Genomic DNA, 65,863 nt, shown 5'->3' on the forward strand with positions numbered 1-65,863 from the left:
TCAACATTTCTATCTGTATTTAGCCACTCATTCATTCATTCACTCCCCACTGTTCCCATGTGAGGCCTAAGTTGGGGCACAAAAGTGTGGTTGACTTCTGCTCTTTTCCAGCTTCCTCACTCTCTGGCTGCTTGATTGGACTCTACTGGGATGGAAGAGAATTTGAGATGAGAGGCAAGGGGGTAGGACAGTTCTTGCCAAGGCAGATGGATTCACTCAGGACCCAGAGGTTGGCGCTGCCCACCATGGCTGGGCCTTCTCTCTGCAATACTTGTGTCTCCCTTGTTACCTTTCAGTTCCCAGGCTGGCCTCAGGCCTCACCCTAGGACACAGGCACCCACTCCATACATGCCCATTTCTCTTCCAGGGGTCTTCTTGCTAGGACTCAAAACAACTTCTGCGAATCTCTCTTTCCCACAGCTTACACCTGGTTACCCACAACTCACCCTCATATCATGAGATCCCAACACACCTCCTCTATCTTGCTGCCCCCAGACTCTTCAACTTTTTTAAAGGCCTGAAGTTGAGCACTAGTTTTTTATTTCCCTCAACCACATGGAACACATTCCCTCATCATATGGAAGCTCCTACCTGGTGAGGAGTAATGCACTCAGTAATCCCCAGCATGTGGACATGGGTAGGGACATTCAAAGAAGGGTAACAACACCCCCCAAATGAATCTCTTCATAAACTCAAATCTTATCTTTTTATGGTCTCCAAGTGGTGAGAAAATTGAGGACTAGTGGAACTGAGACAGAAGGGAAGGGGGTAGGGTACAACCATTAAAAACATGACATAGCAATTGAGGATAGGACATAAACTGGTTAGAACCAACTTCACCCAAGATGGCAGGAGACTTGACTTCCAGTAGACCTTGAGCTTTATTATATGCTCATTATAATGTATTAGCATGCTAAATGACACACCCACAGGCTCCATAACAGTTCCAAGGCTGACCATAAAAGGCCAAAAAGTGGGCAATGGCCCAATTCCAGGAAATCCCTGCCCCTTCCCCAGAATAGTTGGAATAATCCTCCCACTTGTTAGCATATGAAATTACCCAGCCCATAAAAACTAACCACCCCCACACCACAAGGCCACTCTAATTTTCCTAGACAACCCTGGGGCCACTCCCCCTTCTGAGCCAGACTGCATGCTGCCTATGGAATGTCTATGTCCTAGGACCGCCTCTCTTGCCTCTGAGAGAGCCTGCACTCTGTCTATGGAGTGTGTATGTCCCTGAATAAATCCACTTTCACTTTACTATGGCTCGCTCTTGAATTCTTTCCTGTACGAAGCTAAGGACCCTCACTTGGCGGGGCATGTCCCATGGACTTGCCCAAGACCTGGGACATGCCCATCTTCATGTGCCATTTTCCTGCAACAGAAACAACTTTCCAACCACCTCCTTCAAACAGTTTGCTAATGGTGATCTGGCTTTGGAATTTTACATCTGCCAGATTTGGGGGTTTTGATTAAAACTTCACTTTTGACATCCTTTGCTACTTTTAAGGAATGCTTACAAGTTGCTAAAAATGACATTTCTCTACATCATTACATATATATGTGCATTTTTCTGGGGAAAGAGTTCAGAGTTCTTCAGTAAATTCTCAATAGAGTTTGCGATACCATAAAGTTTAAGAATTACTGCAATAGAGAAATTTTTATTTCTAGAATTATTTTAAATTAACATCTAATTCGATTTATAAATGAGTATTGTTATCTGATTGGCCATTTAAGTGCTGAGAACACAATGCTAAAACAATCAGAATCACTCATGTGGTTTAGCCTGACCTTCCTCCAAATACTGGCTTTTTACAGTAGCAGAAATAGAGGTGGTAAGTGTGCTCTTCTCCTCAGTGTGCTTTCCCAGGCACATCGCCCCAAATATCCCATTCTCCACCCTTCCTCCTCTCTTCTAGCACTTTACTTCCTCAGGTAAATTCCACTTGGACTGGCCCTAACCTAAACCTCAGCCAGCCTATAAAGGTGAGGGGAGTGTGGGCCTTCAGGAGAATGTTGGGGATAACACACGACATACATTCAATGATTTTCAGGGAAGGCAACTTCTACATGATCTCAAGTCCACATTTCATACATCATACTATGACAATGACCTTGAAAAACACAAAAAGGAAAAAAAAATTTACTGGCTCTGGGACCAATTTCTCAGTGAGAAAATGAAAGGCAGTGTTCACTTAGCTGTGACCAACAAAATGAAATAGTCAAGAAAGGGGAGAGCACTGACCTTCACTTACTTCAGGTGTGTTTTTTTCTTTTTCTTAAAGATCTTCCTGTAGACATTACATGACACTCTCCCTAAGAAATTTATATTATTTAATGAAATACCAAACTACATGCTATTCCTAGAGACACGCACTTTCACATTTGGGTACCTTTGTTCATGTTGATTTCTTTGGCGCAAAGGCCCCTTTTATACCTATCAAAATCCTTCAAGACCCAGGTCAAATCTGAATGCAGCTGCATATAACAGAAAACCTAAATAACACTGTTTTTAACCAAGAGTGACTCTTTTTTCCCTCACATAATAATGTCTGGAAGGAAGCAGTTCTGAGCTAGTGTGGGAATTTCAGTCATCAAGGATCCAGACTCCTGCCATCTTTCTGCTCCACTGTCCTGAGCACATGGCTCCCACTAGGCCATCACCTCCCTTTGCAGGCAGCAAAAACAAAGGGGCAAAGCACAGGGGTGCTTTTTTCCCAAAGGGCCCCATCCAACAACTTCTTCTTTCATGTCATTGGATGCCCCAATCGGCAAGTTGCTCCAACCACTATTATGATAGGGAAAAAAAAAAACAGCATGGATATTGGATAGGCAATCAGACGGGTCTGCCCAGCCTCTGTTCAAGCTCACTTCCCTGTTACATAAAATATTTAAAAATTTTTCCTTCACCAGACCAAGGTCAACATTATGGACATTTTGGGCTGGATAATTCTTTGTTGCGGGTGGCTACCCTGTGCATCCCAGGATGTTTATCAGCACTCATAGCCTCTACCCACTAGATGCCAGTAGCAACACCCTGCAAATGTGACAATTTAAAAACATCTCCAGACATTGCCAAATGTTCCCTGGGGGGCAAAATCATCTCTAATAAGGAACTGCTGCACTAGATTGTTCTAATCTTTGTATCCCATCCCCAGTTTAATAATAATAGTGACTATTTATTGTTATGATAACTGTTTTAACATTGAATGCTATTTTAACTACTCCTGTTATGTTCATTTTTATACATGAGAACTGAGTTCACGAAGAACATTCTGAAGAAATGGGAGCTAACAAATAGGCTCAAATGAGGTCTGTTTCATTTCAAAGTTTGTGCTCTTCTTCCTCCATCCACTATCCTGTCCACCACCCTGTCAACCACCTCCCATCCAGACCTCAAATATATTAAGCATTCAGGAAACATTTGTTGAATAAAGCTTTAAAAGAAAACGAGTGCACTGGAGCCCAGGAAGAAACCTTCAATGTTTTAAACTTTATATACAGATTTTAAAAAGAAGGAAGGAAGGAAGGAAACATCCAAGGAGGGAGGGAAGAAGAAAGGAAGAGAGAAAAAAAAGACCATAGATTCCTGGACAGCTTTAACCTAGCTGTTCCTTAAGGTATCTACTTTAAGAGCAGGTAAGGAGGTGCTACCTCACCACTAATGAACAACCATAAAGGGTAAAAAACATCACAGAATAAATGCTGGACCAACTTAGACTCTAATGAAGCAACTAACAATTTTTTTTCTCTTATAGCAAACAAAGCACAATTGTTAACGATGAAACTTAGAATTATCAGTTTCTGCTTCAGTGGGAGAACCGAACCGGTCAAGAAAGCCACTGAAATACGCAGTCACTGACAAGCGGAATGGGAAAAAGGCATCAGTAAGTACACTTCTGTCTGGATAGGTCTCACTCCCTGGGTTATTGCAGTCTCTTACTGATCCCATTAATGAAGTGGGACAAAGCAATAAAGGAATTAAAATAAATCCTAAGTAAGCCTATCGCAGCCCGCCAACATGAATTGTGGGAGTACTCCAGTACTGCAGCCTTTCCCTGCCTCTCACAGATTGATGTTTGTTACTAAATGCTCTGGGGAAAATATAATCACTTTGCTTCTTGGAGTCAGATTGAATTAGGAAAATATTATCTGGTGAACATTTGTCCCTCTTTATTATACCCAACGTTTACTTTAACTTACTATTTATTAAGTGGCCTTGAGTGTCTAAAATGTTTATTAGATGTTGCACATGTTATTCACCATTGTTAGAAGTATTAAAAAATCAGGGAGATTTCATTTGCCTTTTTTATGTATTCTTTTTTGTGGTAAAATATATATAACATAAAATTTACCATTTTAACGATCTTTAACTGTACAATTCAGTGGCATAAAGTATATTTCACTTGCCTTTTTATATAGGCTGGCACTATTCTCTAATTATACTCACACTATTAATATTTAAATAACCATAACCAAAACTTTATTATTTTGCCTACCAGAAAAATGCCTATGACAATAAGGTTGATGCTTTTTAGAGATGCCCTGATTCTGACAGACTTATTTAGAAATATCAGATTTTTCACAGGAACATTAAATTTTTCCTATAATCCCTTTAAGCTTGATTTGAAAGGAAGTAATTTTTGCTAATCTTTTTTCTCTCTTGAACTATTTTATCATCTCACTAGTTCATTACAGTTTGGATTCACCTAGGACAGGAGTTAGTGCTTCTTTAGAAATACCTGGGACAGCAAAGGCTTCTGTTAGCAGTCAGATATGAGGACATATTTATTTCAGAATAGTAGTGAAAATGAAAAGTTTGGTCAGTTTAATTTCCCTGAGAAATGGAGAATGGTCAACAGCCATTCATGTACTACGTCAGAGTACTTCTCTTTGAACTTTGAGGCTCTATCACAATCTTCCTAGTAGCCTATTTTTGTTTTTCATATATCTTGACGTTTTCCTCTCACGATATAACACAAAGGAAGTGCATATTATCTATGAGTAGCTTAGGAAATAGTAAGTATTATCACCCATTATTCTCTTCTTAAATACAGGAAATAAAATATGAAATAAGTAAAACAAGAAAATCACTATTAGACTTGTGGTAGCTCACAGTGAAAAAGAATGTGAAAATGAATATATGTATATTCATGTATGACTGAAAAATTGTGCTCTACATGGGAAATTGACACAACATTGTACTGACTTAACTCAATAAAATAATAATTTAAAAAATCACTATTAGAATAAGGAGTGGACTAATATTATAATGAGATTAATATGGAATTAATACGTTTTCTGTAAAGAGAGAGAAATAGTATTTTAATCCTGAAGAAAAATTATCTTAAAATTTATTTTACTTCTTGCTGTATTTCCAGGCATTGATATATTGTGGTTAATAAAACACAAAACTATTGTTTCTCTTTCTTAAAATATGCAGCAATACTAATTAGCTACAGCGATGCACCTACATAATTTTCAAACTGCTTTAAAAATATCATGTAGTTTTTCCCTTGTAGTTTAAAGCACAGAAATGTAACCGATATCGCAAAATTATTTTTAACCACTAGAGGGCAGAAAATGCTCCACATTTCTACATAACTAATTTTAAATTCTTAGACCAAAACAATAACCACCACCAAAACAACAAAAAATCCTTAAGATCCTCTTGTTTTATATTGTACAATATACTGCACACTTATGGCTCAGTTAACAACTTTGAAAGTTTTAACTAATGTACAATCATCTCAATCCAACAGTTTATAACAGGCGAAAGTAAACATCATTTTTGCAACCTGAGTCTAGCTATGAGTTTAGAATTATTAGGATAAGGGAATCAGCACATCCTTAAGGAAAGGAGGAAGACTCACACAGAACAGATGGTACCCATTAAGAATCTGCAAGATTCATTCTACATTAAAATATCTACAATGGAATGCAAAGGTTGTATTTATTGTAAAACTGAAATTTTCACTGATATCATAGATCAATCAAATGCTAACATATTTATATTTGACTCTATAATTTCTATATGTATTTTCTTTTACCACAAACCAACTGGAGATCTAATTGTGGCAAATATGTTTTAAGTTTCCTCTTAATACATCTTTTTGACCTCATTAATTTTTGTTAATTATTTTTATTAACTTTTGTCCCTCCCAGTTAAGTCATTTGCATTTTAGAAACTAAAGTGCTACTTTCTTTGATTAGAGACCACAACCTCTTCACTTTTTAACTCTCATTAATTAAAACACATCATGGTAAATTAAGCCATTTGGATTTCAGTCTGTGTGGGTGACATTTTAACAACTGCCCCTTCAGCCAACTCTCTCTGTCAATCTTAGCCATGTCCTACATCATAGGACAGCAGGAGGGCAATAGTGGCAGCCTGACAGAAAAATGGAGCAGGCAGGGAGCCAGCAGTTATACATCACAGAAGTCAGCGATTCTTCTGATGCATGAGCCTTTCACTTGCCAATCAAACCTGATAAGGCTTTTACCTTGCAGGGTTATGCACTAAATCATTCTCCAGTCTTGTTTCTTAGCCTAAGCAAACCTGCATTCCCCATTTTTCAGGTCTGTGGGTACTGCTCACTCTAATACTAATAAACACACTACAGTAGTACAGAAAAGTTGAGGAGGAACAAGGTAGAGGTATCACTTCTTTTGGACTAATGAAAGTGATGTACATTTAAAATCAAGGCTAGTCACAGACAGAAAGGCTTCTGTATTATCACCTATTGGTGAAAGTTACAAACTAGCAGTTTTGAAAAAAGCTTCCAACAATTATAGCTGCCTAATAAAAGATCTGACTCACATGAGCCTTGGAAAGGTGTTTGAGCAGGGACTGGGTCAAAAATGAGTATCTCAGATGTCATTTCTGCATGTGTGAAATTGTACTAATTGACTTCTAAAATCTTACCAATCTTCTTTTAACATTAATTTTATGTTTAGCAAAGAAATACATGCACAAGTTTCAAAAGTCAAAAGAATTCTGCAAGACTTATAATTAGGGCAACTGCATCCCAGCTTTCCAGGGCCAATTGTGATTTATGCCTTTTATCCCACTGTAATTATTAACAGTGCCTCCTTTTACTCTCAAGTGTTCCAGTTGGACGAAAACCTACTATCCCAAGCCCCAACCATACCCGCCTCCAATTTCTATTCCCCAGAAGCAACTACTTTCAATATGTTTAGGATTTTTTCTATATGGGCTCAAATTTCTTTAAAAAACAAAAAAAGCATGATTATACTACTTGCATCAGTTATAACTGCCTTATTATTCAAAGACCAGGAAGGGGGAAACCACTGACTTAAATAGAAAGAGGTGCCTGGAAGGTACACTGTTTGAAGACTTAATCTGAAAGTGACTTTTCCGCCTTCATACTTTTTGGAATTTTATATCCATCCAAATTCTCAACAAAGTGTAGGGGTAGGAAAAGTAATGCCCTTGCTGAGACATGCTACCTAGATCTCCCTTCAAAATAAGATTTGCTACCCAAGCTGTCAGCTCTGTCAGGGACTGCCTCAGCTGCAGAGAGCTACCTGGCCCACCAAAATACCCTTTCCAGATCAGAGGCATCCAACACCTGACTGAGGCAGGAGTAAAAAGACCTTTTCCACCCAACCTAAGACTGCTCTGAGAGGCCATCAGTGCCCCAGAGCACCCACAAGGTTAGCCAAGTTTTTGTCAGGCTCATATCACAGATGGACTCTGCCCAATCCTACTTCTTTTTCTTCCTTCCACAGGTGGCAATCCTTAAGAAACATCTTGTAACCCAAACTTCATCTCAGCATCTGCCTCTAGAAAACCCAATCTGCAACAAATAGGTCCTATGCTTCAAAATTCAAAAAGTGCAAAAAAAGGAATATGGTGCAATACCTCCCTGTCTCCACGTAGGTCCAGTTACCAGTTCCCCTTCTCAAAGTCAACCAATGTGGCCAAGGTATTGTGCTTATTTCTAGAAATAGTCTATGCATATATAAGAAATGTTTTAGATATGTACATATAAACATGAGATTTATACGAAAATGTAGTATTTTTCATTTGCCACACAAATGGTAGCATACCTCACAACTATTCAGTACTTTGACTTTTTTCTCTTAAAATATATTGCAGAAGTTGTTACAAGACAATATATTATAAGTATCATTATTTTTTAATGGCTGCCTGGTATCTGACTGTGTGGAAATAACAATTTGGTGGACATTTAAGTTACATCAAATCTTTTCCTATCACATACAGTGTTACACTGAATAATCTCTGTGTGCATTAGAGCCCCATCGTGCATATCTTCAAGCCCTATGTGTGTGTATGTGTAGGAATTCAAAGAAGTAGAATTCCTAGGCCAAAATGCTATAGTCACAATTTTGATAGATGTTGGCAAATTGCCTTCCATTTATATTGTACCAATTTGTACTCCTTTGAAAAATATATGAGAGCCTACTTTCTCATACCCTTTCTTTAGTGTATCACCAAATTAATAGACTTAAGTATAAAATATAACAAAAACAGAAATTTTAAATGTTGGGATAAAAATGTATGTAAGTTCTAATATTTTTCCATGCTTTATTGGATCATCCTGTGCCATCTTGGTGATGCTTCATCCCACTTTGGAAGCCAGTGGTTTACTAAGCTGAAAAGTTCTCTGAAATCAGGGAGCAGACATTTTCAACTTTGCATCCCTTGTGTTGGACACAAAGTAGTCACTTAATTAACATTTATGCAATAAATGAAGTAATGGGAAAAAAGGAAGAAACCCGGTAAGCAATACATATAAACATACAAAATTTCTCATTTTAATGTGCATATTTTACCACCAATAGGTGTAGAATCGTATATTGATAAAATGATATATATGTAACTAAAATACACACCCAAGAGATAATGCTCAAATTATTTTTACCAATTCCATTTTTATATATATGTACACATACACATACATTCCACATTCTCTTTATCCATTCATCAATCAAAGGACATTTAGGTTGTTTCCATCTCTTGGCTATTGTAAATACTGCTCTGATGAACACTGGGTACAGAGATCTCTTCAAGATAGTGATTTCAGTTCTCCTGGATACAAATATACTCAGAAGTGAAAATTCTGTACCATATGGTAGTTCTGCTTTTAATTTTTTAAGGAACCTCCACACTGTTTTTCATAGTTGCTGTGCTAATTTACATTCCCACCAAAGTGTACAAGGGTTCCCTTTTCTCCACATCCATGCCAGTACTTTTATCTCTTGTCTTTTTAATAACAGCCATTCTAACTGGAGTAAGATTATATCTCATTTTGGTTCTAATTTGCATTGCCTTGACAATTAGTGATGTTGAGCACTGTTTCCTGTACCCTGAATATCTTCTTCGGAAAAAATGTCTATTCAGGTGACTTGCCAATTTTTAAATCAGATTTCTTGGGGTTTCCTCACTACTGAGTTGTATGAGTTCTTTATTTACTCTAGAGATTAACCCCTTATCAGATATGTGGCTTGCAAATATTTTCTCCCACTCCAAAGGATGCCTTTTCATTTTGTTGATCATTTCTTCTGCTGTGCAGAAGCTTTTCAGTTTGATGTAGCTCCACTTATTTTTGCTTTTGTTGCTTGTGCTTGTGTCATCCAAGAAACTGTTTCCAAGACCAATGTCAAGGAGCTTTTCCCCTGTGTTTTCTTTTAGGAGTTTTATGGTTTCAGATCTTATGTTTAAGTCTTTATTTCAAGTTAACTTTTGTGAGTGGTGTAAGAGTCCAATTTCATTCTTTCCCTTGTGAATATCCAGTTCTCCCATCACCATGAATTGAAAAGACTATCTTTTCTACATTGAGTATTTTTAGCTCCCTTGTAATATTAGCTGACCATATAAACATGGGTTTATGTCTGGGCTTTCAATTCTGTTCCATTAGACTATGTGGCTATTATTATGCAAATACTATACTGCTTCGATTACTACAGCTTTGTAATACAGTTTGAAGTAAGAAGTGTGATGCCTCTAATTTTCTTTCTCAGGATTGCTGTGGCTATTCAGGGTCTTTTGTGCTTCCATATGAATTTTAGGGGTTTTTTTCCCATTTTTTTGAAGATGCCGTTAGAATTTTGATAAGGATTGCACTGAATCTATAGACATTATGGATATTTTAACAATATTAATTCTTCCAATCCATGAACATAGATTATCTTTCCATTTATTTGCATCTTCCTTAATTTTGTCATAATTGTCCTACAGTTTTCAGTGAACAGATCTTTCACATCCTTTGTTAAATGTATCCCTAAGTATTTTGTGGGTTTTGATGCTGTGGTAAACAGGATTGCTTTATTTTTCAGATAATTTGTTGTTAGTGTATTGAAATGCAAATGATTTTTTTCTAACCTGTAACTTTACTGAAATTGTTTATTAGTTCTAACAGTTTTTTGGTGGAGTCTTTAAATTTTTCTATATAAAGGATCATGTCATCAGCAATCAGAGACAATTTTACTTTTTCCTTTCTAATCTGGATGTCTTGTATTCCTTTTCTTGCCTGAATACTCCGGCTAGGACTTCCAGTGCTATGTTGAGTAGAAGTGTTGAGAGTGGGAAACTCGTCTTGCTCCTAATCTTAGAGGAAAAGCTTTTACCCTTTCATTGTTGAGTATGTTAGCTTTGGGCTAACATATGAATTTTCCAATCTTTCTTCTATTATTGATTTCTAGTTTCATACCACTGCTGTCAGAAAAGATACTTGGTGTGATTTCAATCTTCTTAAATTTGTTTTGTGGCTTAATATATGATCTATCCTAGAAAATGTTCTATGTGCACTTAATGTATATTCTGTTGCTGGGATGGAAGGTTCTGTATGTGTGTGCTAAAACTATTTGGTCTATGGTGTTGTTTAAGTTGCTGTTTTCTTATTGATTCACTGTCTGGTTTATCCTTTGTTGATAATGCGGTACTAAAGTCTCCAACTATTATTATATTGCTATTTATTTTTCTTTTTAGTTCTGTTAGTATTTGCTTTATATATTTAGGGACTTTGTTTTGGGGAATATAAATATTTACAATTGTTTTATCTCCTTGATGGATTGACATCTTTGTCATTATGTAGCAACCTTCTTTGACTCTTTGGACTATTTTTAGCTTAAAGTGTATTTTGTCTAAGTATAGCTATCCCTGCTTTCTATTGGTTATCACTTGCTTGAAATAATTCTTCTGATCCCTTCACTCTCAGTCTATACGTGTCATTAAAGCTAAAGTGAATCTCTTGTGAGTAGCAAATCCCTGAATCTTAGTTATTTTTTATCCACTTATTCTGTCTTTTGATTGGAGAAATTAATCCATTTTTATTTAAAGTAATTATTGATGGGTAAGTAATTATCATCATCCTTTTGCTAATTGTTTTCTGTTTTGCAAATCCTTTGTTCCTTGCTTCCTCTCTTGCTGTCTTTGTTACTTGACGACCTAATGTCCCCCCTGGGGAAAGGCTTTGAGGGATCTATTTGGATCTTAATAGGAGGAGTACTGTGGATTCTGCCAATATCAGCTGAGGATTTTGCCCAGAAGGGTGGTAGCTGATCCATCAGGGGCAAATGATTAGTGTCCTTAGAATTAGCTCCAGTGCTGCCAGAGACAGCAAATAAAAAATGTTGAAGGGTCATTTGATTCATCCAGCTATTTAAGTTGCTGCTATCAAATTCTAGAATTATTTCTTCTTGAGAGGAAGAAATCCAGCATGTTATTTTTCTAAGGAATCTTGGCCCAATAAGTGAATAGGGGCAGAACAACTAAGGAGAAAAGGCTGAGTATCTCTTAGAGAGCCTAAACAAAATGGGATAGTTTTAGAAACATAAACCTGTTGAGATTATTTGATTACCCCCCCCCATTTGAACCATTTTAGTCTCCAAGGCAGGGGCTGTTTAATAACACCGGGTTTGAGCACCAAAAGTAAAGTTCCAGTGTCAATAAGGACAGAGACAGATTAATTCTCAATCTGGAGAGTGGTTTCTCCAAGTTGATTAAGAGGAAGAATTGAGGGTGAAAAAAATAAAAAACCTGTAATTCCTCGGAGTACCATCATTGTGAGTTAGGAGAGCACTAGAAAGGCTGATTAGAGGGTTGAAGGTACCTGGAGTGCTTAAGCTTGTAACCGTCTTTCTTCCAATGTCCTACCCTTTTGCAATAGTGGAAAAGGCTATTTGTGGGATTGAAAATTGAAGATTTTACTGGTCCTCCTTTTAGTTGAATCATCTAGGGTATGGGCAAGCTGGTTCGCTAAGTTAACTAAATCTGGAATGTGTAAGCTTTTTTGTTTGATTTAGGGGGGAGGTAATTAGGTTTATTTATTTATTTACTTAATGGAGGCACTGGGGATTGAACCCACGACCTTGTGCATACTAAGCACACACTCTACCACTGAGCTATACCCTCCCCAGTAAATCTGCAATGGACATAGTTTCTCATTCCATCCTGGTCATTTTAACTAAAGAGAAAGATCCTGGTTCGGCCTATTAATGAACACAGAGTTAAAGGCTACCCAAATGGATTCAACATTGAAAGGGAGACCAGAATTTTCTTTAAAGACAATTTAGAGCCAGCTATGGTAATCATGCACAGGCTCACTGGGCTTCTGGGTACAAGCTTGAACCTTATTCCAATCAGCTGACTTTGGGAAAGCCCTAGGAAATACCAAATGGAGTCACCTGGCGATTCCCTGAGCATGATCATATAATAAAAAGGCAAAGGTTTCTTTGTCCCCAGGTTGTAATTCTAAAGCCTTCTCAGCAAAACCCCAATTAGCAGTTTTCATCCAGTGTTGGGCCTGGCCTTCACCGACAAGCATATGAACTAGCTGATGTAAGTCAGAGAAACCAGAAACCAGAAAAGTTTGAGTGACTACATTAAATTCCTCAGCAAACCTGTGGGGATCCTCAGTTACCTTGCAAAAATCCTTGACTGTGGCTCACAGTTTAACTTTAGTCCAGAGAACATGCGAAATTAAGGGTTTAGCATTTGGATCCTCATAGGGTCTGATTTTTTAAAGCAGCAGATTTTAGTAGGTTCAGGAGAGAGGGAGGCAGGGAGAGGCCCAGAGAGAAATGCGAAGTTCAGCGACAGGATTAGAATGAGTAAACAAGGGTATAGGAGGTGGGGATGGTACAGAAGGAAAAGAGGAAGATAGTGCTGAAGACAAAGAGAACAGAGGGGAAGAAAAAGAGGCCTCAGAAGCCTTTCTGGAATTTTTTTTCCAATTTTTTGTTTGGTTAATTTAGAAATGAAATTTTGTAAAGAGGTGATTTTAGAATTTTGAATGCATTTAGAGGCCTCCAGGTACTAATTAAAATATGCATCCTTTCAGTTTGTTTAATTTTAGAGCCATGATTTTCTATTTAGTTCTGAGAAAAACAAGTTTGGAGATGTTGAAAGTTCCCCATAATGACCACTGGACTTTTAAATTATTTTTGGTTAAGTTGGTCCATTTAGTTAAAAATGTGCATAAAAAGAGACCATAGTTTTTGAACATAAAATCAGTCATAGTCCCAGAAGGACCCTCTTGAGAGAATTTAGAGAATTGGGATTTAAAAAAAAAAAAAAACTCAGAGGTTCAGAAAACAAATGAGTACTCACCAAAAAGTCAAAGCCTTCACAAAAACAAACACAGATCCCAAATAAGTTAGAGAGCTCAATCAAAAAAAGGGAGCTTGAATCTGAGAGAAGACTTACCAAACCAAAAGGAAGTGGCAAGCACAAGAGGATCAAGTGTGTACCATGCATGGTTCCAGGGATCATTAGCTCTTCAGGGGTTCATCTCCTTCAGATCCCCCTTCTGACACCAAGTAATGTCAACCTTTAAAATAAAAAGGTAACGGTTTAACCAGCAAAATTAAGTTTATTTGGGAACAGCAGACAAACTGCAATTCAGGATATGGAAACTACAGCAAACCAGTTTGGAAACAAAGAAGGAGTGTTCTCTTACAGAAGTAAGGAGGAAGTTAGAAGGGGCTATTTGTATGAAAGTTCACTGGGGAGTGAGATTTCAGAGTTGTAGCAGTTCTTCATTGGCTGAGTTGCAACGGTATCTCATTGGCTCAGTTATTTCTAAGCAAGAGGAAAATCTTCCTTCTTCCTGCTGGGGTATGTAAATTAAGCTGCAATGAGTAGTACATGTGTGAAAGATCCCCCTCACGGCTTCCTGACTCCATTTTGAATGAGCTTTTCCTTTATTCATTTTCATAGTATGTATATCAAGTCATTATGCTGTATACATTAAACATACAGTGCTGTATGTCAATTACACCAATAAAACTGGAAAAATAAAAATAAAAATACTCATATCTGCCAAGAAGTACTAAGTTTCTCAAAACGTATTTTATTTAATTTACTTTATTTATTATCAAATGCCACTTGGCTAAAGGTCTCTATAGCATCCTTTAAAAAGGTTAGAAGTCTAATTCATGCTTTACATTATTATATATTTCTTATTCTTTTCTTGATAGTTAAAGGTCTAGCTTTAGTGGTCTGGAATTTTTGTTAACCCAGACACAATATTCTGCACATACATTTTTTCTTCACTTCCAAATTTCATCTTCCCTGCTGTACTAGTAATGCAGAAAGCAAACAAATACATTAAGGTAAATGAGACAGTGAAGAGAAGTCAACATTGCAGGAGAAGTAGAAAGGTGACTTGAGGTTACTGACCCCACTTGTGGCCATGATATATCTAAGAAATAAAAGCCTAGATTAAAGAGTGTTGGTCAAACAAACAGACCCAATCCTGACATCCCTGAGAATCTTTCAGATGGAGAAGCATCTCCAAAGAGAACAATTGTTTTACAAAGATCTGACAACAAATTTTCACTTGTCTGTAAATTTTACTTGAAAATAACAAAGGTAAAATTAAGTAATTACATTTTCCTACTCTTTACACTCATTTGACCTAAAATAAAATTTCAAACTCGGAAGAACCTAGAGGCTATCACCACAAATCCTGGTCAATCAACCTGGAGTTGCCCCTACTTTCCTGGTATCACAACCATCCACCATACATACTAATACGTGGCGAGTGACACAAGCTTCATCAGATATCCCCGATTAAATCTATTACACTCAGTTTTTACCTCTCAGAAGAATCAGGCTGTGAGGAAATTGGAATAAAGTCAAGCATGGGGGAAAATGTGGCGTATGGAAAGTACTGGGAGGCTAGCTACATAAAATGGACTAAGCTGACAAGATAATTTAACGGGGGATCCTGAAAACACTGCAATAGCAAAAAGGTTCAAATGGACTGCTACAAGAAGGAAAAAAAAAAGTTAAAAGGAGTCAAAGAGAAAGTCAAACTTCATTTAATTCACAACTTTGTCTCCAGAAAATTCTACTCTTCCAAGATTACTGGGTAATAATGGCAAGAGTCGGGGAGAGGTGCAGGAACTAAGAAATAGACCAGGAATGCAAAATTACCACCTTGCCTACTCCAATTCACCTTTCGTTCCCTCGCGTCAGCTCACACTCACCTAGAAGGCACAGCATAAAAGGAACACCCACCAGTGGGCTGATTAAAACGTTGTAAAACAGGCAAAGAACGGCGCTGTTACACTCCCTCCTGGAGGTGGTCATTTCGGCCCCTACCTTCTGTGTTCCGGGAGGCAAACCTTCCCACATCTGGGTCCTTCTCAGGGACTCGGGTCTCAGCCTTCTCAGAAATTCATGGCCCTGTAGGTGCAGAGACGTAGTTCACACTCGCTTCTTCTAGGAAGGGGGCGGGTAGCGGAGGTAATGGAAGCGGGGCTGGGCCTCTGGAGATTGGGTAGGCCAACCGCAGGTCGACTGTCCGTGTACCATGTCCGCGCCCACACAGGGCAGGAAGAGCCATGGCTCTGACGGGCGGGATCCAGGGGCTGCACTTGATGAGTCTGCGGGGGCCGCCCTGACTAGGCCATGGGGTCGGGGGTTAAGGAACAGGGACGAATCGGAGGCTCTCACCTCACCACCGTATCCCTGGCCCTGCACTGCTCCACCGCCAGTCCACACTGAGAACGCTGGTGGCGGGAACAGCTCTAGAACCGGAAGCTCTCGAAGGAGAAAGAGACAAGGCCGGCAGGGCGCGCCCGGGGGCGGGGCGGGGCGGGGCGGGGCCTAAGGCCTAGGGCAGCGGAAGTCTTTTTTTCGCCCCGGAAGTAGGCGTTTCGTTCCCTTTCCTCACCTTCCATCCGATTTCAATTCTCTCGTAGACTTGCTTCTTCCGAAACCTCTAGGAACCGCCTGCCGCCCCTTGCCCGCCTCCCAAAGCCTGCCGCCCCGCAAGAATGCATTACCTAGTGCCACGGTCACGGTCGCCGTCACAGGCACCCTCAACCCCACCCCTGGCCTGCCTGCCGACCCTCTCTCTCCTTCACCCGCACCTGCACGCAAGCTCCCCGGGCCGCAGGTGCGGACGGCGGCGGAATTTCACGCCCCGCAGAGGCCAACCAGCTCTGGGGAGGGGAAGGGGAGGCGCGGTCGGTCGCGGACTACTTCCAGGCTGATGTCCCAGGTGCGTCCGAACCCCTTAGGCACAGCTGGGCCGGGCTCTGAAGGAGCGTCCTCGGCTTCCCCCTACAAGTTCGAGGGAGGGGTGGGTCCGGCTCATGGTGGTTCGCCGCTGATTCTCCACTCTCTACAGAGAACTTCTCGTTCAGAATCCCTGAAGACTTTAGAAGCACAGCTGTTGATTCTGTCGGATGAGGAATCTACCTGCTTTTTTAAAAAGACCAGAGCGGGGGATCAGCTGTGTTTTCTTGAATAGTTACGGTTAAAATGGAGGCAAGAATTGAATTTTAGTCGATGTCCGCAAGGTGCAGGCCTTGTATGGGCCAACAAGTCATCCACGTCGTGTTCAGACTCTACTTGAGATCTTTCACTTTGTGGATTTGCTTCCGTTGAAATTCATTTCCATAGAACTGCAGTTTCTATTACTGACATGACCCCTGAGGGTCCACAGACAGGCTCTCTGTGAGGAAGTAAGCCCATGATTTCTGTGCAGCATTGTGTTGCACAGAATTAGCAGTACAATTTAGCAGTACAAACCATGTTTCCTGCCTGCCCTGACGGAGAACAGTGTGATAGTGACCAAGTCAATTGTCTCCTTAATCAAGTGCGTCCGCCTTTTCTTTTGCAGATTGTGCCTTTTTAGCCAAGAAACATGGAGGTAATTCACGGCAGGCCCTACTACTGCAGGGAGCTTGAAGGAGCTGACATCTTGTCAGACACCTTTTACTCTAATGAATTGCACACTCCACTACAAACAGCTGTTCGCCCAACTGCCTCAGAGGACAGGTAAAACAAAAAATAGAGAAAGCAAACAATTTAAAAGGGTTTTAATATATTAGCTAGAATGTTTCTGTATATGAGAAAAAGCATATCTGGTTAGGGGCGCTTGTGTTTATCACATCACAGGGAAGGCATAACATGACGATTAACTAAACGTTGAAGTGTCCATGTCTGTTAGGAACTTGATAAGAAGTAAGAAGTAAAAAGTAAGTTAGTGTGTATTTTTAAAAGGCAGACATCAAATTCATCCACTATATTCTAGAACTCTAGAGTGATCAGTTCCTTCATTTGCAAATTAATGTTTTAATCAAACTTTTTTTATTTCATAAAATGTAGTGTAGTGGTTCCCTGTCATCCTCTAACACCATCTGCTCAAAAATACTCCCAAAATCTGTTATTCATTGTTGCTGTGTAAATTTTTGCTTTACCAAATTTCCTGTATCACATTGATTACAGATTGTTTGAAATTGCATCTAACATTTATTGAGCTTTTTCCATATGTTGGCACTGTGCCAAATGTTTTGTATGTAATTTTTTAAATATTTACAACAGCCCTATGAGGTAAGTACTATTATCCCCATTTTATATATGAAGTAAGAGGTATAGAGTAATTTTCTTAAACCTTAGTGCCAGCTTTTCTGTATTGTATTTACTTGATTCATTTTGAGAGAAAAAAAATCTCAAAACACTTGGATGGTGAAAAATCACCTGTGTGGTTGTTTTCTTGCTTTTTGTTTGTTTTATGATTTCACTTGTTCAGGTATCTCTTTTAAGAATTCTTTCTCATTTAAGAAGATGACTGAAAGGTACAAACTTCCAATCACAAAATAAATAAGTAATGGGGATGTAATGTACAGCATGGTGACTATAGTTAATAGTACTGCATTATATATTTGAAAGTTGCTAACACAGTAGATCTTAAAAGTTCTCATTACAAGAAAAAAAATTGGTGACTGTATAGTGGTGGATGCTAACTGGACTTGTGATCATTTCACAAAATAAACAAATATTGGATCATTATGTTCAGTATCTGAAACTAATATAATGTTATATGTCAATAATATTTTAATCTTTTTTTTAATTCTTTCTTTAAGAAATCAGACAAGAAGTCAGCTAGCTTCAGTTTAAATACTCCCAAAATGCGACATCATTACCACACAAGCAGTCCATTCCATTTTTTAATCCTCCTGATTGTTGGATAATTTTCTTTCTACTCAAAAAATTTTTCCTCCTTCCATCTGCTGACCCTAGTTTTTCCCTCTAAAGCAATTCAAAGTAAGAATAATTCATAATCTCCATGCTAGCAGCCCTCCAAGAGTTTTGAAGATTCTTTTGGCTCTGAGTTCTCTTTGCCAGATGAAACATTGGTTCTGAACAGACTTTACTCTTTTTTCTTCTTGCATCCAGGCTTTCACCATCTTGATCAGACTTTCATGGAATTTGTAAACATACTCTTTATATGAAAAAATAAAAATAAATCTTTTTTCTTTAATTATAAAACTAACACTTATCTCCTTATAAATACTTTAGACATCATGGAAATCCATAAAGAAAACAAATTTTCCATTTTTACAACAGAAGGAAAAATTATGAAATTAAAGCACAAGTTATTCATGTATGACTGAAAAATTGTGCTGTACACCAGAAATTGACACAACATTGTAAACTGACTATAACTCAGTTTTTTTTAAAAGTGAAAAAAAAAAAAACACAAGGAAGAAAACCTCTGTACTTCCTTTTTCCAGAAACAGTAACCATTGTTAAAATCTCCATATGTGTCCTCTCCACTTTTTTTTTAAATTTGAAGATCATATTCAACATATTTTTTTGCAAACTGCTATTTTTACTTAATGAAAAGAAATATTTTCATATTTGTGGAAAAGAGCTCAGCTCCTTTCAGCTGACTCAGTCCTTGCTGCACCTCCTCTTCTACTGTTACCTGATTCCCACAAGCGGCTGTCAGCCCTAAATTCCTACTCAGCTCCAAGGACCATCTGATTAGGCAGGGCTTCCCTGGAGTCAGAGGAAACCCTTAGCAGATTGTATGTGATCTGGGGGTGAGCAGTTGTCTCTGGCTCAAAAGCAGCAATGTAAGTGTTTATATTTGACCAAAAAGGATCTGAGTAGGAATTTAGGGCTGCCATATCTGATGGAATTCATTATTCCATGAAAAGCATTCATATAAGGCACTTCACTGAAATTTTAATCCCTCTTCCTAAATAGTCATATGTTGATTAGTAATTGGCTCCAAAACACTTTAAATGGCATGAAGTTTAAGCAAAACATCTTTGAGAAAATATTGCTTTTCATTAACTATAAAATTAAATACAGCATATGTTCAGTCACCTATAAGCTTTAATAAGATATTATTTGAAGCAATATCTGGGTACAACCATGTTCCTAGCTCCTAATAAATAAAATTTGCTTTTCCTTTTATTCCATGTGAATTCTTTCCTTTCATAGTCCCCAGATGGGGAAGCCAGGATGATCATGTATTCTCAATCCCTCCTTTTAACTGCGTTTTGAAAAGCAGCTGGGCAGCCTGCAAAAAATAGAAGTTCCTTTTCCTCTCAATGGTATTCCTCTGAACTGCTCTGGAAAGTGTCCTCAGGATAGTATTGGTAACTCTCCTCTATCAGAGCTAAGGCTTACTTCTTCAGACCAGGTTCAGGGTCTGTGGCTCCCAACTCAAACCTCAAGATATCTCAAAAACAAAACAATGAAAAATGAAAAGCTCCTGGCTTTTAGGGATTACCCTTCATAATGGTAAGGATGAACATAAGTCCTAGCATATGTTACCTCTCAGCAGCTTAATTTTCTAAACATGGATGTACTTAAAGGGATGCCTTTTTAAAGTACTATAATGCATTTTGAACTAACTTGACAATTTAAACAGAGATGGAAAATGATTTCCTCACATCCACCTACTTTTTTTCTTTCCAGAATAGGCAACATAGTCTAAGTCCACTGTTACCTAGCATTGGTCGGTCAGCCAGGTACATCAAAATCACCTGAGGAGTGTTCTGAAAATGCAAGTTCCTGGGCTCTGTCTGTAGATATTCTAGCTCACTAGGTCTGAGATGGGTCCAGGCAATCTGCATTTTAAGTTTTTCAGCTTATTTTGAGAACCACTGAGCTAGCAGAAAGCACTGAAAACAGTAAGAAAACCAAGATTATGGTTCTGGCTTGCTCACTGACCAAGGGCGAGTTAATGTTTACACTTCAGTTACTTTCTTCACTGGTATATTTTGGAACAACTATATTAGTCACTATTATGTATAATTAATTGATCTCCTTTAAAATATTAATAAATGGTGGTATTCTTTTGTATTTCTTCCATTGAAAACTTAAGAATGGCAGGTACAGATATTCAAAATCACAGATGCCTGCCTCCTTTTTCCATTCAGTTGACATCTTACCTCTAGCAAGTTTCCTAGCTCATTAAGAAAACAAACATGTCAATTAAGGAAGTGCCTTGAGAATAGCTTAAGATTTAATTATAAATTCTCATTTTGTTTCTGGGTTCATTCCATTGCCTTCTGATTCTCAAAAACATTTTTTTTGACTGTTAGCTATCTGTCAACTAAGAATGAGAGTATGTTTGTTCTGAGATTTCCTTTAGTCATGTCTTCTAATAATTACTGGCTAAATTCAACCCCCCCAAGTCAAAATTCTGTAAAGTGACTCTAAAGTGAGATATTAGTTCATCCATAGGGAACATATCTTTCTCAAAAATAAGTAAACACTTAATTTTATGTGACTACAGATTGCAGCACTAACAACTTATTATTTGCTTTGTTATGGAGCCATCTATTAGTTAAGCTTTAAAATTATTAATCCTAAAATTTCAATATTTATTTTGTTAGTTCCGTCTGTAAATGCTGCTAGTATTAAAGCTAAGGAAGGAACTGTGAAACCCTAAAATAAAAGAGAAATATGACTTTTTTTTTTTTGCTTTACCTTTTATTTTAAATGGTTTCCTGCAACTTACTGGCTTCAAATAAATGCCAACCCAAATGATTGATTAACATATTCTACTGGCTCATCTTCCTAGGACAGTGTAATATATGAGGGTCAGATGCTGAGAAATTGACTCATCTAATTTAAATGTAACTTTTAAAAACTTAGATATTAAAGCTTAGGTTGTCATTAATCAAATGCGTTTAAATATTTTTCACTTGTCATGCCCCCCAAATTGTGTCTGTTGATCATAGCCATAGATCATACCTCAGAGAGCTGAGAGCCGAATGCCTACATCCCTTCTACAGCACCCCAAATCAGTGGTCACCAGATTCTTCTAGTGCAGGGGTTGGCAAACTTCTGTAAAGAACCAGATAGTAAATATTTCAGGCTTTACAGTCTCTGTCAAACTATTCAACTCTGCTGTTACAGGGTGAAACAGCCATAGACAATAACCAGTATATAAATAAATGGTCATTACTGCATTCCAATAAAATTTTTCTTACAAAAACAGCAATAGGTAGATTTCGCCTATGGGCCATAGTTTGCCAACCCCTATCTAGTGACTTTATGAGATAATGCATTCCAATTATAAGATAATCACAAGTATTAGTTCTTCATTCCATTCAAAAATGAAATTGCCAGAAATGGCACTGCCCTAAGGGCAAAAGTGGCTTCTGTGCTTGTTTACCTCTTTGAATTCCTATTTTTCCTCTTATGGAGCCCTGGTATCCCTTTCTGTCTTGTTAACAATGAGTTGCTTTCAAGAAGGTGCTTTTCTTTCCCCCGCCCCCAGCATTTTGTTTTGTTCTGTTTTGTGTTCTCTAGGCAAATTAAAACAGTCTAATAGAAATAGAATTCAACTTCTCCAATAAAATTAAACCCAAAGTACTATTGGTTCCCTTTCTAAGATTTTCATGTCATTGTCTGCTCTCAAGAAAAATGACCCAGTCAATAAATATTTGTTGAGCACCATATATTTGCAGGGCACCATGCTATATCCTGGGGATTCTGTGGTGACTGTGTCAGAGTCCTTGTCTACAATGACATGTCATCTTTTTGCTATGCTATGGAAATTGTGATGAATCGATGTTCTTTGTTCTCTTGAACATTGTACTGTTCATTTCTTGGTGATAGTTTACTGGTTGATTATAAAAGGATATAACTTAAGAACAGCCAGATGGAAGAGATGCATAAGGCAAGGTATGTAGGATGGGGCACAGAACTTCCATGCTCTCTGAAGACACTGCTCTCCACCCATCTCCACGTGTTCACCAACCTCAAAACTCCCTTCTCAGCATTTTTAGTTGTTTTCAGTGGGACGGCTAGTCCAAATAATCCAGACTGCCATTACTGGAAATTGGAAGACATTAAATCCTTCCTACTTAGGACACAGAGCTTTAGCCAGATATTTTTAAGAGTTTTGTGATCTTAGATTTGGCAATGTATTCTTAGATGAGACACCAAAAATGAGCAACAAAAGAAAAAATAAATTAATTGGACTTTATCAAAATAAAAAACTTGTGCTTCAAAGGACACTGTCAAAATAAAACGCAACATACAAAATAGGAGAAAATGTTTGCAAATCATATATGATAAGGGACTTATGTCTAGAATATAAAAGAATTCTTATGCCTCAATAAAAAAAAGACAACCCCAATTTTTATTTTAACAACATTTTCTTTTTTTTAATTGAAAAAAGATGTACACTTTCTGATGTACAGCATAATGTTCCAGTCATACATATATACACACATATATTCCTTTTCATATTCTTTTTCATTATAGGCTACAACAAGATATTGAACACAGTTCCCTGCACTTCACAGTAGAAACTTGTTGTTTATCTATTTTATATATAGTAGTTAGTATCTGCAAATCTCAAACTCCCAGTTTATCCCTTCCCATTCTCTTTCCCCCTGGTAACTATAAGTTTGTTTTCTATGTCTGTGAGCCTGTTTCTGTTTTGTAAATAAGTTCATTTGTGGTTTGTTTGTTTTTTTTTCAGATTCCACATATGAGTGATATATGGTATTTTTTTTTCCTCTTTCTGGCTTACTTCACTTAGAATGATGATCTCCAGGTCCATCCATGTTGCTGTAAATGGCATTATTTTACTCTTTTTTATGACTGAATAGTATTTCATTGTATAAATATACCACAACTTCTTTATCCAGTCATCTATCCATGAACATTTAGGTTATTTCCGTGTCTTGGCCATTGTAAATAGTGCTGCAATGAACATTGGGTGCACGTATCTTTTCAAATTAGAATCCCCTCCAGGTATATGCCCAGGAGTAGGATTGCTGGATCATATGATAGGTCTATTTTTTAGTTTTCTAAGGAATCTCCATACTGTTTTCCACAATGGCTGCACTAAACTATATCCCTACCAACAATGTAGAAATGTTCCCTTTCTCCACACGCTCTCCAGCATTCATCATTTGTGGACTTTTTAATGATGGACATTCTGACTGGTGTGAGGTGATACTTCATTGTAGTTTTGATTTGCATTTCTCTGATAATTAGCAACATTGAGCATTTGTTCATGTGCCTGTTGGCCATTTGTATGTCTTCACTGGAGAATTGCTTGTTTAGGGTTTCTGCCTGTTTTTAGATTGGGCTGTGTTTTTTTTGTTGTTGTTGTTGTTATTAAGTTGTATGGGCTGTTTATATATTCTGGAAATTAAACTCTTGTCAGTTGCGTCATTTGTAAATATTTTCTCCCATTCTGTAGGTTGTCTTTTTATTTTGCTTATGGTTTCCTTTGCTATGCAAAAGCTCATAAGTTCAATTATGTCCCATTTGTTCATTTCTGCTTTTATTTCTATTGCCTTGGTAGACTGCCCTAGGAGAACATTGCTAAGATTTATGTCATAAAATGTTTTGCTTGTGTTTTCTCCTAGGAAGTTTAGAGTGTTTTGTCTCATGTTTAAGTCTTTAAGCCACTTTGAGTTTATTTTTGTGTATGGTGTGAAGGTGTTTTCCACTTCCTTGATTTACATGTGGCTGCTCAGTTTTCCCAACACCACTCTGCAGAGACTTTCTTTTCTCCGTTGTATATTCTTTCCTCCTTTGTTGAAGATTAATTGACCGTAAGTGTGTGGGTTAACTTCTGGGCTCTCCATTCTGCTCCACTGATCCATATGTCTGTTTTTGTACCAATACCATGCTGTTTTTGTTACTGTAGCTCTGCAGCACTGTTTGAAATCAGAGAGGGTCCATTCCAGCTTCATTCTTTTTCTTCAGTGTTACTTTGGCAATTCTAGGTCTTTCATGATTCCATATAAATTTTAGGATTATTTGTTCTAGTTCTGTGAAAATGTCATGGGTAATTTGATTGGGATGGCATTAAATCTGTAGATTGCCTTGGGCAGTATGGCCATCTTAACAATATTAATTCTTCCGATCCAAGAGCATAGGATATCATCCCATTTCTTTAAGTTATCTTTAATTTCCTTAATCAGTGTTTTGTATTTCTCTGTGATAAATCTTTCACCTCCTTGGTCAGATTTATTCCTAAGTATTTTATTGTTTGGAATGTGATTTTAAAGGGAATTGTTTCTTTACTCTTTTTCTGATATTTCATTGTTAGTGTAAAGAAGTGCAACTGATTTTTGTATGTTAATCTTGTATCCTGCTACCATGCTGAATTCTTTTATCAGCTCTAGTAGTTTTTATGTGGAGCCTTTAGGGTTTTCTATATATAATATCATGCCATACACATATAGTGACAATTTTATCTCTTCTCTTCCAATTTGGATCCCTTTTATTTTTTTTTCTTGCCTGATTTCTGTGGCTAGGACTTCCAAGACTATGTTGAATAGAAGTGGTGAGAGTGGGCATCCTTGTCTTGTTACAGATTTTAGTGGGAAGGCTTTCAGATTTTCACGTTAAGTATTATGCTGGGTGTGGGTTTGTCATAAGTAGCTTTTATTATGTTGAGATACGTTCCCTCTATACCCACTTTGGTAAGAGTTATTTATCATCCATGGGTGTAGAATTTTATCAAATGCCTTTTCTGCATCTCTTGAGATGATTATGTGATTTTTGTCCTTTCTTTTGTTGATACAGTGTTTCACACTGATTGATTTGCATATGTTGAACCATCTGGTGTCCCTTGGATGATCCAACTTGATCATGGTGCATGATCTTTTTTATATGTTGCTGGATTCTGTCTGCTAATATTTTATTGAGGATTTTTGTATCTATGTTCATCAATGATATTTGCCTATAATTTTCTTTTTTGGTAGTGTCTTTGTCTGGTTTTGGTATCAGGGTGATGGTGGCTTCATAGAATGAGTTTGGGAATATTCCCTCTTCAGTCTTTTGGAAGAATTTGAGAAGATTGGTATGAGTTCTTCTTTATATGTTTGGTAGAATTCCTCAGTGAAGCCATCTGGTCCAGGACTTTTGTTTCAGGGAGGTTTTTTTATTGCTGATTCTATTTCACTTCTAGTGGTCAGTCTGTTCAAATCTATTTCTCTTGATTCAGTTTTGGTGGACTGTATGTTTCTAGAAACTTGTCCATTTCTTCTAGGTTGTCCAATTTGTTGCCTTACAGTTGTTCATAGTATTCTCTTATGGTTTTTTGTTTTTCTGTGATGTTGGTTATAATTCCCACATTTTCATTTCTTGTTCTGTTTATTTATGTCTTCTTTCCTTCTTGGTGAGCCTGGCCAGAGGTTTGTCAATTTTCTTTACTCTTTCAAAAAAACAGCTCTTGGTTTGATTGATTTTTTCCTACTGTTTTGTAAATCTCTATTTTGTTTATTTCCTCTCTGATCTTTATTATTTCTTTCCCTCTGCTGACTTGAGGTTTTGTTTGTTCTTCTTTTTCTAATTCTTTTAGGTGGTAGGTTAGGTTGTTTACTTGCGATTGTTCTTGTTTTTTGAGGAAGCCCTGTATCGAAGTGAACTTCCTTCTTAGGACTGCTTTTGCTGCATCCCATAGATTTTGTGTGGTTGTGTTTTCATTGTCATTTGTTTCAAGCTATTTTTTAATTTCTTTTTTGATTTCATTGTTGACCCATTGGTTCTTTAGTAGCATGTTGTTTAGTCTCCATGCAGTCAATTTTTTCTTGTTTGTTTTTCTATGGTTGATTTCTAGTTTTATACCTTCATAGTCAGAAAAGATGCTTGAAATAATTTCTGTCCTCTTAAATTTGTTGGAGCTTCTTTCATGTTCGAGTATGTGGTCTATCCTAGAGAATGTTCAATGCGCACTTGAAAAGAATGTATATTCTGTTTTAGGGGGCATATAATGTCCTAAAAATATCAACCAAGTCCAACTGTTCTATTGTGTCATTTAGTATCTCTGTTGCTTATTGATTTTCTGTCTGGAAGATCTGTCCAATGATGTAAATGGGGTGTTAAAGTCTCCAATATTATTGTGTCCTCATCAATTTCTCCATTTATATCTGTTAGTATTTTGTTTTATATTATTTAGGTGGTCCTATATTGGATGCATATATGTCAACAAGTGAGACAACCCAATTATTAAAATGGCAAAGGACCTGAATAGACATTTTTCTAAAGATGATATACAAATGGCCAATAAGCACAGGAAAAGATGCTCAACATCATTCATTAGTCATTAAGGAAATGCAAATCAAAACCATAATGCAATACCACTTAACACCTTCTAGAATGGCTATGATTTTAAAAAATAATCATATAAACAAGTGTTAGCAAGAGTGTGAAGAAACTGGAACCTTTGTACATTGCTGGTGGGAATGTAAATTGATGCAGCCACTGTGGAAAACAGTTTGACTGTTCTTCAAACAGTTAAAAATACAGGGATTTTAGTTGTTTGTCTTGGTCCATTCACACTGCTTTAAAAAAAATACCACAGACTGGGTAGCTTATAACTAACAAACATTTATTTCTCATAGTTCTAGAGGCTGGAAGTCCAGGATCACAGCACCAGTACAGTTGTGTTCCTGTGAGGGCCCTCTTCCTGGTTCATAGACATCACCTTCTCGCTGTATCCTCACATGCTGGAAGGGGCGAGCAGGATCTCTGGAGTCTCTCTTATAAGAGCATTCATCTCATTCATGAAGGCTTCTCCTTCTTACACCATCACATCTGGCATTAGGATTTAAATGTATGAATTTGGAGGGATGCAAGCATTCAGACCATAGCATTCCATGCTGAAGCTATTTCAAGAGTCTCTTTTTTTTCACAGATATCAGGAATTAAGGGAGTCGCTCCAACGATGTAGGCTCCCCTGGGGCACTGAAAGGGAATATGGTGGGGTGATACCCATTTCACTTCCTGAGGAACACAGGCCAAAATGTGAACCTCCTCGTGTCATGGGCAAAGGACATCAGCATTATGGATTTGGCGGAGAAACCTGGGCAAGGTAAATAAACTTTCCACCCCTCACATAGAGGTCTTTATTATTCAGTTCTCTCTATTTCTTTTATGCGTCTTTTGTTAACTTAAATCTATTTCCAAACTTATTTCTCTTACTATTTATGAAAGGACACAGATAGGAAAACTAATTATATAATTTCTAATTATCAAGCCAGTAAAAAAAAATGCTATAGGTGTTTTTGCTTTCTTTAAAGATGTTTAAGTGTGTGATCAGAAATTTTGATTCATTTAATTCCCCTGCTAATCACATTTTACCTAAACCTAAATGGGAATGTTCCTGAGAGAGAGTAAATTAATTTTTTTGCTTTAGCAAATAGCTGGCCTAATTTGTACCGATGTTCCTGATTTTTGGAAATTTTGATTTCTAATTTGTTTATCAGTCTATAGTCATCAGAGTCTGTTAGGCACTATTTTCAAGTATTAAAATATTTCAGTTGTCATTTATAAACCTTAAACCTACTCTTTCAGCAACTTTATTCAAAATACAGGTTAAATCTGAAGAGAAGGCAAAAAAAATTTGAGCAGCAAATTAAATGCCACATTAACTATTTACTAAAAGGCATGAAATTTACTCAAAGCAAAATCTATCAGACCTTCATACAGAGCCTACTTACTACTGCTTTATATAACAATCCTGGTTACTTAGTTTACTAACAATCTAGCTAACTTTTTCTAGTTTTTTGTCCTAAAGTAGTTCAAAGAAATAAATCAGGAAAGACAAGCTGCAGCTAGAGAGAAAATCAGTTACAATACAATCATGTGGCAGCCTTATGAAAGCCTCTGTGAAGCAATGAAAAGCGAACAAATGAAAAGGCCTCTCCGTCCAACTGAAAAGATGCAAGTATCAACACATTATAGATAGTGAGGACCTCGAGTTCACTAATTCATCCAGCAGATTTGTGTAAGCCCCACTCTAATGGAACTTACTTTCTAATATAGTACAAACTTATAATATCTTTGTAAACTGGATGTTGTTATCCTGGTTTTGCAATAAATAGAGATCCAAGAGACTCTACCTTTCCTTGGGTCAGACAGTTATGAAGTTTCAGAACAAGGATTTGAGTCCAGGTTTATTTGACTCAAAGCCCATGTTCTTTTCATCTGTTCATTCATTCATTTACTCTAGCTATTCCTTTGTCTATTCAGTAATTTGAATATAGCAAACATTGTTTTAGAGATTAGTGGTATAGTTCCTTATGGAGTTTACAGCTCTGGTCCCTGAAACTTGTATATTAAAAAAATGCACAATATTCTAAAAGAATTAGAAGAATACTCACAGAATTCCAGTGTATAAAAAAGAAAACCAAAGACTAGCTTCTTAAAGAAAATCTAGCTTGAAGTGAGAGGTTTCTGTTAGTGTCTTACTTAATGCAGCTCTAGGACACTGGAAGAGGAAATGTTTATTCCAATTAGAATGTCAGCCATCCCTAACTCAAAAATAGAATTTAGTGTATTCCAGTCTCTTCACACCCTTTTATGTTAAATATTATCATTTTGACATATTTATCTCTTAAAAATATATTTAAGGCAAAATCCAAATATCTTCTGATACAATGCAAATCACTTGGCAAACCGCTACAGAATAGGTTTTATCTTATTTCCCAACAAGAAATAACTTCTATCATAATATTTTTCTTTCTCCCCCAAGAAGAACCTTTTAAACCAAAGAACAGAATATTTTCTAGCTCTCTAAGCCTCATCTGGCCCATGTAAAAGCTTGTTCTCATAACCACATCCTACCACCTTCCCTGGGGGAGATTTTTGGAGAGGTGTTGTGGTGCCACACTCACCCCACTCCCTGCGGGAACAGAATCACTCCTTTGCCTCATCAACCCTCCAGTCATATGACTTTGGGAATTGAAAGTTTTACTCCTTAGGAAAATGTCTAGGTGAGACGTCCTACAATATGTCATCTGAATTTAAGAAGTTAAAAAAGCATGGCTTACTAAAGGAAATATAATTGTATATATATTTATATATGTGTTCCAGTGCAATGTCAGCATCATGTTGTGTGGGAAATCACTGTCCCTTTGACACTTTTTGACGTAACTAAGTAAAACTCTTTTAAAGGAACATTAGCAATATCTACTTAACCAGAATGTGCAAGGTTTAGACATTCTAAATGAAGTCAGAAGTCATCTAATTCAGCATCCATTCACTAGAAGAATGAAATCACAAAGTAATGAAAATTTATAACTTAGTTTTCACTTCCATAGAGACTTGTTTTTATAAATTTGGTGAAGTAGCATAATTTTTACTTTGTCTAAGAAAAAGGGGAAATGGATTCTTCCTGTAACATACTGTCAAATGTTAAAAAGCTGTAAAGTAGATCTATAGTATTCTGTGAACTAATGAATACTCTGAAATTCCTGGTAACTGGTACTGTTTATTAATGATGATAGTAGTGGTAGTGGTAGTGGTAGTAGTAGTAGCAGTAGCAGTAGCCATAATAATACTTGAAGATTAATATGACCATATGAAGCAAAATCACAAAATATCCCTTCCCTATTGCTTAAAAAAATGAAACAAATACAAAATTTACCAGCAGCCCCTAAATAAGAAAATGAGAACGACTTTATGCCACTAATTTTAATGTGCCAAGGAAAGAAAATCTATGTAGTTTATTCTAGTCCCAAACTAAATGTTTCTCAAAATGGCATTTTGGGCATTTTTGTCCCACGTTTTGAAAGATATTTTAGCATCTCTGGCCCCTTACCTATCAATACCAGTAGCATCTTGCATTCATTGTGGCAAACAAAATAAAAGCACCCACACTTATTTCCAAACTCTCCCTGAAAGTGTTGGGGGTACAGGGGGAAGCCAAACTAGTGGGTGAGAGGCATTATACCTGACCCCACCCCTGTATTCCAAATGCATATTGAGGCAAGGTGAGTCTACAAAATCCTGCTAATTCTTCAATTTGGAGAGAAGAGTAAAAGATTAAATAGGTAACAATATTAGAAAAGAAAAAAAGCCTCAAGAGTTGAAGCTTCTGTTTTGAAACAGCAAGATCTCAAGAGAAACAAAGTTCTGCAGAACATGTGCTCTTCCAGAATGCTGCATTGACTTCAGGGAATGAGCAGAAGCACATGGGTATGGGTACTTCCCTAACTGGAAGGAGCGCTCCCTGTAGAGGATGTTAATGGGATCTTAGACAGTAGTACCCAAGATGCCCAGGCTCTATGTGAGCCCTTCCTCTCTGCCACCTCCATCTCATCAGACCGAAGACAAAAGAAGGAATAGTATTCAGTCATCAAGCTTGTAGCACAGACAGAAAAGCGAACTCATTTCAGACGACAGAATCAAGGACAATTCACCCACACTATATCATAGCAAATAGCTGGGTTTAGATAGAGCTTCCCAATTAAACACATGTAATTTGAGGACAAATGGCAAGGCAACTTTGTAATCCAGGAAGGGAAAAGAAAAAATATGACATGTAAAAAAAACCACACATGAAGAAACCAGTCTGGAAAACAACATAGCCCAGGAAACAAAAATAGACTCCCTATAAAAGGATGAAATAAGTATGTGACTCTAATAAAAGACAAGATGCTTAGACAATAGACTATTATACAAGGAGTGATTACATAGATTAAAAAAAATGAGAAAACTCAACGTGTTGTCCATGGACCAGCAACATCAGCATCACCTAGGCAATGGTGAAGGCAAACTCTTGGACCCTACCCAAGGTTTACTGAAACAGAATCTGCATTTTCATAAAATCCCTCAGCTAATTCTAATATGCAGCAAAGCTTGACAACCATTGCTCCAGTATAAGAAAATGCAACACTTTTTCATTCAAATGAAAATGCACTCACCTCCCCAAAGTCTCATTAATTCCTGCATCCAGTTCCAAGTCTAGGATCACTGGTGATGGTCACTCCTCTCCATTTCAGTCATAATCCTGTCCCAGTAGTTTATATTTGTGCATTTAATAAAGTAAACCATCACCAACACACCCTATATGAAATAATAAGGAAAAGGGAGAGGAGAAAAAGAAAATTAGTTAATATATATATATAAAATATACAGGACACAGCAAGGAAGGAAATATGGGAAGTGAGTACAGTCCTCATTTCTATAGCTGGTCATGAGGCTATTGTTGGTGTTATTTCCTTCCTCCACTACCCTCTTCAGGTTCTCCTGCCCTCAGCCCTCATCTGAGGAGTTCATTACCTGGTAGGACATACCCAAATTTTGTTCCTGGGAGATCTAAGCTCTTAATGGCTTTGCCTTTTTGAGGCTACAACACGGTTATTCTATTAACCTAATGCCACTGGAAGCAATGCTAAGAGATGTCCAAAAGATGCTTCAGGTTCTAGAAATACTCCCTTCCCTCACTGTGGTGTAGCAGCAGTCCTCTTGACCTTGACATTTAGAATCAATCATCCCAGCCACTTGGTATAATCCTTCTTGCCTGTTTTCTCCAGAATCATAAGGAGCCTCAAATTACCACATCCTCAGTTGAACATGTACCTATGGAAAAGATATGGTATCATTTTGTTTATGTGTGGAATCATTTGATATGTAGTATTAGGAAACTTGGTTCTGTTTCTCTCTATGCAATCTAAAGATCATAAATACAAATCTATCTTGTTCTTTTTAATTTGTCATAACATTCCACAATAAGGATACATCAGATTACTTAGCCATTGTATTTCTTTCTTTTTCTTTTCTTTTCTTTTTTTTTTTTTTTTGTATTAACTAAATATAATGAATATCCGTGTACAGGCCTCCTTGAGCCCAATACATAAATATTTCTCTAGGGAAAGTCCTAAGTGGAATTTATGGGTCACAATATATAAATATTTTAAAAATCTTTATTAGGGTATGGTTCCTGTACAGTAAACTGCACATATTTCAGATGTACACTTTGATGAATTTTGATAGATGTATACACCCATGAAACCACTACCACAATCAAGATAGCTAGCATTTCCATCACTCCCCAAGAAGTGCAGTTTTCAAATTCCCAGTTTATCCTTTCCCTCTCCTTTACCTGCTAATAACTGTAAGTTTGTTCTCTATGTCTATGAGTCTGTTTCTTTTTTGTAGATAGGTTCGTGTCTTATTTTTAGATTCCACATATAAATGATATCATATGGCATTTTTCTTTCTCTTTCTGGCTTACTTCACTTAGAATGACAGTTTCCAAGTCCATCCATGTTGCTGTAAATGACATTTTATTTTTTATGGCTGAGTAGTATTCCATTGTATATATCACATGTTTATTCAGTCATCTGTCAATGCACATTTGGATTGTTTCCGTATCTTGGCTATTGTAAATAGTGCTACTATGAACATTGAGGTACATTGGGAACATGTGTCTTTTTTAATTATATTTTTCTCCGGATATATGCCCAGGAGTGGGACTGCTGGATCGTATGATAAGTCTATTTTTAGTTTTTTTAAGGAAACTCCATCCTGTCCTCCATAGTGACTGCACCAATTTACATTCCCGCTAGGGGGGTTCCTTTTTCTCCACACCTTCTCCAGCATTTATCATTTGTAGACTTTTTAATCGTGGCCATTCTGACTGGTGTGAGGTAATATCTAGTTGTAGTTTTGATTTGCATTTCTATACAGTTCTATGAATTTTTTAAATTTTAGTGGATACAGCCCAAGTACTTTATGTTCTCATGGTAGTGTCTAAAAGTATCCACTTTGCCATACTCTTAGCGAACTGTGTTATATTATCAAACTGTACAATTTTTCCCCATCTAATTAATATAAAGGTTATCATCATTATCAGAATGCATTTCTCTGGTTAGGTTGAGTACTTTTTCCTTATGCTCATGTTTTCTTATGTATGACCATTTATATTTCCTTTTATGTTCTTACTCTTCACCCATTTTTGTTGCTTGTCTTTTAGCTATAGACCCCTAGTAGATCTTTATGTTCTGGATGTTAATCCTTTATGTATCTTTATTGTAAATATTTCTTCCAATCTTTGTTTTATTTGAGCTTTTTTATCCTGTCCTGTCTTCAGAAGTTTTACATTTGATGTTACCAAATTTCCTTTTGGCTTTTGACTTTTTTTAAATCTTATTTAATATATTATCCCTATCACTAAGAGAAAACATATTTTTGTATATTTTCCCTTAATATTTGTATGCTTTTCCCCAATTTTTTAGATTTTTAATCCATCTGAATTATCTTTATAAATAATATGAAATAAAAGTCTTTTTCCCAAGTAGCTAGTTTCTCCTGCATTGTTTATTGAAAAGCAAACCTTCTCCCACTAATTTAAAACTTTTTCATATATTGATTTACCATTTATACATGGTTGTATCAGTCTTTTTGTCTTTTTACTATCTCAGCATAATACTGTGTTAATTTATAAAGATGTTCAATTTCATCATTTCTTTTTCAGAAAGCTTCCTGTTGAACAATTCTATTATTTGTCACAGAACAAAAAAAGTGATGTCTATGGAGATGACTCTTTGTAAGTCTGTGGTTCCTTTTCCTTATATGATCAAATAACATTTTTAAGTGGGAATGAGTTATATGAGAAATAAAAAGGTCCAAAATGGGAACTTCTAGAAAAACAAAAATGTTCCTTTTTTTCAGTAGAGATCATTAATTATAGAAACCAAACAACAAAAATAAAACAGATACACTAAAATTTACTAATAGTTTGTTGCATTTAAACAAGTGAAAGAAAAATAGGAGATATATACAGAATAGTAATGTTTGAAGTGATTCATACAGATCATTTCCCTGCCTTTGATCTAGTTATTCAATCTAGTAAGAATCTGTTGCATTTCTTAAAAGGTTCATAGAAAATGCCCCAGCACCCTCAACAAAAGTTTTAATCAGAATTTTATGAGAGAAGTGTGTTATGACAATCTACAAATAACTCTTAATAAAATTACTCCCTGAGTCTCTTTTTTGGATAAGGAATACTTAATTTACCATTTGCTTAGAGGAATAACTTTCTACTGTATTACATTATTGTTTGCTCTTTGAAGTCTGTTGTACATACTATAAGAGCATACTTTAAAATTTTTAGAATAAATCACTGACAGCACTGAAGAAACAATGAAAATACCAATTTTTACACTTCATTAGAATTGTTAGGAATCTGTTTATAGGTAAGAAGTTAATCTAGAGTTCAGCCACAAGAGGGAGCCAGAAATACATGAAATCTGTGGTTACTGGGGCTTATTTATCCCTTTAGGATTAGTAAACTTGCAGCATAGGGTGGCAGTAAAATAATGGGTAAGTTCAGGTCAAGAAATTGGTGTCTCTGAGCATTTTTAATTTTCATTTTACCCTTTCAAACTTTGAATTTTTTTAAAAAAGCTTTTTTTTATTTTTCTTATTTTTTTCCATTTTGAATCAAGTCAATTTTAGGCATGTACTTGTCAGTATCAGCTAAATTTGTCACATGAGAAAAATTTTAGATGCTGACTTAATGTTTCATATATAATATCCAATCTGGTAATTCTAGATCCCATAGATTCTTTTTTTTTAAGTTGAATTATAGTCAGTTTACAATGTTGTATCAATTTCAAGTGTATAGAATAATGTTTCAGTCATACATATACCTTACATATATTCCTTTTCATATTTATTTTCATTATAGGTTACTACTAGATATTGAATATAGTTTCCTGTGCCATAGATTCTTATATTCATTGCCTTCCCACTCCCCTACTCAACCAAAAACATAACTGAGAGACAAGACATGCTTTTTTTTAGTTCTCAGTGCACAAACTTAGCGTCCAAATAAACAAAGATAAACCTTTTAAGATTCATGTGAATTATGTATTTATAATACATTATAGACTATTAAATATGTACCACTTTCTAAACAGAGAAACATAAAAAAAGTAAACAGTATATTCACATTTTACTGACCTTTACCGTCAAATGATGGCATGCTGTTTATTTTTCATAACTGAAATACTTCAGAAATATTTGCTTAGGCTGAAACTAATTGTTGAAATCACGTGAAAGAGGAGGACAATCCTTCTCTAGTGTGGACTTTGTTCCTGGGCTGCACTGTTATTTCTTAGTGTGCTGGGCTAAGAGTAATTAGTAAATACACAACCTTTGAATGAACTGATTCAGAAAAGGCATGCCTCCGGGAACTTGTTCAGCTTTGTCCTGGCCTCTCTGCGACTGGGCAACATTTGCTATCATGAGAGATCAGCAATCCTGGGCAAAGGGACAAAGCACCCACAGTACTTACATGTTTTCTCCAATCAGGCCACACTCAGGTCACTTTAGGTCATGTAATTGTACCACGTGCATGGTGTCAGGCTACCTCAGAGCACTTTGGTGCTTTGCCTCTGAGAGTGAATGTCAGTTAAGAACCAGAGCTCTATCATTAGAAGTTAGAAATGCAAAACGGATGGTGGGTGGGACTGAAGTTAGAATAAGCATAATGGGAAAAATTGATCAATAGACAACTGGTCAACACTCTGGTCAACACTCAGTGTTCCAGAAAGTCAATCAATAATATTATCTTAAAGACACTGTATTTTGCAAAAGGGATACATCTTTATTCTTTTTTTTAAAAACATTTTTTATTGATTTATAATCATTTTACAATGTTGTGTCAAATTATACATCTTTATTCTTAAGCAAGTTTCTAATAGGAATGTAAGCTTTGAAAAGTCCTTAACAGAAATTAAGATTTGTTTCCGTTTTTACTCTAGGATGCCCAAACCACCTAATTCAACAGTAAGGTAAGTATACATAGTTATATTTTCCTTCCCTATTATAATCAAGAAAAAATATTGGCCGTCTGTATGTCTCAGACAGTGTGAAGTCAAGTGAGACTTTTTTCATAGAAGTTTTTTTTTAAAACAAGCAAAAGAGGCTGGTACAAGTCCAAGGTAACAGTATTAGTGATTTCCCCCAGTTATATCCCCTGCTAATCTTTCTTTTTTTAATAAATATTTTAATTTAGTAGTGTTTTAGATTTACAGAATTATTGGAAAAGTAGTACAAAGAGTTTCTATTTACCTCATACCCAGCTTCCCCTATTATGAACATCTTACATTGTCACAATTAGTGAGCCAATACTGATACATTACTAGAATTCAGATTTCCTCAGTTTTCCCCTGATGTCCTTTTTCTGTTCTGGGATCCCATGCAGGACACCACATTACATTTAGTCATCTTGTGGCCTTAAGCGCCTTTTGGCTGTGACAGTTCTCAGACTTTCTTTTTATTTGTTTATTTTTTTAATGACCTAGATAGTTTTGAAGATTACCTGTCAGATATTTTGTAGAATGTACCCCAATTAGGATTTGTCTAGTGTTTTTCTCATGGTTAGACTGGAGTAAAGTGTTTTGGGAAGGAAGACCACAGAGGTTAACAACCATTTTCATCTTATCCTATCAAAAGTACATGCTATAAACATAATTTATCACAGTTGATATTAACCTAGATTACCTAGTGAGGTAGTGTTTATCAGGTTCCCTCAGTGTGCAGTTAATCTTTTTTTCTCCTCTTTCCATCCTGTACTCTTTAGAAGAAAGTCACTGTGTGCAGCCCACATTTAGAAGTCTGGATTTATACTCCACCTTCTTGAGGTCAGAGTACCTACATAAATTATTTGGTACTCTTTCTTAAGGGAAATGTGTCTCTTCTCCCTCGTTCATTTATTTATTCAGTCACTTCAGTATGGACTCCCGGATATTTATTTTGATACTTTAGTAATAATCCTGTCCTGCTTCGTTTGTTACTCAGATTGGCCATTGAGAGCTCTTTCAGTTGGCTCCTGTATCCATTCCCTTATCATTGTGGCGGTTTGTGTATGAGGGTTTTGTCTCTTTTTGAGTACTTCATCACTTATCACTGTGGGGGGTTTTCTTTTTCTCTTTTAGCATTTCCTTACTTCCTGGCATTCTTGCCTACCTCAGTCCTAGAATCAACCATTTCTCCAAGGAGCCCAGTTCCTTCCATTGGAGAGTGGCATTAGAAACCAAGATCTGAGCACTGTGTTTGCATGATGCTACTTAGTCCCTCTTGGAAATATTAAGCTGGCATTTGAAAATTGTGTTTCAGTTAAAGCAAAATCTGCTCAAAATGCTATTAAATTAAACAATAGGTTTTTGGGGGTTTTCTTTTTTGAAAAACAGCTATGTGAAGGCCTTTGTTTTGGACTTTTCATATTCTCTTCATAACAACATGAAAAGTAAAGCCTTTTTTGTTGGGTTCTTTTTCTCAGATCACCTTTCTGCTTGTAGCCTGATAAGTTCCAGTCTCTTCCTTTGACTGCAACTCCTCAAGCATCCTTGGAAGAGCTGTGTAACGTTTTCATAAAAATCTTGGTAGACCTGCTCAGCAGGGCAGATTGAGTCCAGAAACAGCCCATGCCTCTGACTGAGTGGTTCATAGAAGAGAAACTCAATTCCTTCATTTAAATGTGTATGTGGTTAAGTGAGTGTTTGATATTCTGTCTTTTCCTTATTATTTCTTCTCTATATAGGGACACAAAATGAAAATATTTATAAATCATTTAATATAACAGGGGCAATTATTTTCCACATAGTCTTAAGTTAAAGGAATAAATGTACATTCTGGTCATTGTACTCAAAGCTTAAATGGCTTACAACCTGAAAATTTAGTTGAAGGTATAAGTTGCAGCTTTTTTTTAAACAAACAAAAATAACCTTTGCTAAGATTTGCAATATGTACAAGATATTAAATGAAATTTCATAATGTACATAGACTCAAGACATATGAAGTCCATAACTTTCAGGTCTTAAAGTAAAAAAAAAATTTTCCTAAACCATCACCAGATATAACTTAACACTATTTGCTAAGAAATAGACATTTCTAGAATCTGAAGGGGAAAAACTTTTAGCCTCAATCTCAAGTGAAAAGAATTTACTGGGGCCTCTCCCTGCTTTCCTTGCTCCTACCTCTACACAAAGCCGAAATCCAGGCCACAGACAAAAGCAGAAGATCCCAAGAACTACAGATAATACATTTTGCAAAATTACTTCCTATCAAAGAGACCAATCCCAAGAAAGAAGTAGCTTGTGGAGTTCTTGTGGTTCTTTTGTGTATGTGCGTGTGTGTGTGTGTGTGTGTGAGATTTAACATACTCTTGGCCTTTAGAATTTATTTTCTCAGTTAACAAGTTGATCTCTTTCTGGTGTCTCTGTGCCAAAACAAGATATAATGAAAAGAAACGTAACAGCCTTTGTTCAGGAAGTCTTTACCAACATCAAATTAATAGAACATGGGGTCACCTTGCCCTGGCCTCTGGCCTGAGGCTACATGATATTAGCAGGTTATTCTCTGATAAAGAGAGCACAGGGCCTGGCACATAGGTGCTTTATTATTGCTGTAGTTACTGTTGTGTTTAACAATATTTAAAGGTAATGTCTTCTGAGTGTAATTCCTGCTCATGCTGCTGTTACAATGTCTTCCTCCTGAGATTATTTACTGAGATATTTTCTAGGGACAGTGGACAGACGTGACCATTTTGTGAAATACTCATACCACATTTCCTTAAACTGCCTCAAGTCCATGGAAAATGGTATCAAAAGTTCAAAAACTAATCCCACTGATTTTATATTCCCACTGATTCTTAGAATTTAGGTGAACCTGGCAAATACTGGGAAAAACCCAAGAGAATCAAAATGAATTTTCTACCCAGAAAAGTTAATTAGCACATCCTAAGATAATCACTGCATTCGATTTACTCCTTTAGCCATTCTTTCTAGTATGTTTTATGACACAGTGTCTCTTGCTATTGGACAATATTGGAAGCCTGGCCTTTCTCATTTCATTCCTCACTGTCCCTGGGATCTCTTCCTTTTTTGTCCAGGTCTCCTGCTTCTGACTACTGTACATGGGGGTGAATGAGGCAGGCCCCCAAGGCTTTGCCTGTGCAAGACCCTCCCTTAGAACATGGGTTTTCTACTAGACCACAGTAAACTCCATCCTTTCCTGACCCAAGTAGACTGGACACTCTCACCATGAGTACAAACATGTTCATTCCTGCTTTATTCACACAGTTTGCTCAAACTGTAAATGCTTACTTATTTTCAAGCAGATTTGTAAGAGGAAATTAATTCAAAGGGGATAGTTCACTATAGAATCCATTGAATTGAACACTGGAAATATTTATTTAGAACAAATGAAAATCATTGGGTAGCACGGAAAACAAAGCTCATTGAAAGAGCAGTCACTACACCAGTATTTTCATGACTCCAGGGGACATCAGTCAGCTGGAATTCAGGAAATGTCCTGATTCTGTGTTCTCATGTCATCGCAGAGTTGATGTCCTCATGCCTTGTACCACGCGGACTAGTAGTTGATGTGGCACTTTTGAAGCAAAGTAAATAAATTGGGAAAGAGTTTAGTGATTAGCGATAAAATAATACTATACCCAATTCAAAAATGTGTTCAAATGAGGGAGTCTGTGCCAAGGGCAAGAAAACCGAAACACTTTACACAGAAACAAAAAGAGCCGACTAGCCTCGGAATTGACTTTTGCCCAGGCTTTTTTCTCTTACAAATCAATCTTAACTTCTTACGATATCTATGAAAGATCAGGAACTTGCTAAGAATCTCAAACTGTGAGGTATTTCAGAGAGCCCACCAAGATGCCAGGGCTGCTGAATTCAGTACAGGGTTGCATCAGTGTGGTGAGAATATACGGCAAAACCAAACAGAAATGCCTGGGATTGAAAAAATAGCATATGATGGAGAAGCAACATTTTAAAATATGTTTCTTACAGAAATTACTCTCATTATGTCATAGTCACAGCATCCTTAGTGACTTGCAGAAGCTGTTATATAAATTCTACCAATACTTAGAAAACAGTGGGGAAATTTTTTCTGTTAACAAGACTCTAATGTGAACATTTGTGGCATAACCTGTGCATTTATTTTGGCCTGATAAATATGACAGTACACAGGTTTCCTGTTGCTTCTGTGGGGTATCTTTGTGAGCACTTTATATGCAGTTCATCTTTGAAACCCTTTCTTTAGCTCTTCTGTAACAGCCCAGAGCACCTGTACTCCTGGTACGTGTTTACTGTTCACTGCTTGCATGAACTCTGTTGAAGGTCTGAATCATCCCTGGTTATATTTGCTGGAGGTTAAAAAAAAAAAAAAAAAAAAAGAACAAACAGAAATTGACTGTCTTACATTTCTGGAGACTAGAAGTCCGAAGTGAAGGTTTCAGCAGAGTTGGTTCCTTCTGAGAGCTGTGAGACACTGTTTCGTGCCTCTTGCCTGACTTCTAGCTGTTTGCTGGCAATCTTGGGTGTTCCTTGGCTCACAGATGCATTACCCTTACTACCTTCATGTTTACATGCGTTCTCCCTCTGTGACTCACCCTACTCCAGTATGGCCTCATCCTAACCAACTACACATGCAATGTCCCTCTTTCCAGATAAGATCACATTCTGAGGTACTGTGTGTTTCAACATACAAATGTGGTGTGGAGGGGCAGAGGAACATAAATTCACCCACTAACACTTGGTCTTGCTTTTTTTACATATACTTTATTGTCTAATTATATTTAATATTTCTCTATTCCATGGATTTCCTAATTTTTATTTTCTAATTTAGACAGCTCTCACACAGTTTTTCTTTTTAAATCTCTGCTGGTTCTTTTTAAGAATTCTGTTAGTTCTTCAAATGATAAGAAAATTATACTCTGGCCTTTTTAACTTGTTGGGGTTTTTTTTTTCCTTCAGTGTACTGGCCATTTTTGGCTTTTTGATTTCTAAACAGTCCTGTGTACACAAACAGGCAGTATATTTTGTTGATTGATTGCTTAAAGAAACAGATGGCCTGTTTGAAAGTTCGGTCCAAGATGGTAAGAGATCACTTTGCATGCTGAAACTGAATGCCCAAAACGATTCCATAAAGTGAAGTACTACAAACAAGAGGCAGGAATGGAAAGTAACTAGAAATTCTTCCTATAGTATTCCAAAAACTACAAAATTCATACATCTTCTGCTTCATGTTTTTATATCAGTTATGAAAGTTTTCCACTGATGAATTCAGTATGATTTATAATCAAAAATTGATTTAAAAGCAAATTTATCTTTTATTTGTCCAGCAAAATTAAGTTCCTATATTTTATGGTGTATATTCCACCAGAATGCCAACTCCATGAGTATAAGGGCTTTGCTCACTGTCACATCCCCAGGGATTAGAACAGTACCTGCCACAAAGAAGGGTGCAATAAATATTTGATGATTAAGTTTTTCAACTGTACTTCTTTCTATTCTGTTTTGTTTGGTTCACTCAACAAAATCTCAGAGAAATCTGCTCCCCGTACCCGATCGAACACCCCTACCACACACACATCTCTCGCGGTGCCACGTTTCCGACCTTTACGTCACCTAAGGATCTCTACACTGGCATTAAAGCCCGAAGCCAACGGCCGTTTCCTCCCACTGTGCCAACGAAGGCTTATGATACAACAGTTTTGAAGACAAGAGGTAAAATGTGACTTGAAATCAGAATAGTATTAATTCTTTTTACATTTGGAGTTTATTCAAAACTGAAATTAAACAAAGGACTCAAGTCACAGTAGTGTGACCCATCAGTAGATTAGGAAAGTTGTTCTCGACTGAGACTGTACTTTAAAATCAGCTAGGACCCCACCACAGACTAATTAAATCAGATTCTCTGAAGATGCTCTTAACTTTTCTTTATACAAAGCCTCCCATGGTAGAACCAGAAACCAAACATTGTAGAATTAGTTGTTTTTATTCTACTTGCATTTTCTATTTTCATTTCCTTCCTGTTGTCTCTATAGTTTAGCTTTGAAAAATTCCATCCTTAGCTCTGATGATCAGCACAAAGGACAATGTTTGGTTCAGAGCATAAGAGTCTGGACATGGGTGTAGCAGTTGTGATGAAATTGAGATCGTCACTGAAATAAGACTCAGAAAGTAATGGGAGCAGCTTGTTCCTCTTGACACCTCGCAGTGTCTTCTCACACATGCAAATCTTGGGGTCTTCTCATATGTGTTTCGTTAGAAAGGATAGTAAGCCCATACACTAGTTGTCAAGTCTCTCCCACACTAGATACCTCGAAATAGAGAAGAAACCTAGGGAGAAAGATTGAAGATAGCAAAGAGAAGATAACTAAAGGTGACAGAAAAGGTACATGGTAGGGAGAGATAAATATTTATTGAGTGGGTTTAGGCTGTGAGGTAGGTAAGATGAGAACTGTGCTATAATGCAGTTCCTCTGTACATAAATATTTGGACCCAAATATAAGAACAGAATACTGCCATCATCAATTTCAACCTCAGCAACTTATTAGAAGACAGTAAATTTTGAGAGATTTTATAGTGGAGTGTTTAAGAGCTTGGACTTTGGTGTCCAACTGCATGGGTAGTGTTCTGGCTCTGTCACTTACCATGGACCATGGGAAAGTTTCTTAACTTCTCTGCCTCTACTTCCCAATCTGTAAAATGGGGATATTAGTACCTACTTCATAGATAACAAATTAAGTGTTAGCAGCTACTATTTTTATTACATACTCTGCTACCATATATACCATATTGCTACATGCTACCATGTATCTCTACCATCATAATGATTCCAATATGTGTGCAACATGCTGGACCTTTTCACTGATAAAAGATAGTGAAAGTTGTATCAAATATATGTACATATAGATAAATACATACATATGTATATATGACACTAAATAGGATATATATAAGATAGGATATCTAAGCAATTGAAATTTTTATGATCTTGAGGGGAAGGGTATATAGCTCAAGTGGTAGAGTGCCTGCTTAGCATGCGTAAGATCCTGGGTTCAATATCCAGTACCTCCATTAAAGAAAAAAAAATTAAATAAATAAAGAAACCTAATTACCTCTCCTCTGGAAAAAATAAGGCTATTGATGGTCATTATTTTTTAAAAAAGAAAGTTTTATGATCTTATTAGGTAAACTGTTAAAGTAAATTAATTTTTTTCAATCCCTAAATTAGGTAATTTCTGAAATTAGTTAGCAAGAAATCACAGAAATGTTGAATGAACACAGAACACATGGAAATGTGTTGAATTTATCAAAACATTTTGCAGTGTAGATGTAGACCAGGGACTGAAGAAATAAGTTACCATCTTAATTTTCTGCTCTTCCAAGCATCTACCTGTCCTTGACCAGTTAGTTACTTTTAGGGGATTTTTAAAAGATGGGTATATTCTAATAACCTTTACAAAAGACCTTTCCAGGAAATAGTACTGCATTAGGTTTTCTACTCTGCCACTTATTTTAACTCTTCAGTTAAACAGTAGAAATAAGTAGCATATAGGCTAAGAGTGCAGACCCTAGAAGCAGATTGCCCAAGTCCAAACTACTGCTTATTTCCTTTGTGCCTCAGTTTCCTTATTTGTTAAAGTGGAAATAATACTACCTTCTTCATAGTAATGTTATGAAAAATGCATGTGATGATGTATAAAAAGCCCTAAGTACAGTACTGGCTCATAGTAAATGTTTGTTCTTATCACATATGGGGATGGGTGCTCAGAACCTGCTTTAATGTGGACCTTATCACAGGACCAGAGGAAGCCATGCTGTGTTTAGTAAAGCTTATCCAACTACCACTAATACCTAAGAAGCTGTATTCTTTAAATGTTCTCTTTCAATATCTTTTTGGTAAGCAAGTGCTAACTCTACTTCTTGATATTTAGGCAGGGAAAACCTAAAACAGGTAGTAAAAAAATGTATTTCCTGGGCCTTCAGAGGAAGATTTACAATTTACCTAAGAATCCCTTTCATTAATAAGATACCAGTGCAGTGCCCCCTTGTTCTGCTGACAGAACTTGGGTTCGAGACTCATTCTTCCTCTGTGTCGCCCTCATGCTGCTCATTAAGGGAAGCAAGAATTCAAAGCTATAACTATGTAACTAAAGTGTGCACTCACATTCCTCCTACCTCCTATTATCTTGTTTCTGTTTATTGTACCCGTAAACCTCATTAATTAGAAGACTGCTTTTCTGAAAATTTTTAGGTAATCTTTTTTTTTTTTAACTTTTCAGGTAATCCTTACAGATACGAACTGCTTGATTTTCCCATGGATTCAGAGAAGAAAGCCTTGGCTTGGCCAGGACAGGGTGTATATTATGATGTAAGTATTTCTTAAAATGTGTGTTTAAAACAAAGTAAAAATGTTTTTACTCTATATGTTTGTAAAAATCCAAAAGATAGTTTGGTTTTATTTTCTATCTGGATGAAAAATTTGAGATTTTGACCATGAGTCACTTTTTTGTTTTCTAGCTGATTTCATATCCTTTTGGCAGATATGTAACGTTTCCACAATTTATTCTTGATTCATAACATGTGAAGTAACTCCAAAGACTCTCCTGGATCTCTTTCATTCTTTCAAGCAAAATCAGTATCTGAGCACCTCAGAAATATGAGAAGTCATTCTGGAGGCCATAGTTTATTCTGTCAGTTTCCCTCATTTCTACCTGCTCATTAAAATGCTGCTGTCCTCATGTCACACCCCTTGGCAATCTCAGTTAGCTCCTCTTTCCCTAAGTGTGAAATCCAGGGCTTTAACTGAGCTACAAAAGACTCTTCGATTCTGGCCTTCCTACAGCCTGGCTCTGCTTGCTGGTCCTTGAACAGGTTCATGGCATGCAAGTTCCTATTCCTGGAAGGCTAACCTCTCAGGCCATTCTGCCCGTCTCATACTTGCTCTTCAGGGCTGAGCTCAATCCTCATTGTTTCTTTTGCACAGAAAGTGAACCAAATCAAGAGGCCTATGTTCTGGTTCCTGCTGTGACTGCCATTTGTTCTCTAAGTGATATTAGGCATTTTGTTTCTTTTCTCTGAGCTTTAAAAAATGTTTCGGTATAATTTCAGTAAGATCTGTCCTACAAAATTCACAGGATATGAGGGTCATATGAAAGATATGAAAGCACCCTGAAAAATAGAAAGTGTTTCCGTTTATAAAGAATTATTCCAACTGAAGTGATTCCCTCTCTTCTGACTCTACAACACTTATAACCAGTAACTTTGCACATGTATTTGTATTTCATCAGCTAAATTAAAGGCTCTTTGAAAACAGAATATAATATGCATATTCCCCACAGCACTTCATACATAAATATTTTGACTGATTCATTTGATTCTTCTAATGGTTAATCCCACTTTCTTAATCTATTCTAATTGATCTTAGTTGTCAAACTTCCAGTCATTCTTCTGGCACATCCCTAATCCTAATCAAGTTTTGCACTTCCCTGGACAAAGAAATAAAAATAAAATTGATAACTGAGTTTGTTGGGAGTACCTCATGACTCATCCTGGCTCTAAAACTTATCAGCTGTATAACCCTGCATAATATACTTAACACTTCAGTACATCAGTTTCCTCATAGATAACACAGGAATAATAATGAAATCTACTGACAGGGTTGTCTTGAGAATGAAATGCATGTAAAAGCACTCAGTACCATATTAGCACATAGTAAGCACATACTACATGTTAGCAGCGCTAAGTATTTTTATTCCAATGATTATAACACTTTGTTGACCTACCAACATTAAGAAATGGATAGTCTCAGAAAAGAGAATACTCTAATAAAAAGGGTTTAACCTTTAAAAAACTTAGTGCTGGGACTTGATTTTAACTGAGTATTTTTTTCTTTTTTAAATTGAATTATAGTTGATTTACAATGTTGTGATAATTTCTGGTGTACAGCATAGTGATTCATGTATACATATATATTTATATATTGCTTTTCATATTCTTTTCATTATAGGTTATTACATGGTATTGAATATATTTCCCTGTGCTATACAGTAGGGCCTTGTTGTTTATCTGTTTTATATATAGTAGTTAGTATCTGCAAATCCTGAACTCCCAATTTATCCCTCCACACCACCCCCTTATCCCCTTGGTAGCCATAAATTTATTTTCTATGCCAGTGAGTCTGTTTCTGTTTTGTAAATAAATTAGTATGTGTCATTTTTTTTAGATTCCATGTGTAAGTGATATCATATGGTATTTTTCTTTCTCTTCCCAGCTTCACTTAGAATGATGATCTCTAGGTCTCTCCATGTTGCTGCAAATGGCATTATTTTATTCTTTTTTATGGCTGAGTAGTATTCCATTGTATAAATATACTAAAACTTCTTTGTCCAATCATCTGTTGACAGACATTTAGGTTGTTTCCATGTCTTGGCTATTGTAAATAGTGCTGCTATTTGAACATTGGGTGCATGTATCTCTTTTCAAATTAGAGTTCCCTCCAGATATATGCCCAGGAGTGGGACTGCTGGGTCATAGGGTAAGTCTATTTTTAGTTTTTTAAGGAATCTTCATACTGTTTGTCACATGGCTGCACCGAACTACATTGTGTAGGAAGGTTCCCTTTCTCCATATCCTCTCCAGCATTTATCATTTGTGCATTTTTGAATGATGGCCCTTCTGACTGGTGTGAGGTGATACTTCATTGTAGTTTTGATTTGCATTTCTCTGATAATTAGCAATATTGAGCATTTTTTCATGTGACAGAATATTTTAAATGTCATTTTGCCTTCATCCTTTTACATTACATGTATATGAAGCTTATTATGCTTTCAAGAGTCACAGAAATCTTGATACCTCTTTCCCACTCAGACCCCAGAGCTGGCCCTAACTTTTTGCTTGTTGGCCTGGCCCTGTTTCCCCCATCAGAGTCATTACTGCTCACTAGACCAGTCACTCTAGTCAGCACCTCTCCTGCTACCACTCTCTTCCCTCTGCCATCTTTTCTCACTGGCCATTTCTAGCCATTCAGAGCCAAGCCAATCAGAACATTCTCTTTCCTTTTATAACTGGCAAACAAATGTTAGACTCTTCTGTATCATTTTTGTCATTACTTGCTCAAGTGGCTGAAGACTTATTCTTTTCATTTCTCAAGAAATCAAGCATTTGGCCTTAGTTTTGCAATGTGAAACCATTATTTAGGATAAACTCTACCTTGTAATCATCTTTTGAATAAGATGAGATATAATCACAGAGGAGAGGTCAAATGCCATTAACCTTCCTAACCTTAGACTATTTGAAATATTTTACAAACCATTTTCAAAGCCTAAATGAGCCTACTACCAATTTTCCATAAATATTTAGAAAGACCTTTGGCTTTCCTTGGAAAGACAACTCACTCATGTCACCCTTACAAAGGAGTGTGGTTTTCCTTCTTGAACCAGCTGCCATCTTCCAATCTGAAGTGTCTACCCTCCTCCTAGAGGTATTCCTCACTCCTAGGACAGTTCTGTCTCTCTGCAATAGCATGCATAATCCACACTCATCTTCCAATAACGATAATGAATTGGACTAACAGACAGGCACCTCCTTTAGAAACATGTCATCTTACCAAATAACTGGTTGCCCACAGTGCACCTCTCCATGCCACTAGCACCCTCAGTTTCACCTTCTCACCTCCTCATCCCCAGCAACCAACGTACCCAAATAGGAAACACTCTAAGGCACACTCTTCCCTACCATGCAAGCTCCCCATTCACTGTGTTGCCCCATTGCTTTTCCTTCATTCTATCCCAGGCAGCCCTTTCCTCCCACTGTGCATCCTCTTGTGCCTTCAACTCTCTCTCTTCCAAAGTCCTAACTAGATACCAAAGAAGCATATCTCTGCCAGTCTCTTATTTGCTGTATCTTCTTTTATTCATTTCATAAGCAAATGACAAAGTTCCTAATCATGATTTCTTAATGTAAAAATGGTACTGATACAATATAATTAAGTGAAATATGATCCAATAAAGACCCAGTAAGTGTCCCCAGTGCTAAAGTCTCTCTAGAGGGCAAAGTGGTCTCCATAATAAACCTTTTCTTGCTCCCCAATAAACCTATTAAGCCCCGTCACTCAAGACTAAAACAAAACAAAAATATATACTTAATTTTTGTTTCACTGAACATATTATAACAATATTAATTTCTGTTATTTTATGGCAGTTTATGGATTTTTGGTGCCTAGCACAGGGCTCTTAGAAGCTTGCACATAGTTTTGCATATCATAGGTATTCAGTAAATGTTTATTAAATAATTTATGAGTTACATAGATTTTACGGGCTATGCTGGGAATGTAACAACCATTTATATAGCACTACTCCTCTGGGAATGTATTCCTAATTCAAAACACCTAACATCACTCCTTTGCAGACAAGAGTTTCTGCTGAGATACTTATATCTCAGGAATTGGAATTCCTTCCTGCTTTGTACTTACCTTCCATATCAAATACAGGCTTTACCCTGTGAATAGCATATTTAACCATTGAATACCTATGGAGTGAATGATTGCCAGCAGCCCCTATCTCACTGTCCTCTCAGAATAACATCACCTTAACATACTGAAAATTGGCCAGCTCTCCACTCTCAAATGTTTCCTGACTCTTAAAGAGTTCCCAAGACACCTCAGGCTACAATAAATGTCACATTCCCTATTTTCCTCCTCTGTGCCTTTGACTGCATTCCACGAGTTCACTGCTGTTAGTTAGACTAGGTTAAGAAATAAGATTAATCTAGAACAATATTTGAAAAAAGCCCTTCTTATTTCTAAATAAGCTGGCTTTGCAAATCATAATAAAGAGAAGGAAAATGAAGAGAGCCTTCTTTAGCCCTGGATAAGCAGGCCACATATTTGTGAAAGGTTTATAGAGGTGGTTATTTAATGCTTCTTGAGACAGTTTTTTACTATGTGACTTTTATCATGACTACTCTATGTATGTAATATGGGGTTCCCTCCAACCTTACAGGGTTGCTATAAGCAGCATTACCCTTAGGCCCAGGAACTTTAAAAGGCCCCATACTTTATAAGGCCTAGCTCTGGCCTTCTCTAACTGTGCCCCTTCTATGGGGCAGGAAGTTTATAGGGACAAGAGGACATGTCCATTTGGAGTCCATGGTCCCCAGTCTTCTGCCCCAGACTGATTCTGGACTGCATATTTCCTGACAAAATAGCTTTGAACCCAGTTTCAGGGCCTTCATGGAGTCTGTTCCTCAAGTGAATCCTCCCAGTGGTTGACCATGCTGCCAAGCTAGTACAGACCTTTAGGCTAAAGGGGTGGCCAAGAGATGGCTGTTTGCTGGAAGTAGAGGTAACAGGTATATGGCGCGTGAGCTTGAGAGGCAGTGTATCCACATACACAAGGCACCTCACAGTTCGGGATCAAAGTGGGAGTAGGAAGAAAGCAGTAGGGGTGCTGAGACCAGCAGCCAGTGGTTGACTGTTTCTGAACCACCGTGTCCCAGTACAGAACTCGGGATAATCTTAGAAGTCTAAATTTGAACCTGGTCTTCTAGGCTGTTATGAAGATATATTGACAAGGTAGGAAAATGAAACATATTTATTTAACAGTTTATTTGCTTGGTTTATAAATTAAACTATTTAGACTAATGGAATGTGGGCTCTCATTGTACTCACACCCCAGGACCTGAAATGTTAGGGTGGGCCTGACTGCCAGGGCAGCAAGTTCATAGGGTTCAAGAAATGTTCATTCCGTACTTTTCACCTCCATCTATACTTCTGCTTTTGCTGTTACTTTGGCCCCCTTTCCTCTGCATGTCACTCAAGGCCTGCTTCCTGTGGGATTACCTAACATGGCCTCTTGTCTCCTCCCAGCCCCACTTCCCTGTTCAGCAGGAATCAATCACTCCCTCCTCTGAACTTACAAATAATTTTGTCTTAACTTCTTTCATAACAGAAAGTTACTTTTCATCTTCTAGTCATTTATATTCACACCTTATCTCCCCTTCTAGCCAGTACGCTCCTAGTTGGCCAGATTAGTTTCTGATCCATCCTTGCTTCCTGCCACTACCTTGCACATACAGGTGCTCAGTCAATATTTATTGAGAATCATCGACCTGAGAAAAAGTGAATTTCTAAGTAACCAGAAAGACTACAGTGAAACTCATTCATTCATTTACTTTTGCATTCATACCTTCTTTTGAAAATACAAAATCAAACTCCATTGGTAAAGCAGTTATGTCTCCCAAATGAAAATTTTTATTCAAATCTGAGTGACTTAACCTTCATCAGAAATTCATAAAGGAAAGATATCATATGGTGTCATTTCAGGTGGGGAAAGAGAAGTGGGAGTCACACAATTTTGGCTAAACTTAGCCAAAGGAGTACCTCAGAGCCCTTTATATCTCTAATAAAATTTCACCAGAGGTAGAGTATCTCCTAGAATATTTCTCCAAAGTACATTTTGAGACTCCTTGCTAATGCAAAAGATTTTTAGAAAAAAAACTCACCATTCCTTTGATAAAATATTGTGTTTAACTCTAAATATGGTTACAGTTGCAGAATATTAGTAATTAATGAAGAAAAAATAGTATCTGACTTATGCCTGGAATTTCCTTTACCACCCCCTTCCTGCTGAGATAGTGAATCGACCCTCATTCTACAGATGACATTAACAGCAGTGATCTTTTATATTCATATTCTAGTTTCCTGAATGTGTTGAGAAAAACAAGCCAATATTCTACCCAAAACCACCTAAAACCTTCGCTCCTAACACTTCTTTAAATTCGTGGGACCCTATTAACTCTCTGAAAGAAGCCAACATACAAAGAAATCTTGAGAGGTCCCACTGGATCACTTCGTACAATCATGATTTTACAGGTATGAGTTCACCTTAATACAAGTAAAAAGAACAAAATTGGACTATTTGACAAATGCTGTTACAAGCTTTTATCTTCTAATATTTCTCCCTGTTTCTTAATCCAAGTACTAATAGAAATAAGGTGGGAGGTAAGTTCCTCTTGGTAGTAACTGAGAAGTTAAGTTCGTTTTCATTTTATCGGTTCTGATTATGTTATAAAGGGAAATAGGTAAGTTTTTCTATAAAAGGTCATTTAAGTGCCATTCTTCATTTACTTTAACCAAATAATAAGATGTAATGTTTCCATTAAGGTCTGGGGCCCATGAACCCCCTTGAACTGGATGATTACCATGAAAAGGAGGTAGCAGAGTTAACTGGACAGATAGGATTTGACCCAGAGCCTGTAAGTAATTGTAGTCAACTCTCAGTTATTTAGGGGGAAGGTATCCAGGTAGTGAGCTCTTTCTTGTTTTGCCCACTTTTTATTTGCTTTGTGAGTATGGTGACCAAGCTAGCAAAGGGAAAACTTAACTCAATTCAGAAATTAATTAATAGCCCACTATTTCGAAGATCAAGCAGGGTTTCTTTTCCTCATCACGGTGCTGGGTTTTTGGTTTGGTTTGGTTGGTTTGGTTTGGTTTGGTTTGGTTTAACAGATTGTCTGCCATGCTTTCGCTGCTAAATTTACAAAGGAATTGGTTTATGAACATTTACCTAGTAATTTAATGTGATTCTTAATAAATTCCTTGAATCTTTGCATATTTTGTATCTTGTACATTTTCACTGCTTTTGAAGAGATAGTCTTCTTGCTAATATCCACATAATTGAGAGTTGGCTGAATTACAATCAAAAGCAAATAAATTCTCTGCAAATATCAAGAGATTTCTTAATTGATTGTATGAAATGGCTTGAAAGAAATGATCAAGCCCTATAGTGATAGAAGTTATAATCTCTTGGCTTAATTATGTAAATGAAACAAAATGACCTAATAGTATACATTTATGTTATTTTATTTGGGACCTAAATTTTATCCTTTAAAACTGCACAGTTGTTAAAATTAGTATTTTCAAAGATGTAGACTGGAAAGATACCCAAAAGACAACTATAAGATATCTCAATATGAACTCTTTTTAGACTGAACTGAACACATTTATTTTACATTAGCTTCAGTATTTCCCATGACGATATAAATCATAACACCAGAAGCAGTTCCATAGACTGTGCTTTATCATTCACTGAAGGGTTTTTAATTTTCTTTATTTCTCACTTGCAGCAAGCATTCTCTCAGCCTAGAAAAGACTATACATATACTCTGACATTGCCAAGTGAGCTCAGCAACTGTCTAGATTTCCCCAGATTTGACCCTGTAGCATCTAGCCCCTCAGGAAGCAGCTTTATCATTTTTACAAGGAAATACATGTATAGTTATACAAAGGATGCTTGTCAAGTATATCATATGCAAAATTATTGTGCAAATAAAGCAACACCTAAATTTTTATTAATAGCAAGATAAAATATGCTTAAAATAGTTGGAGGTTTAAAAGAGTGTTTCAGTGAATCTTGCTGGTTTCTGATTAAAGCATAAATAACAGACTCTGGGAGGGCATGTTTGTATTCATTGAAATATTTTGTTGTAGTAGAATAAAATAAAGGTACTAAAAACTGCTCCTTGCATAAAGGGATACTATCAAAGTAGGACATGATATATCATATGCCTTTCTGTCTATGATAAATTTACAGTGCATTTCAAAGAGCTGGGATTTTTTTCCTTTTTTTTATAGTATCTACTTGAACCTGATTAACTAAACGTTATAATAAATTTGTTGATAACACTATGGAAACTCCGTCAACTATGAACAAATTAGATTCCAAAAGGATGTTCCTAAGTCCATTTTATTTTCTAAGTCCAAATTAGAATGATTATTTTCTCATCATTCTTATCTTTATTATCTTTGCCATCAACTCCATCATTATCATATATCAATTCTTTTTTAGTTTTCTTTCTTCAACATATTATAAAAATGTTTAAACATACAGAAAAGTTGAAATAATTTTACAGTTAACACCCATATAGATTCTGCTATTAGCATTTTACTATACTTATTTTATCACATATCTATCCATCTTTCCATCACACCAATCATCTGTAAATACACTGGTTTTTTTTTTTGTATTTCAGTGTAAGTTGCAGACCTTAGTATGTTTCAACCCTAAACGTTCAGCATGCATATCATTAACCAGAGTTCAGTTTTTTTTCTTTTAAGGTAAAATATACATTTAGTACAATTGCACAGATCTTAAGTGTCCATTCAATGAACTTTGACAAACGTGTACACCTTCATAACCCAAGCCCCTGTCAAGATATTGAACATTACCATCATCCCAGAAAGTTCCCTCATGCCTCTTCCAAGTCGACTCCTCCCTGTTCCTCCTGCTCTACCACAGATATATATCTATTAATAACCCTTTGACTACTCTCACTGCTTTTGCAGTTTCCAGACATGATTGAGTTCACAATACTTAAAACGTCTCAAAAAGAAACACAGATACGACAGACTCCCCTCAGACCAGTGTTTCTCTAAGCATAGCACATCACTGGCCTCAGCATCACCCAAGGGCTCTAGAAAGCAGATTCCTAAGCCCCACTGCAGACCTTCTGAATCAGAATCTCAAAGGATCAAGGTCAGGAATCTGTTTTTCTGCCAGCTCCATGGTTGATTCTGATTCAACCAAAGTTTAAGAACCCTTGCCTTGACCTAATAAAGAAGGCTTTGTCTGAGATTTAAATAACTGTATGTAACTGTTAACACCATCTGTTGGTGATGGGCAGAAATTTGTTCCAGTAGTTCTTTTATATCTTTGAAAATTTGAAAGCAAAGAGTTCCTGCACAGAGAAATTTCTCTATAGCCAAGTAAAAATATGCCCTTATTAGAAAAAACAGGTAGAGGAGAAAAACATGTGCTTATTAGGACCCAAGTTTCAGTGTCTTTTTCTTTATTTTTATTTATTTTATTGAAGTATAGTTAATTTAAGTGTCTTTTATTTTTATTTTTGTCTTTATTTTTATTTATATATTTTACTGAAGTATAGTTAATTTATAGTGTTGTGTTAGTTTCAGGTATACAGCAAAGTGATTCAGTTACATATACATTATTTTTCAGATTTTTTTCCATTATAGGTTATTACAAGATATTGAATATAGCTCCTCAGTGTCTTTAAATAAATATCAAAGAACACTGCAGTGTATACTCCTACCCTCTCCTATGTTTACTCATATAGTGAAAACGGGTATGACTTTTGACCTGCCATTTGTGACAATATCCTGACAATGCCAGATTTATTAACTAATTGATTTTCTCTTTTATTATCCCACCACTGCAGCAAGAAAAATTCCATCCTGTCTTAAAACCCACCCAACCCTTGGAAGGACGAATTGCCCGATTGATTCAGAACCGACGTCCTTTGGAGGCTGTTGTCCAAAAAAGACCACCTTCCTGTCCCGATTGTACCCCTAGAGTTTTGTGTACTTTTCATACCTTAGTACCCAGTTCTACAGAAATGATGGCTCTCAGAAATAATATGCCCACAGGTGTGACCCATAAAAAACAGAAAATTGAAGACAAGATTAAGGAAGAACAAAGCTTGCTATCTACCTATGCATTTCCATCTTGTTACCCAGCAAAAGATCTGGCTAATATTTCTGACAAACCATTTCCAAAAATCACGGATACTAAAAAGACAGAAGATTTGTACTGGAGACAGCTGTCATTAAAGCCCCAAACTATACCTTACTTTAACCCAGACCATTACATTCAGTATGAACATTTAAATCAGTATAACATGTGTCAAAACCCCGTAAGCCTTAGTAAGCATGGTCTTTTACAAAATAAATCAGACTTGGAAGCTTTCAATTTAGAACATTTTTTAAGTAAGCCAGAACGGTTGACCTTGAATATGGGAAACGATGAAGAAACAAGACCTATTCTAGGTTGGATTCCTAGAGCTGGAGTGGCCAAGCCTCATACCAACCTGCTGGAGCTTAAGTACTCTTTTTCAAAAACTGAGGCACAAAAACGTTTCCATAAATCAATTCTAGAAGACTATAAAGACCTCAGGGATAAGGAGCATTCAGGGAAGAAACACCAATTCTATGGCCATAATTCTTATTATTTCTATAATTGAGATATTCATCTTTCCCTGCAAAACCCAGCCTCTTGCAAGAAAAGAAAAAATATAGCAGAATTTTTTCCTTGTTGCTGGAATCTGTTTTCTAGAGAAGCCATAGGAACTTGTTAATGAGGTTTATGTTTTCAGGAATTTAAGTTAGGATCTGGTCAGAAGAACCCAGAAAACATCATGTTCTGACTTCAAACGTTTTAACAATTTGGCAATAAAATATTTGAACCAGAAAAAATGTACTGTCCTTAATCTCATTTTCAAATTATAATCCAAGGAATTTTTCCAAAATCATGATCAACAATGTATATGACAAAGATTTACAAAAAATGAATGTTTGAAAAAACTCGAATTCCCAATAATTGACAAATGTCTATACAAAGTAGAGTAACTTAATAAAATAAATATGTGAACACTGTCCATATATGTAAAAGTTTGTACAAAATAAGATTAGGTGACAAGACAAAACTCAAATGCCCAGTTAACTGAGGGACAGACAGCTCTACAAACATTACCTTAATAAAGTCAGTATGTGGGCCCTGTTCCTTTATGTAAACATGAACAAGATAGGTCAGCAGAAAAGACGAAACCTAAAATGCTCTGCATGCACAGACTCTAAGTTGCATGTTTCTTCTCCTTTAACCTTCTGACAGAGAAACATAACCATTTCTTTTATGCAGAAAAAAATGATTTTATTGTGAAGATCTAGCAATGGCTTTAATTAGTAACTGATGAACTTTAATTGTGGCAAGAAAGATAGTGTCTTGGTCTGTTTGGGCTGCTATGACAAAATACCATAAACTAGGTGGTTTATAAAGAACAAACATTGTTTCTCACAGTTCTAGATGTTGGGAAGTCCAAGGCCATGGCACTGGCAGGTTGGTGTCTGGTGAGGGTCCACTTCTTCATTGACAGCCGTCTTCTCACTGCAACCTCACATGTGGAAGGGGCAAGGAATCTCTCTGGGACTCTTTTATAACAGCACTAATCCCATTTGTGAGGGCTCTGCCTTCATGAACTAATCACCTCCCAAAGAACCCCCATCCCCTAATAATCTTGGGGATTGGGATTTCAATATATAAATCTGGGGAGGGGGAACACAAACATTCAGACCAGCTGATGATGGCTTGATATCAATCATTCTAAAGCCAAACATCACTATTTTTGGATGGTATCCACCAAGAGTTTAGCTAATCCCTAAATGCAAGTCAACTCATTTAATGAGCCAAGAGGTACATTTTAGACATAGTTTATTATGGAAAGTTCATGAGGAAGTTCTATGAGTGTTTTGTTGAGATTTCTCTCTTAATTTTTGTTTTTGTTTCATGACCAACATGTCATTTGATTACACCCTCTTAAAAACTATTGAGCTAAAATTATAGAATTTTTTCCAAATTCTATAGCACTAGTTATATTAGGTGTGATAGGTATTGTGGGAAGCAAAAAGTTACATGGTAAAATAAAACTGGGGACAAGAAAGCCGATCACGTGACTTAATCATGGGATTCTCCATAGCCTTTATTTATTTATGTTTGTTGTTGTTGAAGTACCATCAGTTACAATGTGTCTTTCTGGTGCACAGCACAATGTCCCAGTCATGCGTATATTTGTTTTCATATTTTTTTCATTAAAGGTTATTACAAGATATTGAACATAGTTCTCTGTGCTATACAGCAGAAAATTTTTTAAAATCTATTTTTATATATAGTAGCTAACATTTGTAAATCTCAAACTCCCAAATTTATCCCTTCCCACCCCACCTTCCCCAGTAACCGTAATATTGTTTACTATGTCAGAGAGTCTTTCTGTTTTGTATATGAGTTCATAGTGTCCTTTTCTTTCTTTTTTTTTTTTAGATTCCGCATACAAGTGATATCATGGTATTTTTCTTTCTCTTTCTGGCTTACTTCACTTAGAATGATGATCTCTAGGTCCATCCATGTTGCTTCAAATGGCATTATTTTATTCTCTTTTATGGCTGAGTAGTATTCCATTGTATAAATATACCACAACTTCTTTGTCCAGTTGTCTGTTGACAGACATTTAGGTTGTTTCCTTGTCTTGACTATTGTATATAGTGCTGCTGTGAACATTGCGGTGCATGTGTCTTTTCAAATTAGAGTTCCCTCCAGATATATGCCCAGGAGTGGAATTGCTGGGTCATATGGGAAGTCTATTTTTAGTTTTTTGAGGAGCCTCCATACTGTTTTCCATAATGGCTACACCAAACTATATTCCTACCAGCACTGTAGGAGGGTTCCCTTTCTCCACATCCTCTCCAGCATTTATTGTTGCTGGACTTTTGAATGATGGCCATTCTGACTGATGTGAGGTGATGCCTCATTAAAGTTTTGATTTGCATTTCTCTGATAATTAGTGATATTGAGCATTTTTTCATGTGCCTATTGGCCACTTGTATGTCTTTATTGGAGAATTGCTTTTTTAGGTCTTCTGCCCATTTTTGGATTAGGTTGTTTGTTTTTTTGTTACTAAGTTGTGTGAGCTATTTATATATTCTGGAAATTAAGCCTTTGTCATTTGCATCATTTGCAAATATTTTCTCCCATTCCATAGGTGGTCATTTTGTTTTCCTTATGGTTTCCTTTGCTGTGCAAAAGCTTGTAAGTTTAATTAGGTCCCATTTGTTTATTTTTGTTTTTATTTCTATTGCCTGGGTAGACTGCCCTAGAAGAACGTTGTTAAGATTTATGTCAGAGAATGTTTTGCCTATTTTTTCTTCTAGGGGATTTATTGTGTCTTGTCTTATATTTAAGTCTTTAAGCCATTTTGAATTTATTTTTGTATATGAAGTAAGGGAATGTCCTAATTTCATTGATTTACATGCTGCTATCCAGTTTTCCCAACACCACGTGCTGAAGAGACTGTCTTTTCTCTATTGTATATTCTTGCCTCCTTTGTTGAAGATTAATTAGCCATAGGTCTGTGGGTTTATTTCTGAGCTCTCTATTCTGTTCCATTGATCCATATGTCTGTTTTTATGCCAACACCATGCTGTTTTGATTACTGTAGCTCTGTAGTATTGTCTGAAGTCTGGGAGGGTTACTCCTCCAGCTTTGTTCTTTTTCTTCAATATTGCTTTGGCAGTTCTGGGTCTTTTGTGATTTTAGGATTGTTTGTTCTAGTTCTGTGAAAAATGTCCTGGGTAACTTGATAGGGATCGCATCAAATCTGTACATTACTTTGGACAGTACTCCATAGCCTTTAATATGTAAACATCTTTTGGAATGTCTGAGGTGAGGGGGAATGGTGTACATGTTTCTCAAACTAATCTGATCCTTTTATTATAGCAGATATCATTGGACTAGAACTCCAAAGAATAAACTTTGGAAGATGCAACTCAGCAGTACAGGAACTGCACATTTTTCCCTGGGTTGCACTGGGGCACAGGTGCCCTGGGTTGTAGAACTGCATTCTAACTATGGGTATTCATCCACCTCTATGCAGAAGTGTGCAGCCTTCTCTTCAGACCTCTGTCTTAATCATCCTCCTCAGTTCTCATAAGAGGACATCAGCCCTACTCCCAACTCTGCTGGCTGTTAAGGCTAATGGATCTGGCCTTATTTGGTGACAGAGAGTATTTACACTCCAAGATGTTCATCATAAACTCAGTTTTGAAAAATCTTTATGGAGGCTTCCAGACTAAGGTAGATTTACTCCATGCATCTAATTTAACCTACTCTAAAAAGCACATTAAAACTACAGGAAAGTTTTTTGGTTTGGGTTTTTTTTTTTTTTCACTGTATTTTGGTTTTGTTTTATCCAAAGCATAAACTAGCCAGGTCAGTAGGGGGAACAGAGCTGAGACATTAGGAACAATTTAGAAAGGAGATGATGGAAGATTGATCTGAGCTGGCTGAAGGCACTAGAATCCTAAACTGGCAGTGAGGGAAAGAGCCTGATTTATACAGCAGAATCCTCAAAAGGCTCTGGAACTCAGTGCCAGGAGTGTCTGGTCTAGGAGTAAAGGAAGTGGGTAGGGTGGGGATGGAAGTTTGCTAAATTAAGGAAGACTGGGTTTAAGCTAAGACACTGTTGGCTCCTTAAGATTCTCTCTCTGCCCACCCCCCAACCCCACCCCCTCTTCCCGCATCCAGTCCCCAGTGCTAGGCAACTGCCCTAAATCCAGAGGGATTATTTTCTGAAGAAAGGTTAAAAAGAAGGAAAAAAGTATTTCTAGCATGGATAACAACAGGCATAGCTGAGGACTGCATACTGTTCCGAAAACAGGGGATTAAGTATCTCTATAATTCAGGGTCCCAGCAGGAAACAGACTCTCAGAGGATTTCCCTGAGGGGAGTGCATTGAAGGAACTATTTATAAGAGGTGGGCAGGGTTAAGGGAACCCTGGGTGAGGCACCCAGAAACTAGCAACAGCAAGACCACTCCTAATCCTCAGAACAAGGAAAGGACCCACTGTCATGTCATAGTGCCTCCCATTAGCCAAACCCAAGTAGAAATCCGGAGCAAGGGGATCCAGGTGATGCAATTCTTAGAGAATGGTGTCCTAAGGCAAAGGAAGGGGAAAATGGATCTAGATAGGCAAAAAGAGGACAACCAGCACAGTGAGCTTATAAATACTGACTCCTGAGTGATGAGAGGTGTGGCTCCCTCCCTGACTAGGTTACCAGATCAAGTCTCCAGGAGAGAGATTTCCTAGCTGAGTCTGAACAAGGCAATGCTCTCCCTTCTCTCAGCTCTCATATTGTAAACAAGCATCCTTTTTGCAGTCTACTTCCTGCCATGTTTTTCACATTTTGTGCCTTTTTTGGGTGATTTTGCTGTTTAAAATTATCCCAAGGTAGTGCTTGCCCAGTGTCCCTACATACAGGGAGTCTGTGATACACCTTACTGAGAAAATGTGTCTGTTAGATGTGCTTCATTCAGGTGTGAGTTCTTACAGTTGACACCAAAAATGTGATTGATAAAAGAAAAAACTGATCAATTGGACTTCATCAGAATTGAAAACTTTTGGGGTGTGTAAGATCCTGCTAAGAGGATGAAAAGCTACCCTACAGACTGGGTGGGAGAAAATAGTTTACAAACCACATATGTAACAAAGGACCAATATCTAGAATATATAAACAACTCTAAAAATTCAACCTAAAATAACAGACAATCCAGTTAGAAAATGGACAAAAGACATAAAGAAACATTTCACCAAAGAGGCTAAAGATTTTCAACATCATTAACCATTAGGGAAATGCAAATTAAAACCACAATGAGATATTATGACACACCTACCAGAATGGCTACAATAAACAGTGAAAACACCAAGAGCTGGTGAGGTTACGGAGAAACTGGATCACTCATACAGTGCTAGTAAGCTCTTGAGAACAGTTTGCCAGTTTTCTAAAAACTAAACATGCAGCTTCCATATGATCCATAAACCGTACTAATGCACATTTATCCCAGAGAAATGAAGACTTTTGGTGACACCAGCATCATGCAGGGGTCTCAGCCAACCTTCCCTCCCCACTCCCCCCTTGTATGAGCTTTACTTCCATTCTGCAGGGCTGCTTTTAAAGGGTAAGGCTCTTTTACTTCAGCAAAAGTCTGTAAGGTGGCCCCAGAGTCAGTTTATGCTTATTACATTACTTTTCAGTTCTTATTCCCTCTGCCTCCAACCAGATTTCCCTCACTTCCTTGTGACTTCAACATATCTTTTGATTTGGGGGTAGGAGTGGGAGGTGGTATCTTACTAAATTTTTTTTCTTAGGGAGGGTCCTAAATATGTCATCCATTATGGTGCTGAGAAGGAGAAATCTATGGCATTTGTTTTATAATAGTCATGCCCCTTACCAGTCACTACTCTGAGAAAAGATGGAGGTAGAACGAACAGAATTACAAACATGAAACAGAGCAACCTGCAGAATATTATCGTTTTCCTCAACTAATCCTCTCAGATATCTTGAGTATACTGTGAGCCTATGAATTTCTTTAGAACTTGAATACATAGATATTAAGCACACAATTTTTGGTATCTGCTTTATTACAGGAATGTAGTGTTCATTTTTGTTGTTCTTTCTCCTCATCCATTACTTTCAATAACAAGACTCTTTATCCACATTTCCTTAATCAAGAGTATTAAGAACTTCCAGTTTTCTATTCTCCCTCTCATGGGAATAAATTTAAAACATCAATCAATTCACGAGGCCAGCTGATTTACTGCCACTTCTACATGATCTGCAGTATCACCACAACGTTGCTACTCCCCACCAGTCAACCCAACAAAGACTGACAAAAACTTCTGATACCACAGACACAAAAGATTTTGATATAACAATTACCTATTTAAGAACCAACTCTTCCTTGAAGGGATATGGGTGGCAAAATCAGAACTTAGCTTCAAATCTATCAGGACTTGGCTAAATTTACAAGGTTGCTAATCTTGGTCTCTAACAGGTAGTTAGCCAAATGTGCCTACTTCAGTAGTGCACTTAAACACCATCTTGGTCCCTTCTAAAAGCCACAAAAGGTCTTGAATTGATTTCTATTCTGTTTTATAGCACACTCCTGTGGCAGTGGTGTGTGAGATTAGAAAGAGGGAAATGGGAAATTGGGACACGGTTAGAAAGCAATAAAAATAAATCTAGTCATATGGAGAGACAGATGGTCTGAAGCAGAAATCATAGGACCAGTGTTTGGGAGGGATAAGTTAACCTCCTAGTACCTATTGCTTAATTTGGAGGAGGGAGAAAAGATGCTAGAATGTAAGCTCCACCAGAGAAAAAAAAATCCTCACTGATTTACTCCAGGTTCCTGGAGTGTGCCTGGCGCATAGCACATTCAATAAACACTGAACTAAATGAATTATGCACCGCTAGACAGAATATGGGAAAAGAGGAAAATTCTTTGGAACTAGGGGGCTGAATTTGACGGACAAGGGAGTCGCGAAACATCCCAGTGACAAAACCGAGCATCTCAGGAAGGGGACCTAGTTCTGGAGGAAAACTATGATTGCTGGAAAGTGTGGTGATCAAACCTGCACTTCTAATATGATCCAACCACATTAGCTTACTTGAACATGAGTTTCACCTACGTAAGGTGGGATGCAAATTCTCTCCAAATTCCAAGAATTGTCTAACCATGTAAAAAATTTTCTTCCCAGATGCTGTTTGCACACACTCCTTGCTCTTTCTGCATACAAACCCGAGGAGAGGCAGGTGTTGGCGGAAAAGAAGCCAGCATGTGATGGGCCAGAGCTATAACCCAAGCAGCTATAATGCTGCTTCAGTTGCAGCACCTGCTTAGTCTTCGGGCGTCCATCAAGGGGAGATTTGTTAGAAGATGACTTTAAAGTCACAGGGTGGAAACGAAACAAGAACAAGATCAGGAGCTGGTGTCTCTTTTTTTAATTCCTGGTTCCAGGCTATCCCTCTGGGGTGCAGCTGGCGCCAGCAGCGGAAATACGACCGCGCATGGATAAAGGTCGCCAGCTGAAGTGACGGTAACTAGAAGACCTGTAGGTGGCCGAAGTTTGATCTCGGTCGGATCCGCAACGTGCAGCTCAAAAAGCATTACGTCAGCCAGCACGAGCGCCGTCACCTTAGCAGGATAACGCCCTCTATCCACCACTAGACTCCGCCCCACCCTCCCCGTCACACACGCCCGCACACAAAGGCCAGAGGTCCCCTATGGGCACCACCTTGGCGTCTTACGTCTAACGGCCTGTCGTAACTGTCGTGCAAGAGAGGCCCTGACAGGAAGGGCACACAGGCAGCACACCCTACCCTGCTAGCCGGCATGCGCGCTCAGGTCCCTGTCGTAGGCCCTGGAGACCGGAGCCAATGAGGCGCGGTGACGTCACTGCGTATCAGTCCGCCGGGCGGCAAGGCGGATAGCCAGAGGGCGGAGCGAGCTCGGTTGCACCAACACCGGTACATAGGCGTGGACCGGCGTGTCCTTGGACTTAGAAAGCGGGACGTCCGGCTTGCGGGCGGAAATTCTTCAGTTCCGCGCGGTGAAAGAACGGTGAGCGCAGGGCGCGGAGGCCACAGCGGGTTGGAAGCTGAGCCAAGAGGGCGCGCGCCTGCGTTGGGGTTGTGCCGGTGGACTGAAGCCCGGGCGAGGCGGGCAGGGAGTGGCGGCCCCTGGCTGCGTCTGGCTTGAGGTGGGACACGACACCAACTAGTTAGTGGCATGGGGTCGGTCCGGGTCCTGAAAGCTCGGAGAGTCCTTGGTTGCAGATCCAACCGAGACGTGGGCCCTTCGTTGTCGGGACTGCGGGGTTGTGGCAAGACTTTCTCCGGGGTGAGGACGGTAGCTGGCGGATGGTGCTCAGCGCTTCCCGTCCTCTTTCCAAAAGAGCAAAACTGCTATTCCTCCAATTAGTCCTTTTTATTATTGGCCACCTGTCGTTTCCCCGAAGCCACCCCGCCCCCAACCTACTCAGGCATCTCGGAGAAATAGGTTTCATCAGTCTCCTTGAAACCGGCCTGGATAAATGACCTCGTGGTCGCCCTCGGAGATCTCAGAGCTGGGGGAAGGGGGTCCCTGGGAGACTTTGAAGCTTGCTGCTGCCCACACATCCACAGCAAGGCAATTTAGAGTGACCTGAGTCACCATGATCTCTTTTTTTGTAAAGATGTATCTTGCTTTAGTTTCAGAGAGAGGTAGCTTTAAATTGTAGTGTGAATGATTAGGCCTTCTTAAAAGTTGGAATTTTGGTAGTTTGGGTTTAATATAATCGCAGTTTAACCTAATCAGATTTGTGACTTTTTTGTGACCTTGACTTCATCTTTTGAGATGGTTTTGAACTAGGTTCCCTCTTTGCTCACTTGGACTCAACCTTTCATCACTTATACCCAGAGATGTGTTTTTAAGGAAGTTCTTTCAGATAGTATTTTTGGTATTATAAAATCTATTGTAAGTGTGCCTAGTAAAACAATATTCAATCTGGATCTAAATATTAAAGACTTGCAATGATTAAATGATGAAATGATCTCTGGTTTCCACTGTATTATTACTTGGAGAAAAAAATTAATAAATTGAGTCTTTCGTTTTTAGATTTAAAAATGGGTGATGTTGAGAAGGGCAAGAAGATTTTTGTTCAGAAGTGTGCCCAGTGCCATACGGTGGAAAAGGGAGGCAAGCACAAGACTGGGCCAAATCTCCATGGTCTGTTTGGGCGAAAGACAGGTCAGGCCGTTGGATTCTCTTACACAGATGCCAACAAGAACAAAGGTAGGAGGGGGACAGTTGTTAAATAACCCAAGCACAAATTGCATGAATGTAACCTATGGTAAACCCTTTTGCAGCAGTGTAACATACTTAACAATACATCCCTCCTTGTTTAGGCATCACCTGGGGAGAGGAGACACTGATGGAGTACTTGGAGAATCCCAAGAAGTACATCCCTGGAACAAAAATGATCTTCGCTGGCATTAAGAAGAAGGGAGAAAGGGCAGACTTGATAGCTTATCTCAAAAAAGCTACTAATGAGTAATAGTTGGCCACTGCCTTATTTATTACAAAACAGAAATGTCTCATGACTTTTTTATGTGTACCATATTTAAATCAGTCTTATACACTAGAATTCAGATCATGAATGGCTGATGGAATATTTCTGTTGGACAGACCTGATTTAAATAAGATTGGCTTGTGAGTAAATGAATATGGTCAGCTTTTTGAGTTTTGATAGTAATGTCAGTTCAGCAAGTATTATCACTTCTTTCCCCTTCTAAAGAGATGCTTGAACTTGGTTAGGGATGTTTTCAGGGAGATGGTAAATGCCTTCTCAGAACCTATAGGAGATTGGTTTTATATTTAGATTTCTATAACTGGTTATATTAATATATTTAAATATGGAGAAGATCCTTTCACTGTGTCATAGAACAGAGCAAGAGTCACCTGTGTTTCAAGTTGTCTTCATTACCCTGTTAAGGCAAACGCTGAAGATAAACTGACAATGTCCACTTTATCTTTTTGGTCTTAATTATGCCAATTTAATTAAAATTCTCTATCTGAAATATTGCCTTTTACTTAATGGAAGGCATTTTACTGTGGTTTATGTATAACATCAAATAAAGAATATTTAGCACTTTTCACATCTTATAGATCACCTTTAAAATCAGATGCTTTTAAAATTCAGTGTGACAAGATATGTTAGCCAACTTTGTGAATTCTTTACAAAGTCAGACTAAGTTATGATTCAGGATTGTTTTTTAAACAGGTATTCAGAAATATAACTGTAGAACTACTGAGTATGTGTGATTGGTAATGGTGCTTTAGCTAACTCATTAGAAGGGTTAAAGTGGAGAAGATACACCATCAGCACAAATTTGTAAACTATCTAATCATAAGGCTTAAGAATTAAAATCACAAATCATGACTTTTCTAATGTGCTTGATTTAATGACATACCAAAATGGTTGAAAAATACAGCAGCCTGAAACATGATGCAACATCGTTACTAGTCATAGTACTAGATTTTGTTTACTTAATTTTCTAGGACAGCCTCAACTAGAGCAACACTTCAGTAA

The 65,863-nt window shown here is 37.4% G+C and overlaps 2 protein-coding genes and 1 non-coding gene across 4 annotated transcripts; 2 read left to right on the plus strand and 1 right to left on the minus strand.

Moving 5' to 3' along the window:
• Positions 1 to 12,331: 12,331 nt before the first annotated feature.
• On the minus strand, positions 12,332 to 12,404 carry TRNAT-AGU (transfer RNA threonine (anticodon AGU)). Its single transcript has one exon. It is a non-coding gene; the product is annotated as a tRNA-Thr (tRNA).
• A 4,746-nt stretch (positions 12,405 to 17,150) lies between these two features.
• Positions 17,151 to 55,368, plus strand: SPMIP4 (sperm microtubule inner protein 4). Its single transcript, XM_031455070.2, has 9 exons — positions 17,151 to 17,284; positions 27,426 to 27,602; positions 33,993 to 34,064; positions 36,286 to 36,315; positions 41,870 to 42,051; positions 44,616 to 44,704; positions 51,031 to 51,205; positions 51,497 to 51,588; positions 54,568 to 55,368. Exons 1-9 carry the CDS (start codon positions 17,151 to 17,153, stop codon positions 55,366 to 55,368), a joined length of 1,752 nt encoding a protein of 583 aa, XP_031310930.1.
• Positions 55,369 to 63,197: 7,829 nt separating this feature from the next.
• LOC105095080 (cytochrome c) lies at positions 63,198 to 65,722 on the plus strand. Of its 2 annotated transcripts, none has more exons than XM_010987198.3 (3): positions 63,198 to 63,354; positions 64,390 to 64,566; positions 64,680 to 65,722. In XM_010987198.3, the coding sequence occupies exons 2-3, from the start codon at positions 64,398 to 64,400 to the stop codon at positions 64,826 to 64,828; spliced, it is 318 nt and encodes a 105-aa protein (XP_010985500.1). In that variant the 5' UTR covers positions 63,198 to 63,354; positions 64,390 to 64,397; the 3' UTR covers positions 64,829 to 65,722. The 2 variants fall into 2 exon arrangements, with proteins under 2 accessions (XP_010985500.1, XP_010985501.1); XM_010987199.3 differs by lacking the exon at positions 63,198 to 63,354 and adding an exon at positions 63,355 to 63,493.
• The last annotated feature ends 141 nt before the right edge of the window (positions 65,723 to 65,863 follow it).

The sequence above is a fragment of the Camelus dromedarius genome, chromosome 7 (assembly GCF_036321535.1).
Source record: "Camelus dromedarius isolate mCamDro1 chromosome 7, mCamDro1.pat, whole genome shotgun sequence".
NCBI lineage: Eukaryota > Metazoa > Chordata > Mammalia > Artiodactyla > Camelidae > Camelus > Camelus dromedarius.

What these genes read in the sequence shown, in the direction of transcription:
- SPMIP4 (XM_031455070.2), top strand. Translation starts at nt 17,151, where the DNA reads ATGGAGGTAATTCACGGCAGGCCCTACTACTGCAGGGAGCTTGAAGGA. An exon ending in GACAGGGTGTATATTATGAT is followed by an intron (nt 44,705 to 51,030) that starts GTAAGTATTTCT and finishes TTCATATTCTAG; the next exon opens with TTTCCTGAATGTGTTGAGAA. An exon ending in GTACAATCATGATTTTACAG is followed by an intron (nt 51,206 to 51,496) that starts GTATGAGTTCAC and finishes GTTTCCATTAAG; the next exon opens with GTCTGGGGCCCATGAACCCC.
- LOC105095080 (XM_010987198.3), top strand. Translation starts at nt 64,398, where the DNA reads ATGGGTGATGTTGAGAAGGGCAAGAAGATTTTTGTTCAGAAGTGTGCC. An exon ending in AGATGCCAACAAGAACAAAG is followed by an intron (nt 64,567 to 64,679) that starts GTAGGAGGGGGA and finishes CTCCTTGTTTAG; the next exon opens with GCATCACCTGGGGAGAGGAG.